Below are 57,882 nucleotides of genomic sequence, written 5' to 3' on the forward strand. Positions count from 1 at the left end.
GCTAACTTTACTTTCATCCGTTAAAAGGAGAAAGAGGATATGGAGAATGCTTTGAAGTGGGCGAACCATCAATGGATGGACAGCCAACAGATAATTGTTAGGACAACAGATCTGATACATAAGCAAAATATTGTTGAAAGCAAAAGGAACAACAAGGGTCAGGAAAACAAGGTCGAACCTAAAAACTTGGACAAGCGCCCATACAAAGACGTGGTGGCAGGAAACAATAGGCAATTAAAGGAGGGTCTGTTTAGAATAAGGGAGCTGTGTGTTGGTAGCAATCAAGGGGAGTGGTAGAACAAGATTAATAGACCGAGAGTTCCAAGCTCAAAAGATGCACCTCCGATGGTGAAGAAAGCGGAGGGGGAAACCAAATGATAGACGGTGGAAATGAGAGAAGATAGATTGATTACCATTAAGACATAATAGCTAATGAAGATCAGACATGGGTTAACTATAGTGTAGTAGGTAGGTTGAACTCAAGAATTCCATGCAGTGTTATTCAGAAAATATTAACCCAGGAAGGGATTTATGTGCAAGTCAAAACCCTTGAAGGCTTTTCTGTGGTGGTCACTTTTAGCGATCGGGAGGAGATGATTACTCTGTCAGAGAACTATTGAGAAATGTTTGAGGATTGTTTTGACATGCTAATCCCCTATGACATTGCTGGAAATTCAAGAGATATTAAGCTTTGGGTTAAAATCTTAGAAATCCCTTTTCATTTGTGGCACCTTAACACCTTCAAGGCTGTTAGCAATTGCTAGGGCAATTTTTTAGGGGTGGATAGAAGTACCACATTAATGGAAAGATTTGATTAGGCTCATATTTTTGTCAAAGTTAGGAGCAAGTTGGACATCCTAACTTGTGTGGAAATTGAAGCTAGTGGGAAAACCTTCAAGGTTTGCATTAGTATTGCTAGGAACAAAGATCATGGATTACTGGAGTTGTATTCGAAAGACAAAGAAATTTGCTTGAAAAACAGTCCCACAACTCAAGCAAGAGGGAAAAACGGTGATTCCCATGAGCTACAAGACAGTCTCCGTAAGCCTTATCGTGGAGGAGTGTCAACGGAGACACAATCGACAATGATGGAGATTAACATTGACAAGCAGAGGGTCCAAAGCATGAGATAATCTGATGGGTCAAAAAATTTCAAAATAAAAAAGGTTACATAAACAGAATGGGAGTGGCTCGGCTCCAAAGGTAAAAGGTATAAACATGGGACTTTTTGATAAAGGGGTTTAAGATTTAAAGACAAAAGGTAAGCAAGATCTCATTGACAAAGGGGTTGAAGGCTATGTGGTAGAAAAAGAGGAATAGCATTTCAAGGTATAGTAAAATTGATGGGAATGTTAGAAGTGGGGGGTCAACAGATCCGAAACAGAGAAAGAAGTCTTGGGCAGGTGAAAAGGTAATGATGGAGGATCACACATCAATGAGTCAACTCAAGTATGATTATGGGTTGGCATTGGGACAAGGAGAGAAGAAATGCCTTGCGGAGTTTAAGCTTATGGAGGCCTAAAGTGTAGGCAAAGGCCCGACTGATGAAATAAATAAGAGACCAACTGAGGTAGGCACATCCATTAACTCCTCTAGCGGGCCACTATTGAATATTGGGGCAAAGGATAAGTTATGTGCTACTCCTGATAACAATAACATGAACTGGTTTAAAGGGGATACAGCCTAAAAGATGATGGGCTGGAGGTGGAAAAAATATTTGGGTCATTAGAGAGACCTTTAAATGGAAAAAAAAATCTTCAAGAGTAACGTTGATGGTAAACTATAGGGTCAGAGAGGCTTGATGGTAAAGAATGTTGGGAAGTGTGATAAACCACCATCACATGATGAGATGAAAGAACAAGAGAGGCAATAAACTAAAATGGATGAGCAAACATTCATGAAAGGTGATAAAATCAATACCAATGCTTTTGATGCTAGTCACGAGAAAGGTGAAAGCCTTGAAAAGATTCATTAAAAGAGGAAGATGACACACTAGCTTTAATTCGGAGAAGTAAAAAGGGCAAAAATAGCCTCAAGAAATATTCACCAAAACAAAGGTCCAGGCAAGAGAGCTTCAAAAGGAGGAAAGGTGGTTTGGAAAGTAGGCAAATGACTAGTGAAAATGAAGGTGGGAACCCTAGAGGGAGAAAATCTAGCAAGAAAAAGAGAAGTTTGAAGGATCAGATGGAGGAAGAAAGAGATTTGTTGGACTTCGATTTTGAACTGCAAGATGTGGATGTGCTTTCGGATTTTGATATGAGATTATGTGACTCGACACTCAAAAACAAGGCAAAATAAATTTTTGAATTGACCAAAAGCTTAAGGTTAGCGTTTAATGAAGAAGACAAAGTTGTTATTCAAAAATTGATGGAATTGGAAAAAGCGGATAGAGAGGTATGGATGAATAGGGCAACCGAGCAGCAACATTGACCACTTGCTTTGGACAGTTTTTACAACTGGTTTTGCGAGATTCTCTTGAGAATGCACTTTCAACTCTTTCTCTGGTTGTTGTCTTGTAGGGGTGCTTTAGTAGTGGAAGAAGGGTTTGAAGGATTGTGATAAGAAGAATTAATTCGATTTCTTATTGCTGAGGATGAGCAAGTAAGTGAAGCATGACCAGCTTTAAGGGCAATTTTCTTTCTGATTGTGGCACCGGGCTTTTACATTTAAGATACAGGAATGTCTTTTAGTGTTTTGCTGCTGGTTCTTTCTTGCAGGACTCCTGTTTCTAACTGTTTTGTTCATGAAGTAGCAAATTTTGTTTGAATTTTGAGTCTGGTGCTTTAATTGTTCATTGATTCGATGGTCTTTCTAAAGGTTCATATGGATGTTGCTTTTGTGGTCAATGAGGTCGCAAGATAACAAGTGGTTTTTTTGTGCTTTTGGTCTATTGTTGATGTCTTTTGAAGTCTTTTTTTGTAGGTTTTTGCGAGTCTGAGCTCTATGTCGATAGCCAAAGGAACTAATAGCTGTTGAGGTAGTTTTGTTTTTGTGTTTGCATTGCCAAATGCTACAAGGAATCAAACTACCAAAGCTAGAGTTTATATGCCATTGAAAGTCTTTGACTAACTTTGTTTAAGACTTTTTGGATGACATACTAGCTAGTGGATGATAATAAAACAACTACCTTAAAAAAAATGAGAGTTTTAGCTATGTGGTATTTCATTCAAAAATATTATACATATGTATCAAGTACATTTGATTTTGCATCAAATCAATTGTGAAAATTTTAAAAATATTTTATCTTTGATTATGTATCATCAAATCTTATTCTTATGCATGATAACATGAAAAAAAGGAAGAAGAGAATTATACCAAAAAATTACCCTCTTATATAACCTTTGATTTCTATGAATAATATAATTGAATTTGGTCATAAAAAAAGTTCAATATTCCACAATTATCCCAATTTAGTAAACTTACCAAGGGGTGATCATAGAAGATTAAACGTTAATCCACTTGACCGTTGCCAATAACGGACTAATTAAACTTCCAATTTCAAAGATTTAAAAAATATATATTTGGCGGGTAATGCCACTAAAAGGAAAATTTCCCGCCATCTTTGCTACAATAATTTTGTGTCCCCATTTTTGTTTTCCCATACTCGCTGCCTGTGAATAAAGAACAAAAGCGTGCGCAATCCACAATTTTCTAACCTTCCTCGTCATTAAGAATATCCACGAATCGGCACAACTCTGAGTCGCCTCGTTTTGCCCTCGAGTCAATTCGTTCATTGCCAACTCGTGTTTAATTTAATTTTTTTATTGAACAATTTTAGTTAGTAAAGAATGCCGCAGTCATGTGCTAAGGGTGGAATGGATCGTATATGGACGTTAGTATCTGGCTTTTTCGTGCAATTGGATTGACTTTTGTTGCTGTACCTTGAAAACAATTGGGTTGACTCTTATTCCATTGCCTGTATGGCACCATAGTCAATTGTTGTTGTTAAAATCACGATGATCATGCAATATGATTGTTTCTTTACATCCTCAAAATTTTAAAGCCATCAAAAGTTTTATTTTATTTCGTTTTAAAAAAATAAATAACAAAATTAACATTTTTTCATATTTAAAATTTTTATTTTAGTAAGTAAAAAGTAAAATTTTGCATCATCAAAGAATTCAAAATTTTTTATTTTCAATAATTAGATTTGAAATTAATCTTGGACAAATTATGAGATAAGTCACTGATTTTTTTTATGAGTAATAATAGATACTTTAAATATAAAAATGATGAAATGTTTACAATATCATTTTAAGTTTTGACAACAACATATAATTTAAAAAAATGAATACGGTCAAATTTATTTTTATATCATGTTTTAAAATTTAATTATGTCATTTTATTTCAATTTTATTACTATAATTTAAATTTCGTTGATTTTTTTTAAAACATATAGAATGGTAGTAACATTCTATTAATGTAAATGGAAATTTTTTATTAATTTTATTATTTACGTAAAAATATCATTGAATAAAAAACATAGTGACAATTTAATATTAATCTATTATATAATAATAGTCAATTTGACTTTAATCCATTTAAAAGATGCTTTATTTTATACTTTTACTTCATCAAATTTATACCAAAGTGTAAATAGAAGAAAAAATTCCTAATATGTTTGATTAGACTAAGAAATATTTAATATGATTTGGTATAAAAGCATAGTACATTTTAATTTTTTTTTGAAAAGGTTAAATATTTTAATTTCTACCTTAAAAAATAACAATTGAAACTGTATGTAAAAAATTCCATTAAGGCATTAGACATTCTTCGTAAATCATTACTGTGAGGGTGTCCGCAGAATATCGCACCTATTTTGTACAAAAAGAAAAATCCCGTACAGGAAAATTCCAAGTTTCACACTCCAACTCGGACGAGTTCAAATCGCTGTCTGACAAACCGACTACTGAGTCAGTACCACTTTCTCACGCGAGATAAAAGAGGCCGTTGTTCACTCCTATTAGGGCTCTCTATCTCTCTCTCAAACCTCAAAAATCTCAGAAGAAATTTTCAATGGCGGTTATGAAACCCTAACCAGGTATCTCTCTCTAAGGTTCTTCCTCATAATTAATTTTTATTCTCAAAAAATTAAACTCTTAACTCCTTATTCCAAAATTAAATTTTCATTCAATAATTTTTTTAAAAATCGTCGATTTATTTAATCTTTATTTATAACTTCTTTGAAAGGATCTGCACGAGCCCTAGATTATTCAAAACTCAAAAAACGAAGCCGAATTGGTTTCTTGTTACGGGAAAAAATAGGTTTTCTGGAAACCCTAGGGAGCTGTTCGGAAACAAGGTTAATCAAATCCAGGTCTCGATTCGATCTGTAATTGGGTCGATCGATCAATGGAGCCTAAGGTACCGAGGCCTAGAGGTAGGCCGAGGAAACGTAGGAGACCGGAAGAAGAAAATGAAAGTGTCGCTGGTGATTCGAAATCTAATAATTCCAAAACTAAAAAGCGGGCGTTGGTGACAAGATCCATGGCCCTCGTAGGTCGATACGTGTTCAAAGAATTTGGGGAAAATGTTTTTTTAGGGAAGATTGTTTCCTATGATACAGGTTTGTATAGAGTAGATTATGAGGATGGTGACTTTGAGGATCTGGAAAGTGGGGAGCTTCGCGAATTGATTCTAGAAGAGTCATATTTTGATGATGATTTGAGTAGAAGAAAAGTTAGATTAGATGAATTAGTGTTAAGCAGGATTCTAAAGAAGCAGAGTGAGTTGGAGGAGGAAAAGAAGAAAGTGGAAGTTTTAAAAAAAGAGGTTGATGGTGTGGAAACTTCAGCTTTAAGTGAGTTGAGTGGTGGAATGACAGTCGAGAATGATGATGGGGAACAGCTTGAAGATGATGCGGATTCTTCAAGTGATTCCTGTGAGCATGCATGCGATAGAGATTTGTCCTTGGAGGCTGAGGTGCCGGTTATTCCACCCCCAATGCTGCCTCCTTCTTCAGGAACAATTGGTGTGCCAGAGGAATGTGTTTCACATCTGTTTTCTGTTTATGGTTTTTTAAGGTCGTTTAGCATCATTTTGTTCTTGAGCCCGTTTGGGTTGGATGATTTTGTGGGGTCATTGAATTTCTCTGGTCCTAACCCGTTATTGGATGCCATTCATGTTTCTTTGATGCGGGCATTGAGTTGTCATCTTGAAACAGTCTCTTTAGAAGGCTCAGAGCTCGCATCAAAATGCTTGAGGTATGTGTATACGTTTTCACACATCATTAGGTAATTAGGTTTTAGTATAATTGGGATTTTTTATGGCAAAATGTTTTTCTCCATGATCTACAATACTGCTATTTTTCTTGTTAATCTGAGGTGGACCTTTAGCCCTTAAAAATTGAAAGAAAATCAGCATTTGTTTCCAATCCTCATGCTTTTGGGTGATGAAAACTGCCAGATTCTTATAATAATATAATTGTTACACTTTTTCCTCCCATTTTTAAAGCAACCAAGTGTGGTTTTGATCTCTCCTTAAAACAGAACAGATGTTTGGACTTCAAGGCATCATAATACCCAGCCCCAATCCCAACGCCCTCCCTCCCCCAACCCCCCTTCCAAAAAAAAAAAAAAAAACCAAAAGAAGTAACATGCTTGCTTAATTCATCAATAGAAATTTAAAAAATAATTGTTACATTCTTTATCTGCAGGTGCCTTGATTGGAGCTTGCTCGATACACTGACTTGGCCTGTTTATTTGGTCCAGTATTTTATGGTAATGGGATTTGCTAGAGGACCTGAGTGGAAAGGATTTTATGAAGATGTCTCTGAGAGAGAGTACTATTCCTTGCCTGTGACCAGAAAGTTGATGATTCTACAACTCTTATGTGATGACATATTGGCATATGCAGAGCTGAGAGCTGAAATTGACATGCGTGAGGCAACAGAAGTGGGAACAGATCCTGATGCAGTTGTGATTGATCCTCCTGAAAATGGGCCTAGAAGGGTTCATCCTAGATATTCTAAAACTTCAGCATGCAAGGAGAGAGAGGCAATGGAGATCATTGCAGAAAGCCATGAGGTCAAGTCATCTTCTAGAACATATTCTTTGGGTTTCAGAAGTGCGGTAGGGAATGCTGGTGTTGATGCTGATGTGGATGGAAATAGTGATGATTGCCGTCTTTGTGGCATGGATGGGACATTGCTTTGTTGTGATGGGTGTCCATCGGCATATCATTCGAGATGTATAGGGGTCATGAAAATGTACATACCTGAAGGGGCCTGGTATTGTCCAGAATGTGCAATTGATAAAATGGGACCAGCAATTACAGTAAACACATCACTTAGAGGAGCAGAACTTTTTGGTGTTGATTTATATGGGCAAGTCTTCTTGGGTACTTGTAATCACTTGCTGGTGTAAGCTTTTAAACCTACTATTTCTTATTCCACTTTTCTACACTAGTAATATTTCCTGTTTGTCAAGCTCAGGTCAACACATTCTTGTCTGTGACTTGAAATTGTTCTCTGATGATTTTATGTTCTATTATTTAATTGTCAGCATATTTGAAGAGTGTTTCATCATGTTAAGTTGCTTGTTCATGTTCTTTCATCCTTTGACTTAAGTTGCTCTCTGATGCCTCCTTTTCTGATTTGGATTAGTTATTCACTGTTTCTAAATTTTTATTCACAATTTCAAATTGATAATTGCAGGCTCAAGGCTTCCCCTGACACTGAGTCATATCTCAGATACTACAATCTGAATGACATTCCAAAAGTCCTCCAGGTGCTTTTTTCATCCATTCAACATAAAACATTATACTTTGATATATGCAAAGCCATTATACACTATTGGAATATCCCAGAAAATCTATTCTCTCCACTTGAAATGGGTGGCAATGTAGCAAATAGAAAGGAACATGCAAAGATTTCTACTAGATCACCTCTGCCTTCTGGAAAGGAAAGTCACAAATTTTTGGATTCAGTTGATGCTGAGAATACAATTAGTTTCAGTGGAAGCAATGTGGGAGTTTCCTGTCCAGATTCTTCTGTGGATGCAATGAAACAAGCTGACCTTCCTGGCTTTTTGAGCAATAGTGGGACAATGGGAGGGAAGGATTATCCTCCAATGAATAAGAAGCTATCTGAGCAAATTTATATTGAGTCTGCCATGTCTGCTGCTTCGGCTAGCCAGCAAGCTGCATCTGATGTTACCCACCAAAGCTTAGTTGACAGATCAGGTGTGATAGATCATAATTCATGTGCCTCGGGGGGAAACAGTAGTGACAGTTATGGTGGACCAGTAAATAGTATCTATTTTCAAGCAAATATGTTCTGCCGGAGCATAGCAGGAAATCATGTTGGTATTGCAAGCGATGCAAGAAATTCAACAGTTGATTATACATACATGGGGATTTCTTTTAAACCACATGTTTATGTAAATCACTATATTCATGGGCATTTTGCTGCTATTGCATCTGCTAAGCTGGCTGTTCTTTCATCAGAGGAAAGTCAGGTTTCTGAGCTAAACAAATCAGGCAGTGCCAGAAAAGTCACATCTACAAGTAACATTTTCTTGCAAATAAAAGCTTTCTCATTGGCAGCGTCACGATTTTTCTGGCCAAGTGCTGAAAAGAAGTTGTTGGATGTTCCAAGGGAAAGGTGTGGCTGGTGTTATTCTTGCAAGGCCCCTGCATCAAGCAGGAGAGGATGCATGTTAAACTCTGCTGTCTCCACTGCCACTAGAAGTGCCAATAAGATCCTTATTGGCCTTCCTATTTTAAAGAATGGAGAGGGTAGTCTTCCTAGTATTGCGACATATATTGTATACATGGAGGAGGGTTTACGTGGTTTTGTAACTGGCCCATTCTTAAGCCCAAGTTATCGGAAACAATGGCGTTCAAAAATGGAAGAAGCTTCAACATGTAGTGCAATAAAAGCCCTCTTGCTTGAAGTGAGTTGTACAAATATTTTTAACTAATTTCCTTCTTATTTATCTGCTGTAGCACTTTATCTTGATTTCCCCCGATTTTTTGTGGTCAAGATTTTCTGGCATACTGTCAGCCTGATCTTTTGTCACCTTTACATAAAAGTTTTTTTTCCCAATTGTTTCTTTAGGTTTTACTTTAAATTTGGATTATTTTAGGACTTTAACCGATGTGGTAGGTGTGAGCTTATTTACCTGTAGATTATTAGTTTTATCATGTTCTTTAACCAATTTATAGTTGGTTTCTTACTAATTTAAACTTTGGATTAATAGGTTATGAGAACCATAATAGTTTCTACAATTGTTATCATTCATTTCTTCTTTGCAGAACATGCTTGGTTTGCAGTTAGCCTGTCTGTCCTCACTTTTATCCACTTCTCAATGACTTATAGTTTAGGAAGGCCATAGACATATTAATTGTTTTGCTCCCTCTTCCTTTCCTGCTATATCACTTTGTCTCTATTTGTCTTTGGTTGTTAAAATATTTATATAGCATCCTTTGGTTTCCATCTCTCAATTACTAATTTAGACTTTTTTGCAACCCTTGTGTCCTTGTAACTTATTTGAAGTAGTAAGCTAATGCGTGTAATTTGATGAGATGCCATTTGCTGTATTCGGTACTCGTTCCAGATGTACTAGATATATTGGTTACCATTATGGATTTATCATTGAGAATACATTCTCTATATTTTGGTTGATGTGGTTTATGGTTTCCATTTTCAGCTTGAGGAAAACATCTCCGTTATTGCTCTTTTGGTGGACTGGATCAAGCTAATGGATGATTGGTTAGTAGACTCTTCTGTGATTCAAAGCACTTCATTCACTGTGGGATTGCCACAGAAACGTGGACCAGGTGGAAGGCGGCGTAGGAAACAGTCTGTTGCATCTGAAGTTACAGCTGACGACTGTGATGATAAAAGTTTTGATTGGTGGCGTGGCGGGAAGTTATCAACCCATATATTCCAGAAAGCCATTTTGCCTGGCTCAATGGTTAGAAAAGCAGCACAACAAGGTATCTTTGGTGTCTATGAGAGACACAAAGTTCAGTTTTCAACTTTATAATAGTAAAATTGGTGAAAGTGAAGAAAATAACAGAGTTATTATTTCATGACTTATTAGGTGGCGTGAGAAAGATTTCTGGTATTAATTATGTTGATGATTCCGAGATTCCTAAACGAAGTAGACAATTAATTTGGAGAGCTGCAGTTGAAAGGAGTAAGAATGCTGCACAGCTTGCACTTCAGGTTTGTCATTAAATTACTATGTTTGAATGAACCATTCCTTGCAATATTCTGTGTGTACATCATACTTGATTATCAGGAAGTCTAACAAAATTGAACTGGGCTTTGGATCAGGTTAGATACCTAGACCTTCATGTGCGATGGAATGATCTTGTACGTCCTGAGCATAACATTCCGGATGGAAAAGGTACAGAGACAGAAGCATCTGTTTTTAGAAATGCAATTATCTGTGATAAGAAATCCGTGGAAAACAAGATCCAATATGGAGTTGCTTTTGGAAATCAAAAGCATCTTCCTTCACGTGTCATGAAGAACATAATTGACATCGATCAAACTGAAGACAGAAAGGAGAAATATTGGTTTCTTATAACACACATCCCTTTATATTTGATCAAAGAATATGAAGAAAAAATGAGTAATGTGGGTTTGCCATCAGTTAAGAAGGCATCCAGTGAGTTATCTGAGTTACAAAGAAGGCAGTTGAAAGCTTCCCGTAGGAATATATTTGCTTATCTGACATCCAAGAGAGATAAGTTGGAGAAGTGTTATTGTGCTTCATGTCAAATGGATGTTTTACTGAGGTAATTATCTTATACTTTGTTCATGTTATTTTTGTTAATATTCAAATTTCTGTTTTCTCCACCTGCTTGCTTTAGGCTTATTTATCATTTTTCTTATTCGATCAAGCAGGAATGCAGTCAAGTGTGGGACTTGCCAAGGTATGCTAATCATTCATTAGAATATCTTCGAAATTATCTTTTCTATTGAAAGTCAATATTCCTCAGTTTTATCTTGGGGTTCCTAAAATTATCTTTTCTAATATTTTTCAGCATCTATCTATGAGAATTAAGTTCATAAATTCATGTAGCTTGCTAGGCTCTCTGCCTAATTTTTTTTCTGCATAATCCAGTTGTACTTATTATTTTTGCAATTAACTTATAAACTGAAAAATACAAGCAATCCTTTTATAAGTAATCTAGGAGAAAGGTAGCCCGGGTAGGGTCCCCATTATTTATAGGTCTTTATTTGTTTGTATGTGTGTAATTGACTTTTGATATTTTCATTGTATGTTCATTTTCTATGCAACATTACAGGAAGTTTGCACTTTGCATGTTTGAGGGATGTGCTGCCTGCAATTTTGGGTTTAGGTTTACATTTTTCGGTGAAGGAAGTGATTTTATTGTGAAATAGTCTCGTCAGATAAATAGTACCATTGTGAGAATTTCATGCTAACGTTGCATTATATAAGTGATCATCCTATCCTGTTTAATAGTATTGGTGGGCTTTAGATATAAAAATTTATCAAGAGCTGCATGATAAATGAATCTAAACAGCAATTAGTTAGTAGCTTCATGAGTGGAAATAGAAAAACCTGAAATCTGAAACTGTCTTATAACTTTCTTGTGACTCTTCTAGCAGTTGACTAATTTATGAGCAGTCTTGGGCCATGGGAAACTTGTCCCTATGGTTTATTCTGACAGTGAATTTGTTTTTTTCTTGGAAAATTTGGAGTCAGGGGAAAAGGATATTAATTGATGATCACCTACAAGCAGTTGCTTCTGAAAATTCATAGTTTACTTGGGCTGAAAGTGATAAGCATATATCTGGTCCTTATTGGGTCAACCAGATAGCCATCCAAACCCATTTATTTCCAGTGTGTGAAAAATGAAAATGTGAGAGATAAAGGCAACTGAGTAAAATATCTACATTTTTGCAACAAAATTAGCAACCTTCCAATAGTGAATGCAGTTTGTTTTTTCTATGTGGGGGCCTTTATGTTTATTGTTGCAGAGTATGATTTGTGTTTGAATGTTCTGTCTGGATAATTTTGTTTTGTCATTTTGTGATCAGGTTATTGTCATCAGGACTGTACTTTAAGCTCAATGCATATGAATGGGAAAGTTGAGTGTTTGATCATTTGCAAGCAGTGTTACCATGCCAAAGTTCTTGGTCAAAATGAAATCAGTACCAAGTCTCCTATTATTCCCTTGCCCTTGCAAGGGCGAGACTGTCTCAGTGCACCAGCAGTCACCAAGGGCATGCAGGTTAAAAGTTCTGCTCAACCCATCAAACCACTGGCCTCTATCAGAAGTAAGGAGAATTCAGTCAGAATTCAGGAAAGAAGTTCTGATACTAAGCAATCTGCTTCTCTTTCTGGCTTAGCAACCAAGCGGAGTAAGTTGTGTAATTGGGGGGTCATATGGAGGAAAAAGAACAGTGATGAAACTGGAATTGACTTCAGACGTGCAAACATTGTCGCAAGGGGTGGTTCAGATAACCACTTTTTGAAGCCTGTTTGTGAGCTGTGTGAACAACCCTATAATTCTGATCTAATGTATATTCACTGTGAAACTTGCAGGAGTAAGTATATTGTAGATCATTAGTGTCAATTTTTTTTTAAGTTTTTGCTCTTAGAAATGTTCTTTTGGTTTTTTGTTTATGATGAATCTCTGTGATCATTGCAGAGTGGTACCATGCTGAAGCTGTTGAACTTGAGGAGTCAAGGATTTCTGATTTGGTTGGATTCAAATGTTGCAAGTGTCGAAGGATAAGAGGACCTGAGTGTCCTTACATGGATCCTGAGCTTAGAGAGCAAAGGCGCAAGAAACGACTTGGAAAGCCTCAGAAACAGGGTCAAGGAAGTGTAGTATTAGACTCTGATTTTGGAACTATTTCCAACTTTAAAGAGTGTAAACCCATCACTCGTAACGTTTCTACAGAGCATGAGCTTGTATCAGCTAATGATCCTCTTCTTTTCTCCCTTTCAAAAGTTGAGCAAATAACAGAGAACAATTCAGAAGTGGATGTTGAGTGGAATACTGCTTCTGGCCCCGGGCTGCAGAAATTACCTGTCAGAAGGCATGTGAAGCGGGAAGAAGTGGATGGTCATGCTGGGGGTGATCTTGGACATGTTGAATTATCGTCATGGCCTGAACCTAGTAATTATACGGAGCCCAAGGAGGATACGTCTCTTACTTTTGCAGAATGGGATGTTTCTGGCAATGGCCTTGAAAGTGAGTTGCTATTTGATTATGAAAGTCTTAACTATGAGGATATGGAGTTTGAACCACAGACCTATTTCTCTTTCACTGAGCTGCTAGCATCTGATGATGGTGGTCAAGTCGATGGACATGATGCAACAGGGGATGGGTCAAGAAATTTGGAGAATGCATCTGGTTCAATTTCACAGGATGGAGTCCCTGAACATCGTGGAACCGATACCTTCAGTAGTCAAGTGGAACCCATGATATCTGAGAACTCTGATGTCAATGCACCGCATTGTCATGTGTGCCTTCAGAACAACCCAGCCCCTGAGCTTTATTGTGACATTTGTGGGTTTTTGATGCACAGTCATTGTTCTCCTTGGGATGAGTTGTCATCTTCAGAAGGCGGCAGCTGGAGGTGTGGCCGATGCCGAGAATGGCGCTAGTTTTCAGATTGTCTGCTGTATCTGTTGGTTTAAATCTTTGGAGGCGAAGTGAGCCCCTGGCTACATTTTGTTATTATCAGACCGGTCATTGAGATTGTACATTGATGGAGGAAACAAAGTCCCAATGTCCCATAGCTGTGGTTTCTCGAGGCCAAGAAGCTTCTGCCGATTTTGCAGTGGCTTTCCTCTGATTGGATCAGTGTGGCTCTTTTAGACATCAAAAAGTAGACCATTCCAATCCTTTGGCCCGGATGGTTGGTTTGGTGAGAGATGCATTGAAGAGCAAGTTTTGGATGGATTGTTTTCTACATCAATTCTAGGGAAAAAGAGGGGTTTTTTTTTTATAAGGTCTCTGATATCTACGTAGATCTTGACAGATAAGCAAAAGCTTTTTTTCTTTGTTGTGCTTATCTGATGGGCATTATTGTATAAAATCAAAGTCAAAGTATTGTCTCAAAAATTTAAAGATAAACAAGGATTTAAGATGTTAGACTTCAATGGAGCCTTCTTGTCCCTTTCTTTCTTTACAAGAGCCTTGCAAAAGAAGCCCTCGCCTAACTTGATGTTAGTGTTAACATACACCTGTATGTACGCTATGGGCAATGGTACCGTCCATTACGTTCTCTCCATGGCTTAGACTACGCTCCTGAGCTTGGAGCAAAGACCACGTAACGGAGTTACAGCATCGAGGCCTCTTTGCACCCCATCTCTTTGCTTCAGCATCTTTCTCTTTCTCTCTATCTGCCCTCCACGTGGTTAACTCTGACCTCTTTGCACCCCTCTTTCTCTCCCTTTGCTGCAAATCTTTTTTCTTTCACTCTCTCTGCCCTCCACGTGATTAACTCTGAAAGCCCCACTGAGACTACCTTTTTTACTTATGCTATAGATATCAAGTGTTGGAGATCCGTTCTTCTAACTCAAAAACATATCATAACAAGAAATTTATATTTTATATATTTAAAATCTACTTCATCTCTTGTATAAAATTCGTGATATTAAAAGTGAACCAAAATCCTTTTAATCGAATGAGCAATTTTTTTGGGACCAAGCCCTTAGATTTCGTTGCTTGGTGATTTTTTTTCGAATGTATCCTTCGAACTTCCCGTGGCGGAAGAATCAAAACTGAAAATGATACTTGGTTCACATTAAAAACAAAGTTACATCTGATCAAAATCCAAATGTTCTTTTCTCCTCACTATACTTTTTATCTTATTAAAAAAATATATTGGATTGACAAAACGAATACACCGTTACAACCGATCCTAACTTCATGCCATATCTTACATGCTACGACATCGTACTAGAGAAACCAATCCGGTAAATCTGGGAAGAAAAAAATATGAAGAAAAAGAAAACCCTCACCCCCCCATAAAGACACTGAAAAAGGGAAAAAGAAAAGGCTTTAAAATTCTTTTTTTTTTAAAAAAAAGAAACTCACCAAGGCACAATATCATTGCGCAGAAAGAATTACAAAATCCCGACCAACCCTTCTTCACTAAGCCGACAACATATTTAGCTCATCTGTGATCCCGCCAGCCCTTGCATCATGATTGATTTCCATATACACCTCCTAATGTGAGGGCAAATGGGTGGGCCCGCTGTATAAATCAAGGTTCATTGTACATTGAACAAATCTTCACATTCAGTCATCTTCAGTTTCATCCCAGCAAACCGGCTAGTAGAGCAGCAGGATCGTTCGCCGGTATTTGTGGGGTTGGTTGAGCTGCAGGAGGTGCTGGTGGTGCTGCTGCTATTGGTGCCTGAGGAGCTGCTGGAATGCTAACCAATTGTTCCTTGATGAACTCCTTCAACCTGCAGATCAAATATAAGAAAAATCTGCCAATCCAAAGAATTTAAAGTAAACTTGCTTGGTGTGATGTTTAGCTACATACTCAAATGTTAACGTAGGATCGCCAGAAGCAAGTGTCATTCGCAACTGGGTTCTGTCTGCTGGATCTGTTTCAATTCTGACCTGAATATTACAGAAGGATAGGCTGTAAGCGACTGTTACCAGACTTTAATGCAGTTCAAGCTCATGGATAATCTCCAAGAGTGCAACTTATAATACTAGATTTCTCTACATATGGAATTTAATTAGGGTGGCCAACTAAGATAAAGGCATGGAAAGGGGCCAAAGCAAAAAAAGAACAAAAAAAAGAGGAAAAAAAATTCAGAACAAATTGAGCATCTATTCAAATCAGAATATATGTGTAATGCGAAACCAAACAGATCAAATGACTACCAGACGAGGAACAATAGCATAAGATTAGTTCCTTAGGTGTCATCATGTCATTCAAATTTATCACCAAGCTACATCATTACAATAAGATAGTCATATAGCTTTAACAGTATATTTCTTACCAAACAAAGCATGGCACGTGTACTCTCCGAGTAGAAGGTGGTGCTTGCAACTAGATTATTAGGATTTGGATCCTGAAACAGAAAATTGAACGGTGAAAAATGCCTACATAAATGGCAGAAGGGTTTATTCAAATGAAAACACTTACAAGCCCTGGAGAAATCATTAGCCGGAAACTGTTGAGTAGATTTGCCATTTCTGGAAGAGGCATTGGTCTTACACCTCTAACCTGCACAATTTATAGCAAATGGTCACATGGAGTCAGGGAGTGGTAAAAACAAGCCAGAATGCACAGAACAAGACTCATTATAAAATGCGTGTTCAAACTCCAACACACATCTGCGGGTGATGGTGTGTCTACACTGTATATGAAACATGGTATTGCACTCTCCAATAATAAAAAAAGGATAAACATGGGGACTACTAACCCACCAATAGCAAAGTATAATTAAGCTAAAGAATGCAACTGTTCATATTAATGTAAACCCCCCCCCCCAAGAACAAAAAAAGAAAAAAAAAAACAGGAGGCAGCAATATACATACAACTTCCTGAAGCTTCAATGGTGGTCCTGAAAGTGATCTCCATTGAGGGAAAAACTCCTCAGCAGACACTGATATTGGCTGAAGAAATTTATTCAACACAGCAGGAAGGCGAAGCTTGACATCAACCTGTAAAAGGTAATAATAAGATCTCTGACATAGTAAATTAACCAGCCCATAGTGTTTTAACAGTATATGATATGTCATATATCTGCAAGTACCATATTGGTTGCAAACTTGTAGGAGAAGTCGAGAACAGCTACATCCCGGCTTGGCCGGAGATTTACAACCTCAAGTGGGCATTGCACCTAAACAATCCATGGGAAAAACAATAAAAATGATAATAAAAAAGAAAATGAAAGGGTAAGATGACCAAAAAAATTCATCAATAACCATTAATCAGTAATAATTACAAGCACAATGAATCCTTTGCACCTGTGCTCGAGGAGGTATAGTGTCAGGCACTAACGAAAGCTCCATCTTTAAATGGGCAGGAGGCAATATTAGAGCCTGAACTGAAACGAGAGGAGCTGTATTTTTGTTTCCCAAGAAAAGAACAAGGCGTCCATGATGAGCTCGCCACTCTGCTTTAATGCCAATCTGAAGTCATGTTCCGTGAGAAAATCAGAACTTTTGGAAGCTTCTAAAAGAGTCTTAATACCAATTTGAAAAACCAAAATAGTATCCTAGAGAATAACCTGAGGAAATAATAGAGTGGCAGATAACAAAGACTAGAGAACATGAAACGTAAAGTGTTCATACCTGAATGTAAGGATCCTCATATAGAACGCCACTATCTTTCAGGCATAAAGCATGAAATCTTTCAGCAATATTTCCTATTGGCTGCAGATGCAAGTAGTAAAATCAACCAGTAAAACTTATAATAACACTGCAACATTTATTAGAAACATCATGCAAATTTAATAATGACTAAACTTTTTAATGTCTGTTAGGAAAAATCTGTTGCACTGCACTCAACAGTTTATTGTGGGGTATAGCAACAATTCAGTACACTGAAAAGAATTGGAAAAAAGCTCTCTACTAAAACTAAAGGATTTGTTAAGAGAAAAAGGGGGAATTATAATCAAACAATAAAGAAACTAAGAACAGATAGGCAAGACATAACATTGGCAATAACAGCTGAAAAGCATGGGGAACAACTTTTCCTAAGGTGGCAGACAATAATACAATCCCCCAAAATTCATCTTCTTTACAAAACACCAGGAGAAAAACATTGCTTTCTTTTTGATAATAGATAAAAGAAGAGAGAACTAAAGAAACAAAGCTGTGCCCCAGCACAAAAGCAGCCAGCAACCCATCAACTAGAAAAAGTGAGGGATGGAGTCATCAAAAACTGCTGCATAATTTTTTAAGCAGTGGGTTAGAGTTGGTCTAACAAGGTGGCATCGCAAATAAAATTTCCCAGTTTTTTTCCTCACCATGAGTAGAACAGTAAATCACAAACAACTTGCTTTGTTATTGAAAATAAACCACATCAAGGTTCTACTCTCATTTTTGAATTTGGAAGAAGAGATTTGGCCATGGGTAAACATTACAATATGAGAAGCCATTACCTGAACCGTATTTGTCTGCTCTTCTATAGCAACTATGGCTGAACCATCCACTGCATCTGGACCACCTTCCAATCCGGAGACAGAATTGTGCTCAGATTGAACAGTATCACCAGGAGGGCCTTCAATAGCCAGTGGGGCCAAAAGATCACCAAGGAGATCTGCTGAAGGAGGTTGAGGATCTACTTTGCTTAAAATCCCATTTTCGTGAGACAAAGCTAGGTCTGTTGAACTATGATCCTGCCAAGATAACCAAATACATATTAGTCCAAATAAGACTTGAAAAAATGCAATATATGTATGTATGTTTGTGTGTGTCAAAAACCTAGAACGAAAGTAGCCACTAGAATTCAAAAAGAACTAACCTCATCACTGGTCATGCTGGGCACCTTTACAAGTGTAAGCGCGCCAACAGGAACTGGTGGTGGTGCCCCATTAGCAGGGAGTTGATCAGTTACGACTAGAGCATTTGATGTTTGCTGTTGAGCACGCAACTTGATAGCACTTTGCTCTGCAGCGTCAACCTCAGCATCTTCTGCCTTTTTGATCAACGCAGACTGTAAATTGAGGACAAGAACACAGTTAACCATTGCTTGAATCAAGACATACATAGGCTACCTGCAACTAAATGCTGGAGCAGGTAGGTTCTAAATGAATATTTGCAAAGTACACACACCTGACGTTCAGGAAATTTAGGCATTTCAGCCAATATATCCATTAGAGCAGCACCTTTCTGACTTAATGCAAAATATTCAACAGCTCGTTGTTGTATCTCGGCATCAATGCAACTCTCATATCTGAGTTACCAATTCCAAAATTGTGTTAAAGCAAATCACATTACTTTAATGGTAAAAAACCGAATATTTTCAAATTTCAAACAGATTATAAATGAGATTTGACCAATCAGAGAGAAAAATATGCAAAAGTAAATCTTACTTATTGAATATTGCGCAAATCTGATTTTGCAGTTCTTGATCTGGTGGTTGACCGTGCATTAAGATCTTAGCATAAGCCGATAAAAGAATAGGAATGGTAGTAGTCCTGAAACATGATATCCATTATAAGATACGGAAAATAATAGAAAAGCAAATATTAACCAACCAGAAGGGATCAATGTTTAAAGGCTCTTACGATACTGTAGGAAGCTTCTCATGTATGATGCTGAAGATTTCTTTAGGACTACACCCAGGCCGTCTACCCAGAAGGTGGCTGTATTCTCCAAGAATATAAGCACTGACCTGTTCGATACATACAAATTCCAAAACACTTTTATATCTCTAACCCTGATATATATGTGTATGCATGTATGTATGTATGTATGTATGTATGCATGTATATATATGTATCTAAGTAATTTAGTGCCAAACAAAATCAAAATTTTAGAAGTGATTAAAATGAATAAATGAAATCTGATTAAATTTGCTTAATGAACAAACAAGAGAAAAGCTCAGCCATACTTAATGCAGCATGGTGCACATCTATGTTGCTCGGACTCGGCATTTTTTGCTACCTACCCGTGTCAACATGATGCACTACCAACAAGGACACGGGATATGGGTCAGATTTGGCAGACATGCTGAGCAAGTAATGGCACGAATTGGGCTAAATCGGTTCGATCATCACCAGAAATCTAACATAGTGTCAAAGACTTAAGCACCTGGACAGATATGGTGCAGCAAAAGATCCTGATGGGTACAGAGAAAATTCTAAAAACAAGAAAAAAAAAGAGGGATTGGAGATAAAGATGAGTCCAAACATGTGCAGCCAAAAGTAGTTTTTCCTAAAAGGCCAGTCGTCATCCTCAATGAGAATCATGGCCATTTGAGAACCCATTCCTCAGATGAGAGCAGGGGAACTGAATGGCCAATCCAAGTGGCAGAGAAAACAATGAAAAAATATAATATATTTTACCAATTATTATTTAATAAAAATTAAAAGGGGAACTTGAGTCTTCTGTTGGGCCTCCCGGTATTTATAAGTGAGAACTAATATGGGCTGGTCCAGGCATACTAAACATCACAATATTAGTAGTAGAACTTGGGCCTTTTTATTTGTTTTGTGGGCCTCGATTGCTTGGCTTTTATTTTTCTTTGGGACCCAAACATAACACTTTTTGTTAACCAATTTCATAATATAATTGTAGGCCTAGTAATATCAGTTAAGGAAAGGATTAAATTACTGACATTAAAGTATACAAGCAATAAGGGCGGAATATAGTATAATATAATATAATAATATAACACACACACACACACACACACACACACACACACATTTATATAGACGAGTCCTTGTACCTGTATCCTAGTTATTGACCCCTAGTCCACATATCCCAAATTTAGAACAATTCACAGATAAGACACTACACATACCCGTACTGACACTCTCACTTGAGTCAAAGCAACATAGAAGCACATACGTAAAATCAGTCAAAAAATGCCAATGCCCGCAAAATTTGAGAATAAAATAACCCTATAATTGGCATTGAGTGATGATAACGAATCAACTATGCTAATTCTGTTGACAATCACTTGTAGAGAGGTAAGCCGTAATATAACCATCATTCTTGACAGGTAAAAATCTCCAAAGGACTCCAAATATGTTGAGCCTAATGCCTGAACGAAAAAGTGAAGCTAAAAGTTTACTGCCATTCAAAAAATTAGTATGAAATGGTCAAACCATCCACATGCACCAAACACTACTCTCCACACCCACACAACTCATCTGGCAAAAAGACTACATATTATACAAACCTTGACCATTGTCTCGTGTACAGCAGGCTTGTCAAGATACTCTTTCACCTTTGCAGCTGCATAAGGCTGGTCATAAACATAAAGTTTCAGCCCAAAAATCAACAAATGAAGAAGAATATTTTAATGTTATAAAAAGCGGCACTATTTGTGTTAAAGACTTTATTGATCACCTGTAGGTCCTCGTTGTTAGTAACAAATTGCACAACACGGAACCATATGTCATCACTAATAAAATCTCCTGCCTTGTCAATCAACTGAAGGATCACATCCACATACCTGCGAATGGGAATAATAACTAATCATTTGATCAAGTTAGCATACACAATAGAAAAGAAAACTCCGAGTTATGAAATTTCCATTCTCAAACATATCCGCTAGTATCCTGATTTCACCAACATTCTTACCAAGACAAATCAGGAGCAAACTTCTCTGCAAGAATGGCAGCCTTAAGAGACAATTCCTCACGCATTGCAAAATCAGCTGTGCTCAGATACTGATAAACAGATGACAGTCAGGGATGTTCTCATCTTGTGCCTCAGCATTTCAATAGTTATACAGAAAATAAATTATTCAAGGAATCATACAAGGTAATAACTTTTTCATGTTCAAGACTTTAATACCTGCAATAGTTCTTCAACAATGTCCTTTGCATTTGTTACATCACACATACCATAAAGCAAATCAAGAGCACGCCTACGGATACTGCAAATTCCAAATTGGAATTAGTCAACAAAAATGGATCTTAGGAAAATACAATTTGATGCACATATAATTGAGTTTACATGATAGAAGTTACGTGCAATACTGCTTACGGCTGTAAAAGCCATTAATATAAATATGTCGAGAGTAAAGGCTTTAGACATAATGTAGTTTTCTGATTTGAATAAAGTGACACTCTTGTAATGTGAATAGTCAGATGAGGAAGTCAAAAACAGACAGCAATCTAAGGTGATTTCAAAACTTTTCAACTGCATAAGCAAGAATTTTTACAAACACTCTTATCTTAAACACTTTGGCAGTTAAAGAACCAGCATACACCACTTTGGCACATCTAATATGTGGCCAAATAATGGATGTTACCCAGATTTGAGTCTGAATATTAATGATTCACAAAAAAGAATCATCGCAAAAACAATTTAAACGGCATCAATTACTCAAAAAGACTGCAAAACCAAGAAACTCAACCTGATATCAGGATCCTTCAATGATGTGATGATCTGCGCCTGATGTCTTTTGATAATATCTTGTACATCAGTAACCATTAGCATCCTAGTCATATTTTCCTGCAACAAAGCATTTAAAAATCTAAAGTAAATCATTAAGTTATAGGTAACCATCTTGATTTGGCACACATGAACATATTTGCTACTGCTTGAAGATATGATCAACTGAAAAGAAACTAAGTAAATATGTTAACTTACCAAACCAAGATATCTAATATTTGGTTCGCGAACAGCTATGAATTTCCCAAGAAGGGCAACACACTGAGACATCATCTCCTTTTCAGCATCAAGATGCATGACCTGTAATAAGGACAACAAATGCACAACACAATGTAAGAAAGAAGAGTTCAAACATGCTTGATAAATTAGAACAGTTGCATATGCATATGGTTGTAAACTTTATATGACGTGTACAAGTGCTCGGACAGGGACTGGGAGAGGGGTGATGTAGCTTACAAATATATCATAATAAAGAGGCAAGGAATAATTTGTCCAAGAAATGTAACATCATCCAGTAAGTGGACAGTAGGTTGCTACTTCGAAACCATTCTGTTTTTCTTTCTGCATGTGCATGTGCAGAGTGAGATGCATCATCATCTGTATACCATATGATAATACCTCATATACATACTTACAAATGGACAGAAAATGTATGTGTGGATGCTAAAAAAACACAGAATGTTTCTGGTCCTATAATAAAAAACATGAAACCCATCTAAAAAAACCAATTTTGGTGAATTTAAGCAAAATTTTCATACATGAATCAATTTGATTTTTTGGCAGACTAAATTTTTCTATAAAGTCACGTGTCAAAAAATTCCTTCGATAATAAATTTCACATGCTAAAACCAGAGCTCAGTAGTAAACTCACGAGAGCAAGGGCTTCAAAGAGGACTGCATGTGATGCATTGTTCTTATTAACATTTTTCACGACATCAGTTCCCATTAATATCCGTTGTAAGACCTGAAGTCAGTATTCAAGTTCCATCAATATCAAAATATAATCTTAAAAAAAACAAAAGATGAAATATATGGGAAAGTTTAAACCTCAAACAAAGTTCTTCTGGTGTTTGGATCTTCAATGGTAGGAAAATACTGGAGGGCCCTCATTGTCTTAACCTGTTATAAAAAAAAAATAATAAACATCAAGATGAGCTTTACCAAAAATGAGTCGATGATAATTACAAATAACCAAAGTCATCCACTCCAAAAATGAGATAGGAAAAAAGTTGGTCACAATTACTAGCAGCCTAGTAGAAAACAAATCCAAGAGAGAAATAAAGGAATTATTCACTTAGAACATATACAAACTAATCAGACCAGGCCCATAACTTTTTTCTGAGCTTGGCATCAAATTCGTAGAAATTGTAAGAGTGAAACAGAAGGACAAACCTGAAGCCAGGGAGATGGGATACCATAGTAAGTATATTCCTGTGGAATATCTTGGTTCCTCGCAAGGCGCTCTAATGTTTTAACGCACTTTGGAAGGCAAGTCCAATATGCTTCATGATTATTTGATACCAAAGCAACAAGAAGGCTCATAGAAGAGGTCAAAACACCAAGATCACGCTCATCTAAAAGCTGCGACATCCGATCCGCCCTAAAACATAGGGCAAGAAAAGCAATTCAAAATAAGCACAACTAACATCATAAAACAGCCAGTTGGGATTAAACTTTTAACATTATAGCATACCAGCCATCAACATTGACAACATCAGGATTTTTCCTATATAAGCGCAGCAAACATAATGCAGCTTTTTTTCGTACAAGTGGTCTGCAGCTGCTAGAAAGCTGGAATAACAGATTTTATCAGTGTTAATTATTTTCTAAAAAAAGCAGTTGAACTTAACAAGTTTCTGGTTGATCTCACAAGTAACTTTTGAACATCAGGTGCCAAAGACTCAGCAAATTCTCTCCCACCAATATTCCCAACCTACAGAGTCAATTCAAGAAAAGGTTAAATGTAAGGTTAAAGGAGGTGATGCTCTGAATGTGAGGACGATGACATGCAACCCTAAGCAAAGGATAAGAATAACAACATGGAGCTGAGCAAAAAACCAAAAAAGAATAACAACACAGAAAACCTTAGGTGTCCATAAATCACCCCCAAAAAAGGTAACAGAAGAGTGACCAGAAGATCAATAACAAAAAACGTTACAGACTAATCTATCAAAAAAAGAAAAAAGGCTAAAGACTATAAAGCAACATCCAAGGCACAAAGCAACAAAACACTGAGTTCCATTTGGCATGAAATTAACAAATAAAAATAATAGAATCACCTATTAGAGATCCAGGAACAAAGAGCTACAATATAAATTACAAAGTAATGAACAGTACATAGAAAAGTGAATAAAACTTCTCTAGAGAAAAGAGAGAAAAGAAAAAAGCAAACTCTCAATCATATGTCACAGACTAAATCCTACTTTCCACATGCATCTCCATTAAGTTTGTAGGGTACCTGTTTGACGTTGTAAATCAGAAACAATTCTATCCCATTCTAATTATGTGGATGACGTACAGAAGCTCAAGCAGTTTCTTTTTCCCTTACCATAGTTAATGCTAGGCACTGGAAAGTCTCATTTCGACCAATTATATCATTGCGTACGGTGTTGATTGCTAGTCTCAGAAAATCATGATTCTCATTGAGCAAACATGATGTCACAATGTATCCAACCTGCAGCCAATTATAGGAGAATATAAGTTAAATAAACCACAGAGAAAAATACTTGTGAAAATAGAGAAAATGGAAATGCACAGATTTCAGTATCAACCATTCACAGCATGAGAACTATTATCTTTTATTGACTAGATAACCCAATAAGCTCAATTCTGTGAAAAAGTTGCAAGAGTACCCGATCCATATTTTATCCAAGCTTCCATAATAAATCCTTTATTTGATATCATACAGCCCCATTCAAATACTGTCAGAGATTGGGATGCTATACTATGATGGTTAACTATACTGCTTAGACAGTATCAACACTTGCCAGCTTTATTGTTGCAGGAGACTTGTTACATGTAGCAATAATTGATACGAGTATAAAGGATAAAGCTTTCATGGTACTACAGATTCTAAGTAGTGAAACAAAGCTGAGACATCTCAACATGTTATTTTGTTAGCTCTTTATACATTTAAGTTTTCATGGCCCTTTTCTTGTCTTTCTTTCTTAGGGGAAAGGAGGAAATGATTATAACACTTTAGGCCATTGTTATACAACTTTTCAGGTTTTGTCTTCTTTCAGGCTCTTGAGCAGGATGTCATTTGTAAAGAATTAGTCCAATAGGTTGTGCCCTCCATTGAGCGTCTCTTAAATGCGCTACTACTCATAATAAAAGAAAAACAAAATGAATCGTACCTGCTTTTCTGGATACTTTGGTGCAGATATCAAAGAAACAGCTTCCATGTGACCAAAATCAACATCATAACCCAGCATGTAAATATAAAGCATTTTCCAAACATATTTCTTCTTCTCATATGGACTCAATCCCTGTCAGAAGAACATGAACTTTGAATAAGAAACTGCACATTCCTCTCGGTAAGACACTAAAAGGACCTACTCACTTGTCACCTAAAAAGGCACTAAAAGGTTCCAATTAAGAGTTTCTAGAGTGAATGACAGTGTTTGGAAAAATTTGGCTCTAGGATTTACTTTTCACACGAAAGAATGAGCTAAACTCCTCCCTAATAGGTGACTACAAAAGCAACTAATAAAAAAAGGAAAATTCATATAATAACAAGGCTGCTTACTTGGAGCTGGAGACTCAGTTGAAATTCACCCAACAGCCCTAATGTAGACAAATATAAAGATTCCTGAATAACAGAGTGCATCCCTATATTCTAGCATGTTCAAAGCTGGAGCAAACACTCAATGTGAAAAAAGCAAATGAAATTTGGGTTCCTTACTGTGACTAGAATTGATTTGTATGAATCTCCATGAGAATCAAAGACAACAAAACTATTAAGATGATGATAATTTGAAAATTATGGAATAAAATTTCCCGATAAGGCAAAAGCTTTAAGAAACTTGGTGGTATACAACTTGTGAGCACAAAAACAAAATACTATAAAATTTAACTACTGTCAGAGGAAGGGGAACAGAGAAAGTTCATCAGGTTGAGAAGTTTTGTGTTTTTACCTTCAAAATTGAACATGATAGGGGAATGTAAATGGAAAAAGCCCATATAAGGACCACATAAGAATGTGCCCACAGGGGGAAGGTTAGGAGAGATGGAGGAGAAACAGAGACACTATAAATCAAAGGCTCCAGGGACCTCGTCTAACTATCAATAAAAAGCCAGATTTATAAAATCCAAATAAAAAGGAATATAAATATTTGCAATCAAACATGCCAGGGAATTGATAAGTTCAACAACTTTATCGAAACACATCTTAGTAGATTATATCCTCACTAACCTATACAATTTTAAAATTTTAACAACATAGTTCAAATGTTTGGCTTGTTAAACATGATTCCGCATGAACATACAATCAACATAATCTTCCTCGCCTCACAGCTGAACTGGTGAGCACTGACTCTTCAAAAGGATTCCAGGAACTCATTCAGCAGTCAGATTGCGGAAACTTCTCACAAGAAACTTATTTAATTCCAACTGGTCAATATATAGTCTATTCTCTTAATAATTGTGATAGGCTTCTTCAATTAGAATATTGAAATGCTACAGACTGACGGTGCCTACTACGGTACTATGGTATATACACATTTCGAAGGTTCAATACTACGCTAATGGCCTTCAACTGGAAACTCAAGTTGTATGAGTTTCTCAGGACTAGCAAGCACCATACTATCTAATAACACTGAGTGGAGTTTTGCTTAACATAGGATTCGCAAAAATTGTTAGAATTCTTCAGGAATGAGATCCAATACTACCACTAACATTTCAAATGGGGCTACCGCATAGGTTTAGTCAGAAGAAATGTGACTGTAAAAGCTTATAAAGATAGTCATTTTTCTCATTCATACAGCAGCCATTACTGTTCTGAAACGATGTGGAACTCTGTTCCTATTAAAATTATGAGAAATTTATTTTTTTGTAAGCTGGGCATATATAGCCTACCCCCATCGAAAAATTGACACACTTTATAGCGTTTACAAATGCATAAATTTTTAATCAAAAAGTTATTATAGACGTAATTAGCTAGTTTTTTAATTTAAAAAATTAAAAAGAAATTAGCTAACACAATGATAAACCCTAGCTTAACTTAGCTCACAATTTGCGCTCACAAAAATTCAAAATACCAACAACATCTAATTAACAAAAATAATATAAAATAAAGTTCACCGTTTTCTATATTAAAAACAAATTCTACTGGAAGCACTTAAAACTTAAAAGTAAGTCCGATCGTTTTCTAAACATGGCATTTAGATTAAAAAAAAACCTTGAAAAATTTTTCTCTGAACTCCTAACCTTTTCATTTTTGAAGCGAGTACGGACGTTGCCGAGCTCTTTATCGACACGTAATCGTTCTTGCTCTTTGTTCTGGCAATTTCGAATGTCGCTAATGAAAACCGAGAGCCCTCTCATCCCGTGCATTGCCATCCCGCTTGACCGATCAGATCCACCTCTTCTTCCTTTTGGATCTGCCTCTCAATTGTCCAGATCTTTCTCTCCTTTCTTTCAACGGCAACGGCGAAATCGATCCCGCATATAGAAAAAAGAAAACAAAAATTTGAAGGCAAAAATGAGGTGTGGAAAACCAAAATAGGAAATTTCGAAATGGAATTGTAAAAGAAAGGAGGGGAAAATATTTGGTTTGATCTAAGGAGAGAAAGAGAGAGAAAGGGACAAGGTGGACTGAGGAACAAAATTTGGAAAAAGCCGTCGTAAGGAGCTGGAGACGACTTTTATTTTACTCATTTATTTTAATTTCTTAATTACCTTCTCTCTTTTCTTTTAATTGAATTTATCCGGGTCGGGTTCCAAATTTGCGGTTTTGGTAGAATGGACTTGGGCCCACAATTACTCCTTTCATTTTGAAAATTTGAATCCATTTACCTTGGGTTTTCACTTTGAAGGCCTAGTGGACTGCCGATATTGTTAACTTGGATTTATTTGCTTAGCATTTTGTGATTACTATTATATTTGCTAGAATGAAAAGACAAGACATTTATATTTAGATGCTTGTTCCATTAGCATAAGAACAAATTAGTATTGCAAATAATAAGAATTCAAGTGTGAATCGTATTCATAAAAACCCGGTATAAGATCGATTAACAGCTTGATTAAAACGTTTTTCTTTGATAGTAAAATTTAAAATCATAATGAAACCTTCTTAATTTCATTGCATCATTCCACTCCATAACGTCATCGGTTATTGATGCTTAACAGGTGAACTTGACCAACTTTACTGCCCATAATTGCATATAATCATTCTTATTTTTTAAACAAAAAAAATTTAAGTGATTGCATGGCTCAAGTTCAAATCTAATATATGCTACGTATATAAATAGTTGATTATCTCATTAAATCAAGAGTTTATCAGCGAAATTCAGTCATTAAAAGTTAAATCTTTTGCAATGCAACAACGATTCCTTTTTTTGGAAAAAGAAAAGATGGTCTTTTTTGGTGAAATCAACCAATGGCGTCGAGTGCAACCAAGAACATGTACAAATAGTCCTCATAAAGTTATAATGCATTTCCGAATGGATATCCTTTTGACTCGTGATGCAACGCAGGCGCCCATTTAAGAAATGCTTGCCTCAGAATTGGAATAGTAATATTACTATGCCCATCCAACGGTTTTCTTCCTGGTAGTATTACACTGTTCTTAACTTTTTCTCTTGCTTTTATGTTGTTCAAAAACTGAAAAGCAGCAAAAGTATACCTGGGGTTCGTTGGAAAAAATGCTTAATTACTGTACAGAGACCACCTATCTCTGACTTTCAAGGTGCAACCGTGGAACGGGATATTTTCGCTTGACAAGACAAACCAAATAACAAGGTTCAATCCTTCGTTTTCCCTTCTTTTATTCTTTCTTCTTTTTTTTTTTCAAATATAAGTCTTGGATTAAGATGGGAAGGGAAGTTTTAATTCTAGTTGGTAGGTCCGACCATTAAGTAAGAGACAACCAACCTTCAACATGAACAGCAATGCTGACCCCAAAACATGGAATCCTAGTTCATACTTTTGCCAGCCATGCAATTGGCTTGTCATGATGGAAACCAAATGGGAAAGAGGCTTCCTTTTGTCCCATCTTTGGGGTCATTTAGCCGGTTGAGGGTGCCACAGCGGGGCTTCTCATTCAAGAAGCACTCTGGCAGAAATCAGGTTGCTCCTATTGCACTCCACTCCATTTTGCCCAATCAACAAATTGCATACCACCATAAATATTGTTGGCAAACCGCACACCTACTGTGAAAGCCATTGCAACAGGTGGAACCCGCTTGGCAACAGGTGATGCTTCCACTAGGCGCTCTAGTCCATTAATAATTTGATAACGGGTGTTGGAAGATACCGCAAGGAAAACACCTGATTCAGATGGCAAAACCATTCAGGAGGATGAAGAAAATAAATAGTAGCAAAGTTCTTGAATCCATTAAGTAATGATAAAGTAAACTCTTAGCTAGTTTTTGTTAATGAATGTTCTTGAATCTATTAAGTAATGATAAAGTAAACTCTTAGCTAGTTTTTGTTAATGAATTTTAAAATTTTCATTTTCCAAAGGCAGTTTTAAGACTAAAAATTACAGAAACGTGAATAAATGAATATTATCAGTTCATAATTTAAATGGCATTCAAGGCATTGCCACGGCTTTTATACTGATTCCTCCAACTACCTGGACTACTCTTTTCTTTTATGACTTACAAGTGACTACATGAATCTGATATAATTCAGGAGTATAAAGTATCATGAGAACGAAGCTAAAAGTTGGAATGTAAATAGGTTTAGACCTACCCCAAAGAACAGCACTTTGCACAAGAGGTGGCACAGGAATGTCCTCATCTGATTTCCTTATGCTCCTGATCAATTAAAAGATTATACACCTCAGCAAAATACATCCAAAAGCAATGAAAAAACAGCCAATACTATCAAAGATTTTGAGGCAAAGCACCTTAACAAATTCATTGTGTTAAAAAATTCGTTTGATTAAGAGAGAAAAAAAAAAGAACAGAGAAAGAAAGCAATTGGAAGCAACAAACTCCATCTATCCAAACAATGAATGCGAAATGTTTCATTGGATATATTTCCCAGCAGAATATTTCATCATCGACCAGCATGAAATTTTGTATTACAATTTTGTTGATCTCCTTCCGCAAGACAGATGAAGCAATAATTTGATTCATAGAAGGCAGATGACATAGTATCCCTAAAATGATTTTCATATTTTAGTAACTAGGATGCCAGAATACAGTTTTGCCAGTGGACATCCTGAATCATACTAAGATAGATGGATAGATCAATAGATCAATAGATCAACAGATATGCCATCCATAAAAAGTTATGACTCAAAATTTACTAGGAACTAGGAAGTGGAAAGCCAATTAGATCCCCTACATGCTAAATTCTTGTCCTAAATTATTGGAGGCTATAAACTTAGGTCGCATTTGAAACAGGAAAAACTACCAAGAAAGTTTTTAGGTATAACAGCAAAACAGAAACAAGAAATATCCAGACAAAATAGTACCTTTTGGCAGTCATTATCAGATTAGCGATTCCTTGGCCAATAAGACCACAGCCAAACCCTACTGAGCCATATAATACACCCTGGATCCAGAATAAGCCAACAAGTTACTAACAGCATAAAATATGCTCCTTGCTCTTTTTTGCTTGATTAAGAAAAACATGGGATCCAATGATAACATCAGAACACAATTCTAGTAGAACCAGATGAAAAATTACAAAGAGCTTTGATGGTGCAAGAGATGGTATACTCTACAACCAATTCTCTGAGGTTTATATTAAATGCAAAACCACAATTTAATAAAAACATGGAGCAACACCTCCTCCCTGCCTTGATATTCCATCTAAGAGTCATTGATTACTTAGCAATGCATACCTTATAAAAGTATGTTGCAATCCGTTGTTTCACTGAGAATTTACATCCTGGTCTTTCAGCTTCAAAAACGCTGCAAGAGCAGAAGAGTTACTGTGAGTTGAACTTTCATGACTGCCTAAACTATTGCACAAACAATATAGATAAAGTTGGAAGCAGATAGGAGCCAAAAAAAAAAAAGCACATAAAACTAGAGGAGAGGAAAATGAAGTTATATGTTTTATCCAAACACAAGATATTTCAGCATGAAATCTACTGTAGTACTAAGCAGCAAGAACATCTAGCAGGGAACAAATGCAAAGAAATACTTAAAAGTTTAACATCAAAACATAAGTTTAGAATTTCATAAGATATAAACTGTTGATGTGTGATGATGACCTGCTAGGAAGAGCAGCGCAAGAATGTTGTAAGCGCCCAAATACACCTCTGGATGCAGATGGTTGACCAAAACGAGCATAAGGTGCTAACATGCCAACCAAAGCAATGTCCACCACTACACCAACCAAAACATCAGCAAGGTACAACTCAAACTCTGACCAGAAATCCTTTCCTCTTTTATTCATTTCTGCAAATGTTGCACAGCAAGAATCGATTACTATCTGCATCATGCCAAATCAAAGAAAGAACAGATAAAAATCAGAAGAGGAACATCTCAGCAGCCTGAAACACCCAGAATAAACTGCAATCGAGAGACCACCACAACTACATGTCACTACACTACAGTAAGGCTTGTCAGGTCATAACAGCACAGGGAGGAGACAGCCACCAAGGCAAATAGTTGCTGTTATGGTCAGTCCATCTGCAGCGCTATACCATGGTCATATGGAAAATTTTTGAGAAAGAATTAACATTTATCTAATCCTGTGAATAAATGTAAAAGTTACCCTCAACAAACCTCTGTTCCAACTTTGAAAAGAAATGAAGGATCTGCTAGCATTCTATTCCGGAGCATAGAGCAGCATTTCATTAAAAAGCCAAGTGGCCAAACCGATCCCTGCCAATCAAAGGTCAAAATGAGCATAAAACATCCTAGTCATTTAGAATGACAAAACAATAAAAAAAAAATTTCAAAAAAAGATAAAAACCGTTAACTGCATTGCAGAGTAGAGAGGGGAAATTGAGGAAAAGCAGGAAACTAACTAGAATCAACACATTGTGGCCAATTTTCATCCTTGAATTGTATTACTTAATCTAACAAACCCAAACCAAAAATTTATAGTAGTAGTTTGTTGCCCCAAGAAACATTGTCATTCCCTGAATAAACACTACTATAACAAGTAATTATACTACTTAATATTAAATGAAGCGAATTTCTCTATTTTATTGCTTGTGCATAAGCAACTACATCTATATTAGCATATCCAATAAAACCTATTGGTCAACTATTTTTGACCCAGTTAATTTATTTATATCTCTAAAAGAAAAAGATTCCCACTTTTCATTAAGCTTATTTTCCCTCCATTTTCCCATCAATCAAACAGAACCAACATCAAAAATCAAAAGTTCAAGTTTTTAAATCCAACCTGCAAGTCCAAGTAACGAAGCAGGAACAGTTTCCGGATTCCATTACTTTTCGCAGCCTCCATCATATCCGAGGGCAGATTCACTCCTCTAGCTTCTGCTTCCTTCATCACCTCCTCGAACTTCAATATCGGTCCAAACTCTCTCTCTTCCTCATCGTCACCCTCACCACCACCGCCGCCACCACCAAATGAATCACCATCTCCACTATCTCCGCCGGCGCCGCCGCCGTCAATATTCAGTTGATCGTCGATTCCAACCTCTAAAACCCTAGATTCACCGTCAAAATCTCCATTTTCCCCTTCCAACGACCTACTAACCGTGTTCCCTGTAGAATCCGGCCTAACGCAGTGAAGCGTGAACCTGCGGTTTGTGAACATTATATGGTGCGAGGAAACTGACGCTGACGAAGCTAATTTCAACCGAGATTCGATACTGATAATCTCTTTGAAACAGGCAAAATTTCGGATCCCGATCACCTTGCTCGTCGTTGAATCGTTGCCGCCGGAAAAAGTTGAGAGTTTGAACCTTAAAGGTGCTGATATTGACATCTTTGCGACGGTGAACAGAGAAAGACGGTTCAAAAGACGGCGGCAAAGCTAAAATTGGAGGCGAAAGAAATCAAAGAAAAATAAAAAATTTGGAGTTTTTGTTTGTTTGATCGTTTGGTCATATGTAGCGAGAGCCAGACAGGACTTCCTGAGAGGAAGGGAGTGAGTGAGTTATGATCAGGTGAGACGCGGGTGGAAGAAGTAATTGACGTGGTAAAATATGACTATGTTGAAAGTACATACATCGGACGATGACCGGTGGAAAAAATTATTTAACGTCGCCTGAGAGATTCGAACTCTCGCGGGTGAAACCCATGTACTTAGCAGGCACACGCCTTAACCACTCGGCCAAAGCGACGATTTATAGTTGGAACGCAATGTAAAATATATATATTAAAAAAAACGATTTATTTGATTTTTCCAATCAAGCTCAAGCTTGAGTCTATATCAGAGACTGAAATTCTTTATGTGAGTCGATGATAATCGCGCTAAATCGAGTCAAGCTCAATTGAGCTCGAGTCTGGCAGCAAATTGACTTGACTGCCCTTGACTGCAGCTATAACTGCATTGCAACGTCTTCTTTTCTTCAACAACTGACTGGAATTTTTCAACAAATTTGGAACGAAAAATGAACTGATGCAAAATTTAGGACAAATAGTAACTTGAATGTCTTGATATTTACTGAATGTTTAAACAAACTTACAACTTGATTCACAGAGCTATACATGTGTAAACCAATGGAATGGTAAAGGAAAGATGAAGACTAAAAACAATAATTACAAGATTCCTCTAACAGGGAAGGGAAAAAGAGACCTATTTGCTGCTATGATGGCTCCAACCCAAACCATGTAGGGCACACTCCTTAAGCCCCACAACAAGGAGGGATCAGGCTCACATATTCAGTATCCTTAATGGATACAACCCATCCAATCAATGAACTCAAAAGAAGAGTGTGTTAAAGGTTCATATCACCTACAATCCTATTTCCTACAATTCTACATCACATGAAATCTTGACCATTCATGAAAATATGCCACCACATTAAACCTTAATGAACCCCAAAATCATGAATGGTCAAGATTTCACAATTAGAAAAGTGTAACACCAAAATTGTAGGTGATATGAATCTTTTTCTTTTTTCTTCACACATTTCAAACCTATTTCCTGTACAACACAAGACAATCTTTTTCTTTTGGAATGACTTTTGAGATAGCACCCACCCACTGTTTTTATGTCGAAACATGGATGTTAGTTTCCACGTGTTAACTATCAAAACAAGGAGAAACTTTTTCGATGCTTGGAATGATGGGAAGGACAAGCTTGCTCGACTGATGATCTTGGAGTTGGTCCTGTGCTTCCAACAACATCTGTTTGAGCATCTGAGGATCGTGGAAGAAGCTTGCATCCGAATTTTCTACCACCTATGCGAGGGGAACTCAGAGAGCTATGTGATTTTGTCACCCTTTTCATTTCTTGCTTTATTTTACTAAATTCCTCTTCAAGTTCCCCAACTCTAGACCTCATCTTTTCCATATCCACCTTTAAAACTCGGTTTTCACGTACAACTGTCACCCATCCATCTCTTTGCACTATCTGGCCGGCTGTCTCACTTGCGGCAGTCACATGACCAGCCATCTCTGCTGTGGCAGTCCCATGACCTGTAGGAGCACTTTCAGCTTCCAAAACATTCAGACAGCCAGCTAGCGCAGTTCTTAAGTGCATCTGCTCAAAGAACAAGACTTGCAGAATGACTCTAAGTGGAAGTCTTTCATTTTGGGAAGCGTGGGCACAGGCATCAACAGAGAGTTTCTGGTAGTCAATGATGTTGCAAAGTTCTTCCTTCTCTCTATCAGAAAGCCAAGGGTGTGCCTGCACAATGGTAGTAATAATTACAAACCTTTAAAAGAATAAACTCCATTTACATCAAAAGTTGGTTCAGTAAATTCGAACCTTGAAATAAATATCCAGTGCTCTGTATAGCCCATCATGCAAAGGTCTTGAAGATTCTGGAAGGACCTCTGCAAGAGATCGTATCTTTCCTGGTTTCAAATTTACATCAGAAGCAACTTCTGCAAGATAACTATCTATTAATCTAGCAACTTTTCTTAAGGGCTCTGATGATGGTGATGTTTCTAGGTCCAATGATGGTGGTGAAAATAATGTTAACCCTGATTCTGAGGACACAAAATGATGGATGATCCGTTCAACACAATCAGTATTATATAGAGTATCAGAATCGGAGTAAGAAGGAATTAAAAGACCATCTAGGCTAGCCAGTTCCAGTTGCATCCCTATTCTCCTCTCCAATGAATCCTGGCATGTTTGATTTACACCTAGTATCAATGCAACACGAAGAAGTCCAAGTAAAAAACGGCAGAAGGCCTTGCCCTTCTTTTTTGGGAGAAGCCTTTCAATGCTTTCCAGTAAAACCTTCTGATCAACAGTGGCAGGGGTCAAGCTAAAACTCGCCACTGTCCTCGCTTTGCCACTCTGTGTGCTGTGCCATCGGCCCAAACCTGGTAGGTGCTTTCTTGCATAGTACATTATAGCACCTGCTAGATGTTCAGGTCTTATGCCTCTTGCTTCCATTGTTCTGATAAGTCTTTCAAATAAACCTACACTGAAATATGAGATGTCTTCAAACCACCAGTCAGATTCTGCACTTCGTATTCTTGCCCCAGTGTTTATTCCATTCCATAGAATGCTTCCACCTGGGCTCTGTAGGCTACCATACATCATCATGGGCCAACCAAACAAACTAGGATCTGTACAAGCCATCATAGATACAGCATTCAAACATTTCTGTACTATGTGGAGCTTCTCTGCCCTTGGCATGCATGATTCAGAACTTTGTAAAGCCAATATACAATCCTTCCAGTTGCGGAGTACATTTTTGCGGAAGAAACTTTCTGCCTTGGAAAGTAAATTATCTTCCCCATACTCATCTGTCATCTCAAGGTAGTCTGCTGCACAGTACACTGACATCATATTTCTTGCTGTAAATTCAACCCGAATGCCATAGCAGAATTTTGCTGCAAACAAGAAAATGTCTGGGCCACCAGGGAATTCTTCAAGCTGTGTGGTAAAAGAATTATCATCGGCACTCTGGTGTTCTTCAAAGATGGAAGCTATCTTCCCACATTTTGACACAAGAGGAAACTGCAGTCATATACGACCATAGAGCTTAACATTTTAGTGCACAAAATCACAATGTTGGTCTAAGACATAGGGTAAAATAGAAACTGGAAAAAACAAGTTTATAACAATTACATCAACCAAAACATTAGAAAAAGACCAAGCTGTTACAGAAAATATACCAATAGAATAAAATGGTTAATCATTAACAAGATGAAGGCACACTATGCAATCTACAACACACAGAGGTTGCCTTAAACTGCAAAGTTAAATCATCAGAAAGGATCAGAAACAAGGTAGAAAATTAAGAAGTTAGAAAAAGTTAAAAAAAAAAAAAAGAATTGAGCAGAAGCATGCTTACACAAAGATAAATTGAGGGCTCTATCTTATAAAATTATGGACTAGTTTTAATTGGAAATAATCTGTTAGACTCTTGTTTTTTATATATCCACACGTTACAAGGCAATACACTAAAGAGTTAATATAAATTCAAATTCTGTTAACAGTCTCTCTCTTTCTTCTTTTTCATTCATTACAAATCTCTGGTCCTTTGTCCGAATACAGTTTGTAACTATCATTGAGCTCAATTATATAAGGGAGAAAACACTGATAAAATGCCTCTAAATGATCACAGCAAATAAAGAAAAAGGATACATCTTTACCTAAAAGTCCAGCAACCAACAATCACATCGAATTCCAGAATGAATACATAACAATAAAATAAAACATAAAATAGAATACATTGGTCATAGCCATGCAATATTGAGGTCAAACTATTTACAAGGAAAGAGTCACAGCCTCAAGACCAAATATCCCAAGGTTAATCTAAGGGCTCAAACACCAAAAACCTCATATAAGTGTTGAAAACTGAAAATTTGGCTTACCTTATGAAGATGAAAGTTAATACCATCCACAATAATGGTTATATCACTTGGCAACCCTGCATTGCAAAACCTGCAAAACCCATAAAAAACCACATTATAAACATAATTCTTTAACGCCCTTAGAAATAAATAATTTTGCTTATCGCCCCCAAAAAAATCCCTTCTTCTCTCTTCTAGAAACCCAAAAACCTATCAAAACAAGCATAACTTGATCAAACCACACAGAACTGATTACTTTTTATTCATTCATGAAATAAGAGGGTTAAGAAAATTAGACTAAAACAGAAAGGAAACAAGAGCAAAGAACTGTAAAGGAAGGTACAAACTTCAAATTACTAGCGGGTTAAGAAAGAAAGAAGAGTAAGTACAAGAGCTTACCAGTCATTTCCTTGTCTATGAAACCCAGAAACCTTGGCAGGTGCCATGACTGAGAGAGAAAGGGAAAGACCCCAACTTTGAATTGGGGTCTTATAATAAATGCCTTCCCCGCAGAAGGAAAAATCACCGAAGAATCAAATTTTTAAAACGAAAAGCATATTACTATAATTCTTCATAAAGATTAAATTTTAAAATTTTCTTTTTTTATTTAAAAAAAGAGAGAAAGAAAGAGGACAAAGAAAAAAGAGAAACACACAGAGACAGAGGTCAAATGGGGGCGTGTGGTCAACAGTGGAACTTTACAGCTAATATTAAAAAACCCCCAAATGCCTTGTCTTCCTTCAACAAAGCCGGAACTCCATTTCCATGCCCAGTTCTTCATGGACTATATATTACTACTACTAAACTATAATTAACTATACACTTAAAAGCAAAACAAACTATAAAATAAATAAGAAATACCCGAGCTTCCTTTTGTTGAAAAAAGGAGAAGAAATATGTTTAATGGTACAGAAAAGCATGCACAGATCACGACAGAGAAACAAGACTAAGCGGAGGTGGGTTAAATGTAACAGAATCTCTGTCGCTATTTTTTTTTTTTGGAGATTATAAATAATATTAGTAGTTTAAATAATTTAAGAAAAGAAAAGAAAAGTGGGTCAAAGTGAAAAAACAAAGAGAGGGAAACAAAAGTGAAGTGACGGGCAGATGGGAAGGGTCTGGCTTTAGCCGGCCAAGAAGGAGAGAACGAGGGAGGCAGCCGGACATTGCAAATGATAAGAGAGAGAAGTAAAAGTAAAAATAAATAAATAAATAAAATTTAAAAAGAAAAGAAAAGAAATGTGACTATAATTTCGTGTCTGTCAGGCTTTTTTGTCCAGAACTTTGCCTACAACTCGAAATCATCATAATGCAAAACGCGTGGTGAGTGGTGACTCTTTTTCTTTTCTCTTCTTTTTTTCTTTTTTGTTTTTTGTATTTTAAATTTCGTATTTTCAAGCTCGAAGTGTTTAAGATTCAAAAGTAGTTGGAGTTTAACTGTTAACAACGGCCAGCACGGCCGCGGGACGAAAGCTGTTTTACGTAGGAAGTTGGAAAATTTTACTACTACGTACGGACATACACTCCATCACTTTTATGTTTCCGTTTTTAAGTTTGAGGTTGGTGAGAATTACAAAATTTTGGTATTAACTTCTATAATTAGTAATTTACACTAATCACACTTGGATTTACAAGACTTTTTTTTAATTATTTATTTAGCTTCTCTCATTTACACTAATATTCACACTTAGATTAATATCAATTTTTAATTATTTATTTAGTACTTTTTTTTTAATTTGGTAGTACAATGGAAAAACAAAAGGTAAAATGCCATACTAATAAAAAAAAATCAAAAGCTTCTTTAAAGAAAATAATTATAATTAAATTCATGAACACAGAAAATCTAAGTCACCAATATGATCCGATCAATACAAAATGGAAAACCCATGTTTTTAGCAATTGATTATAAGGATCAAAGGTGTGTTCTCTACAGGTAATTAAGTTTTTCCAACAAATACTACTTGTGAAGTAATAGTTGACTTTATTTCTTTTGGTGGCCATTTAACAGATTTGGCACTTCTTTGTTGTCAGCCATTGCAGTGGAAACTAACAACCTCCACCAACCTAAAGAATGAATCAATAAATTTTGCCTGCAACGTGCAAGAAATAAATTTAATCTGATCAGTGAAATTATGCTTGGAACTTGATTTGTGCAGATGCAAATGCTCTCTCAGGAACCATGTACAACTAAATGTGAAGATGTTTAGACTTTCCACTGCTTAAACAATCATGAGGAGTTGTTCAGTTCAAAGGCTGTGATCATCTCATTAAAATTTAAAAACAAATTGGAGTATTATAATGACCTACCTTAAAGCAGTTATATTGCTTTTTACCCCTTGACTATATATCTTTCTTTCTTTCTTTCTTCTTTTTGACAATGCAAATTTATTGGAACTAATTGAATCTGTATTGTTTGTATAGGAATAGTTGAGTTCAGCAATTATGAAAGGTTCTTGGTATCAGTTATTTGAAGTAATTAGTTCAGATGGTCAAAATGTTAGATGTTTGAGAGGAAAAAAAATTAAATCAAGTTAAAATGATCTTCTTTTGGATGAATCTTTGATGAAAATGTAAAAAATTAGGTATACAAGCTTAATAGAGAATGGTAATATTTTATTATTTGGTACCCAAATTCAATTGACTTGTCTAAAGTTTTCCCTCTAAGGAATTATGAAATATGATTACATTCTGATATATAGTTGCCCTAGCCAAACAAGTACTGTTGGAAGGTTACAATTTATTAATTTGGTCTAACTCAAACTTTCTTTTTCTTCTTTATTTCTTTTTAGAAAAAAGAGAAAGGAAGAAGAAGACTTATGATTTTCTAGCAAGTTAGATGAGGTGAGTAACATATTTTTTGTTCAAAACCATTGTAGTGGTTGTGTTGTGATTGCTAGCCTGGTTGTCAAAAATGATGAGAAGGGGTTAGCTAAAGGAAGCCTGTGCTATAAATATTAATCATAACTCACATGCTCTTTGAAACAGGAAAAATATTTAAAAGTCTCAGCCTCCCCCACCTTAAGCCACAAGCACAGGATTTAAAGTCTTTATCCAATGCCTTTGCATAAAAGCCTTAATTTTCTTGCCATTGTAGGTTCAATAATCATTTATCAGTGGGGCATGACTGCAGCACAAGAGGCCATGAGATAGAAGCAAGGAAAAGATAGCTGAACTGAAATAATATAGCAATTTGGCAAGAGAAAAGTACAATAAATTAAAATAGCATGAACTGTGATCTTTTCCTTTCTAGCTAGTGAAAATTTGAGATCCTGAACTCAAGTTTTGACATGGGGTTGAAGGAGGTGAACATAAAAGATAGCAATTACTCCTTGCAACAAGGCTTGGAACATGAAAAAAGTACCTTTTTCATCAAATAATCCACAAAGAATAACCTTTTCAATACTATATGCTGGTCATATAGCACTACTTTTATTTTGCTTTTGCTCAGAATAATTAACATTCAAAGAGACAAGTAATTAGCCCAAACAAAGGCTTCTAGCTAAGTGCATGTGATAAACTAGGCAAATCTCACCAGATGAATGCACTGTTTAGGTTAGGCTTATTACCTCAATGATGATGCATTATGGAGTATTTCACTTCCTTTTTTCATTTTTCAGGCCAGGTCAAAACAGACCATGTAATTTACAGCATAGAGTGATGCAACTTGTACATTCAAATGATAACTTAGCTTTAGTTTGATCCTTTTGATACATAATAGTATGTTTTTTTAGAAAAAAGGAAAAATGATGCATATCCTTGAATTGCAGTATCACCAAAGATAACTATTTTTTAACTTTCTTTCTTAGACTAGCTTGGACTCCAGTGAAAGAGTTTGGTTTTTAATCTACATAATAAAGAAAGAAGGTGCTAGTTGGCTACAAAATTATTACTTCACAGAAGAAAAGTTGATTTATATATTCTATGGGTTTTTCCCAAATATTTCTACAGAATTAATTTTACTGTGAAGTTCTTTATGAACAGCTTTTCTAGATCATTGAGCTGAAACTAGAATTGGCTCCAAGTGGATTCCTTGCAATCAGAAGGGTCCAACATTGCAATCAAAGTCCTTTTCTTTCCAGCTCAATAAAATTTCAGTTGATAAAAAAAGCTGAAACTATTGCATAAGTTTTAACTTTCAATGCCCACTAAGGACATAAAATATGCACACCTTATGTTTTTGGACCTTTTCTAACAGGGAAAGATTGGTAAATATGTTGATTTGTCTTCAACTGAGCATGTACTGGAGCAGTGGTCCTCTTTGAAACTATGTGATATTGGCAAAACATGGCAAAACCGTAAGGTGAGCTGTCGTTGTTTCCCTGATCAAATCTCTCCTCCTGCAAATTCTATCTCAGTTCTGCAGAAGATTTCAGACACTGAACTGGTTTTGGAATTTGCTTCAAAATCATTCCAGGGCAGGTGGACACATGTTCATAAAGGATATATATCCGCAACTTTTTGCCTGATTGGAGCTATTCACCATAAAAAGCATCACATTTTGCTGCTCTAGTCAAAGCAATTGAACATAGACAGCCCCGGGCCATCCCTTCTTTGATTTTCAACAACCAAACTTGATGATGATGCAATGAAGATCCGAAGTGGTTAATGGTCAATTGGTTGGAAGACAGGAAAAATATGAAGAAGTTTCTTATTTTAATATTCTATTTGGGAGAGCTCTTCTCTTTTTCTATGGGGAAAAAAGCATAGAAGTAGAATCTTTTGAGAAGTAGTGCCAACCAAGGAAAAACTGCTTTATTCAACCTTTTCTGCTTCCTTTTTCGATTGGTGGCAACGAAAAATTAAACAAAACCCACCAAGGCACCAACCTCTGAATTTTTATTAAAATTTTCGTCATCTGATGAAATGGCTCTGGATGCTAACTGCATGCAGCCAAACAAATCCATTTCAAAGGATGTAGAATTGGGCTGTTGACTAGAAATATATTTCATGAATAATGAATGGTGAAATTTTTATTGCAACATTCAACTTCATATATATATAAAGCAAATTAAAGGGTTAATATTTCCCTTTGAAGTAGAAAATCATGCAGGCATTAGACAGTGAAGAGTGACTGAAATGTTCCATGGAGAGGAAATTGCTTTCTAACTAACAAAAGGGCATGGGCCAGTTATGTCCTCAGTACAACATCACCTTTAGGTTGATTGTGTTTCATTGCTTGTTCTTTTCTCTTTTGTCTTTAACCAAGAAGTTTCGTTCCAAAATGTTGTTTTCCTTTTCCTCCTTTTAAATTTCTACGATAGACTAAGTCTCACAATCAAAGGCAAAGCTTCTCATCTATCTAATAGAAAGGTTAAAGGTAAAGAAGAAAAGTTTGGAACTGTTTTAGGCTTAAACCTCATTACCCTAAAGAAAAATGCTAATTGTTAGATTAAGACGTTTTGGGATTCAAGTCTTACCAGGTGACTTGATGGTTTGTGCAATGGCTACCTAGCTAGCTTGATCATGCCTATTAGCACACCATCAACATACAATCTGTTATATATTTCCTTTCCTATTTTCTTTCCCTTCAATTCTTTTCACATGATCACTACTCCGAGCTCCCTTTTGACTGTAAACTGATCAGACCCATTGCACAAACGTGAAAAGGATGGGTGAATGACCACATGCCAGGAGAAGGAGAGGGCATTTTTCATGATTTGAGTAGGCCCCTGAAAGAAAACGTGAATATGTGATGTAGTAAGTAGCAACGGACACCATTCTTGTCAGTCAGTCAATTCCAAAGCAATTTCTTCAAATTAACGTAATCCAAAAATCACACTTTTGCTTCAACAGCTTACTTTCTTCTTCTTTTTCTTTTTTTATGAACAATAAATGAAGATCTGCTGAAGGACTGGGGTAATGATTAAAGTTTCTTTCTAACAAATGATATGTAATGCTACTGAGGAGTACCAGACACTAGTAGTACTTTTCTTTCCTTTTTCATGACTGTCGAACGTGCAATTTGAAGAAGAAATGTTGTTCCTCATTAAAGTTAAGAGGTTTTTGCGTTAAACTGACTTTTACCTTCTGTTTGTAACTTGGCGCTGGCAGGATGAAATGCCTTTGTTGAATCGGAAGAGAAGTCTCTTCGGGACGTGGGAGAATCTGGGCCAATGGAACAGTTGGGATATCCCAAAAGGCCGAAACAAATTATACATTGGGCCTGTGAAGGGACCGTGAATTTGCTGGACCGCTCCAAAGTTTTGGAGTCCTTGAGCAAGCTGCTAAAGTGAAAAATTCGAGTCAATTTACTCATCAATGAATTCATATTTTTACTAAGAAATTACTATTTGTTGGCACGTAAATAGTTGTATTTTTGTTCATTTTAAAATTTCGAGCCATGTAATTCAATTTTTAATAAAATTAAGATTTTTATCTCTATAAGATGAATCTTATTAATAGATATAATAAATATTTTAAATGACAATTTACAAATATGATGAACAAATATATTTGTTTACGTTAATAAGAGATTTGACCAATATTCACGTTTCATATTATTATAGATAAATCTTAGATAGATATAGATTATAATAGAATAATTATAGATAATTTTGTCAAAAGAAAAGGCTAAGGCTAAGGAATAATTATAAATTCCTAATTATAAACATATAGGAATTTGTTGAATGGCTAAAAGGAAAGAAGCCTCTGTCATTGTCAACCAAGATTCAATCTTTGCTAAAAAAAAATTTCAGAGTAAAACTTTGAATCAACTCACTTTAATGTGAAACAACAATTCCGAATCTAGATTCTTTATAGCACGTTTGGTTCGCGGAATAGATAAGAATGGAATAGAATAGCCATTACGTGGGAATAGAATGAGATGGAAATAAAATAAAATAGATATTACGTAATTTGGTATGATAAATTGAATAGAACAGAAATGATTATTATGGCGTATTACAGTGTTTGGTTGGTAAAAATAACTTTGGAATAAGAAAAGAATAAAAATAAAAAGACAAAAATACCCTTGATTATATAATGATTATTTAATTTTTATTTTATTTTTTAAATATTAATATTTTATTTATAATCTAATAATTAATATTACAAAATACTAATATTTTATTTATAATTTAAATGTTATAATGATTATTTATTTTTTAATTATTTTATTTTTAAACATTAATAATGTATAATTTATTTAAAATATTAAAAATTGATAGTTTAAATATTAATATTTTATTTATACTTTAATCATTAATATTAAATGTTATTGTGATTATTTATTTTTATTTTATTTTATCTTTTAAATATTAATAATTTATATTTTTAAATATTAATAGTTGATTATTTAAGTATTAATATTTTATTTGTAATTTAATCATTAATATTATAAAATACTACTATTTTATTTATAATTTAAATGTTATTATGATTATTTGTTTTTATTTTATTTTTTAAATATTAATAATTTATAATTGATTGAAAATATTAATAATTGGTAATTTAATTTATAATTTAAATATTATTATGATTAAAATATTAATACTTTTAATTAATTTTTAAATTCAAAATATTTTATAATATATAATTAATAACTTAACCTTTTTATTATAATAAGATTTATTTTTCTCTATTTGCATTTTTCATTTTTTAATTTAAATTTCACTTAATAATTTAAAAATTAATATTTTAAAATACTAATTTTTTATTTATAATTTAAATATATTATAATTAACATATAAAAATATTAATATTTTATATTTTAATTTAAAATATTAATTTTATAAATTTAAATTTGTAATTTTTAAAAATAAATAATGACATTTTAATCTAAAATGTATAAATTTAATTCCCATAGGTGTGGAATAGCTAATACCACAGGAGATGGTGGTGTTAGCTATTCCAAGCTTTTGCCTAATTTTAAAGAATAGCCATTCCTTTTGAAATGGCTATTTCTTTCTCAAGAACAAACCAAACAAACAAGGGGATAAAATTTTGTAAAAAATAGAAAGGGAATGGCTTAGCCATTCTACCTACCAAACATGACCGTAAATCTTTACTATGAATCTCTGATTCTTATAGCCTCCAAATCGCGGAAAAGCAGGATTCTTTTGACTCTGCTAAGCCAATATCCAGAAATTAAAGTCTTAACAGTTTGTTTCTTCATTTTCCAACCAAAAAGCACCAAGACACAGACTTTTAGCGGTAATTCCAACTTCCAGGGGTTCAAAACCCTAGAATTGAAGGACTTCAATTCAAACTCAGGAGTTCGGAAGAATTTAATGCTAGTCGGGATTTGAAATGGTTCAATCAGTGAGTTAGCCATGTTATAGAATCACTTACTCAAAATAGACGTTTGTCAACGGAACGTATTGGCTTATTAAATGAAAATTCATCTTGAAATTGAAAAAACCAATCAAAGGTGGCATAAAAGTTGGAAATTTGAAAGAATTTCACTAACAACGATTTAACAAATGTTACCAAAAATAAAGTAATGCATTTAAAAACAATTACTAATCAGTTAAAAATTTTTATGACTTGCTGGATTAATCTCATAATTTAGTCTAAGAAAAAGAAAGAGACAAACAGCTCTTTAGTAGTGCATAACTTTTTAACTTGCATGCATGAAATAATAAAATAATAATTTAGGAAACATGCGCCTGTGACGGTACCCAGGAGAGACAAAACGGAGGAACGGCAAACCAGTAAACCCCCAAGAAAACAATAACTACTTTCCTTTCCTCGTATAATACCCCCAACATGCTGTAGCCCAAAGCTCTATAGGAATATTAATACTAACACAATACCTTTCCTAGTAGAATCTAATGTCTTCACATGGTACCATACCGAGAACATAGCTGCCTGAGCTACAGTGAGCTATTGACTACCGACACAGGGAAGACCAAAAAAAAAATTTAGCATATAAGGAAAATCAACAATAAAGATATACTTAAGACTTCCTTCCCAAAAAAAAAAAAAAAAGAATTGAAACATTTGCTAACAAGCACGTTCTTATGAGTCCTTTCTTAGGCGTGGTCTGAACATCTCATCATTTAGGATGCTGTAGGTTTTGCCATGGACTTCTTAATAGCTTCAGCGTAGGTCCTGTGTTGGTAGGTAAGGGTCGATTCAAGCAAGTCCCAAAGGGATGTCTTGGGGTTCCAACCTGAGGCAATATTAAAAACCATAATCAGATGCTCAAATTTCTCATATGGAGAAAACAAAAGATCCAGCGAACAGCCAAGGGAAGTAAGATAAATACCAAGTTGTCTATTTATTATGGTCATGTCTGGAATTCTCTTGTCACTATCATCATATCCCTCGCCATAAAATTCTTTGGAGCTGATGTCAATTGTTGGCACCTCCAGAGAAGGTTCTCCACTAACCTTGGTATAGACCTGAAGAGTCCAAGTGCAAACACTTATAAATTACATATGATCACATACATCAACATAAACAAAAATAATAGTATGAACAATAGAAATTATATGTCATCAATCATGTCCTTCACCTCAGTCATCATTTCAGCAAGTTGCCTAACTGTGACTTCATTGTTTGGGTTGCCCACATTGAAAATATGACCATTAGCCCTGTCTGGGTTTTCCTGTATAAAGAAACCACTAGTTTAGTTCCTTTGTGTGGTTGGCCATATATGGGATAGGGAAGGGGGGAGAGGGTGAGGTAGGTGAGGAAGAAGGAGCAAGGAGAGTTATTACGCACAATCATCAAGAGGACAGCTTCAATAGCATCCTTTATGTAAACAAAAGTTCTCTGAGATTGGCCACCGTCCACAAGCTTCAGTGGCTCACGCCGTAGGAGATTCTGACCAATAAAATGACAAAATTATCATTAGAACTAAAGACCATCAAAATTTTGAAAAAATAAATTATAGATGGCATTCTAGGCCATTCCCTAGAACTGTGAAAAAGGCTCAACTAACATTACTAAAGCATGCCAGAACTCTTGGAACACCCTCACTCGGACCATCAATGCCAGGGATGAAATCCATCCTAGGTCCAATCCAGTTAAAAGGTCTCACAATGGTGAACTCAAGGCCATTCTCTGCCCCCTCAGCTGCAATGGATAAGAAAGGAAGTTAGTATATTATGTTTAAAGCATCTAATAGGGGCCAGATCATTTCACAAGATGCTAACCATAAATGAGCCTCTCAATCAATTGCTTAGCACATGCATATGACCACCTCTGCTTCTCGATTGAGCCAAAAATGCAGGGTGATTCATCTTCCTTAAGAACATAGTAGGCAGGATCCTATCACATCAATTACAGGACGAGTTAAAGATTTTAAACAATGTGAAATTACAAATAGAATTTTGACATCACCTATAAAAAAGAGGGGTAAAAAGAAACAATAACATAAAAGGAAGCGTATTAAATCAATTTCAGCAATGCCATGAATTTCGGATGCTCAAAACTCTGTGCAAAAAGAGAGTAGTACCTAGTTTTAACATTTCTGCCCCATGAAGCACATGAATAAACAAAAGACCTTTTCGCATGACCTCTAATTTTAGTACAAATAAAACCAAAACAAGACAGCTTCCTATGCTCAATGTTGTATGGTAATCATTACTAACAAAATCAAGCCAGATGAAGCAAATGATGTGCAACAAAATTTATACACCACAAAAGAACATATCAATGATCTGTACAGGAATTCAATCTTCCATACTGGAGGTTGTTTTAACCTCTTCTCATCAATCAACAAGCTCAACAGCAGGACATTCTAGGAATAACATAAACTTCAAATTCTTAAACAAGTAAATCCAATTGATACTTGTGCGCATCCTTTTAAAATGAAAAAACATAAGCCACTCACTGATACGACTATGATATACAAGACAGACTTAACAAAACATTCAATTACCATAGTAAATTGTTATTATATAGAGGCAAACAACCGCTTAAAAACTCTCCACCCCCCACAAAAAAAATGGAAATATCCATGCCCAAGTGAATACTGGATGCACAAGATCAGTTGGACGGGGGGTTGACCACCATCTGCTGATCATACAAAGACAAATCCCAGAAAGTTGTAAAAATTCAATGACATTTAGTTAGAATGATATACAAATCACCTAGCCACTATCCAATTATCTGGATTTATTCATTTAAACCATATTTCTTACCATTTCAACTCAATACCAATTTTAAAATCCTTTTTCTTAAATATTAAATACATATACCATCAAACAATAAACCATAAATCTTGAAAATAAAGATACCACCAACAGATCTTTACTAAACCATACATGCTGCCCTGTTGCAAGCAAAGCATAGATATAAATTCTCTTTCAAAAAATACTCAGTAAATTATTAGAAAGGAGAAAGCGAAAGGTTACCTGACGGAGAGGAGAATCTTTAGGAAGAAAGCTCCCAATGGTTTTTCCATACACTTCACAAGTAGAGAAGTGAATGAGACGCTTGTTGTTCTCTGAACAGTACTTCACCTACCAAACCACAAATCCACATCAATTTCAAATTTGATCTCAAAAACATCAGTAATAACCAAATCTCTCCCCACTCACATCGATATCAGTAAACTAAAATAGAACAAAAAAAAGGACACCAAACATAAAACCGTTATTACAGAAATGCTTACCACAGGAAGTGCATCAATAAAGTTGCTGTAAATTGTGTCGAGCGGACGCGTATTATAATCTGCCGGAGTACAGATCGCCGCAAGATTTATGGTCTACATTGCAACAAAAACAATAAAAACCAAATCAATCGTCATAACCCTAGCAAGAACATTTTGAAAATCAAAAGAAAATCAGCAAAACATCAAACTAATTAGAAAAACTAAACTTTTGAACAACAATGAAAGAATACTAGCTCAAGAAAAAACTTAAAATCACACAGAAAAAAAAAAGAAATAAACCAGATCTAACACATTAAACCCAAAAAACCTAAAGTAAAAAAAAAAAAAAAACCCAACGCATTTTAGTCAGAAATAAAGAGGAAAATCCAACGAATCCGCGATCTCCTTCAAATGTTATCAGCAAAAATAGAAATAGCAATGGTAACAAAAGAGAGAGCAAGAAGAGCAAGAAATTACGAGATCTGCCATCTTGATGAGGCCTTCGAGCCTAGAATCGTGCTTGATGTTAAGTCGGTGGAACTGGATACGGTCAGCCCAAGGGAGAGAGTCAGGCTCGAGGAGGTGCTTGATCTTGTCATTGTAAACGTCCAAGGCGAGCACCTTGTGTGGCGTCTCAGCCATCAGCTTCTCGCAGAGGTGAGAGCCTATAAAGCCTCCGGCTCCAATCATGCATATCGTTATCGGCTTTATTGGTTTCCCGTCCAGATCCATTCTCGTCGCCATTTCAAACGACACCGGTTTCTTTAGTGATCTTTTAGACGGTGGTGTTTGCCAGCGTAGGCCGGACGTGACAGGAAAATAAGAAGCGAAGGGAAGAGAGAGAAATGGAGAGACAGAGAGAGAGCAGAAGATGGATAGAAAGGAGAAGGGAAAGGGGGGTATGTGGTCTATATATGTGGGGAAGGAGGGAAATGAGAGGGAGGGAGAGAGAGAAGATGTAACTCTTTTACAGAGCTACATTAATTGAGGATGCGGGATTAAAGCGTACTCGTGAGTGTAGCCATCGCTTGTACTCGATTGATGATAGGGACACGTGGAAGGTTGGAAGGGGGTGTGGGGTGGTGTTTGCAGCAGCGGATTGTGTCCGGATGAGCCGAATTTATATTGGGTCTGGATACTGGCTGAGTAATCTCAAAAATTGCAAAATTTTTAATTGTTTTTGTAGTTTTAGAAAATATATTTTAATTACCATATTCCTATTTAAAACTAAATTATATATTTCACGGAATTAGTTAATTAGTTACATGATAGTTTAAGAAATGAAAATGAAAATTTGCTTTTGTTGTCTTTTCTTTCATTTTTTTACTCAAAATTTGAATTAATTTTTTTTGAAACAATGAATTTTAAAACTGACCTACAAATAAATGATGTTATATTTTTTTTCTCAATTTAATTAAGAACTAAATTTAACACTTTTAGCTTTTTGCTGTTAATTGAATAGTGACCAATACCAATCATATTCTTCCCCTAGTAAATTTTCATATGAAATACACCCATACACGCGTGGTTTGACCATGTTGTTGTTTATTGATAGCAAAACAGTATCAACGATCACGTGGGTTAGTGATAATGTATATCTAATCTTTTACAGGTTAGGAAACCTTATGAGCTTTAATCTACAAATGATAGTGATAGGATAAAACATGTTTCCAAAGTTCTAATCCCTTTATCTTCAATGAAACTTGATTTGCACCAACAAAAAAAAATTAATTCACATAAAATACAATCTACTAATACTCAAGTTAATCTACAAATTATATATTTTATTTTTTATACTGATAATTACAATTGAAATAATATCTACGTTTATTGATTATGTATTTATCAATTATGAAATGACATAACTATATTAGGGTATAGTTTTAACTTGTAAAGATGGGTATGAAATTCATTACTTGGCTACATAACTTGTCTTCTCTCATAGTGGAATTAGTAAGATGATTTTTCATTACTCAAAATGAATTCTCCTTGCATAACACACGCTTTAATTTTGCGCTATCCCCGTCCATTTCAAAACAATAAATAGTACATCAAAGGGTTTACTAGTTGTGGTAATCTTGGATATAACAAAGTTGATAAGACAACGTGCGGTGCGTATTTAATAGATATGGTCCCAATCCTTCAGTCGCACCAGTGAACAGAGACAAACAATGCCATCAAAGTTAAACACCACCCCGGCGCCCTCTCGTCGCCATCACTTTCTAGGAAATGAAGAAGTTTCCACTGCTAGAGTAGAGATTGTAGCAAGACTGGAATACAAAATTACCCAACGGCCTTTTTGGTTCAATACGGTTCAATATTGACACTACTCTTCGCAACCACCTTGTATTAAAAATTTTAGAATTTAACCAATTAATTTACTCTAATATTTTAATACATATTTAATTTTTTTTACTATTATTAGTAAGTAAAATCCACATGTCAATAAATAAATATATATTTATATATGAATACAAAAAAAGGCCATAATAATTAATAAACAAAAATGGAAAATGGTGGTTTCGTAAGAGGAGCCATGACGTTCTTCGAATGATCATCATGTGAGTGCGCTTCTCACCAATGAGCTGTCTGTCTCGATGCTCATGTGGGTAAAACTTTTATATCATATTTTCTTTCTATTTTTTTTTTCTCTAAACAGAAAAATGAAAAATCATATTCTGTAGTTAGTTTTCTTTATCTGGCAAATTATCCACGCGCCTTTTGGGCTACGCTGCAATCCCGAAGGAATCTCTATTGTGGCTTCCGTGTCAGTGGGGGACGGTCACCTTGTCTTCATCTTTTGAGATTTTGTAGTAACTTTAATTAATTGTATCTATTAACACCAGTAGTATTTTTATAACTTTGTAAGAGATTAAGAATTTCTCACTGTTATTTTTTGTTAGTGTTAATAGATAAAGATTACTACATAATTAAATGATAATTAGTGCGTAAATATTTTTATTTTATTTATTTTTAAATGATAATTACATAATTATAAATGTTTAATATGATTACAATTTAAAAATGTATAATGAATAAAAAGTTCCAAAACCAAGTAAATCATAAATTTGATAAAGGAGATTCAATAAAATTAATTTCTTTTCTATGTATCAGATAAAATCTTATTACTATAATGAAAATTTATATAATTAATAAAAATTTAGAAATAAAAATGAATAAAGATATCTTCTTCTTTTTTTTTGGTCAATTAAAAGTTTGACCACTTTCATACTTATATAAATAAATATTATAAATGTTGTGGAAAATAGTTATTTTCAGTTATTACTTAGTAAGATTAAGAGGTGAAAAGAAATAAAATGAAAATTAGGTGATTTAATAATAGCATATTGTAAGTGAAAAAGGATAAATATTTAAAAAATGTGCATATAGTGCTTAAAACTCGTATGTATCTTATTATCTCTTTTCTGATTTTGCATATCATAAGAAATTACAAGTATGATAAAGAAATGAATAAAATGGACAACCTCCCTTATTTTATTTTGTCTCACTTCATTCATATTGTACAAAATTGATGATATTAAATGTACCGTGTGTAAATATTTTATTTTATTTATTTTTAAATAATAATTACATAATTATAAATGTTTAATATGATTACAATTTTAAAATGTATAATGGATAAAAAGTTCCAAACCAAGTAAATCATAAATTTGATAAAAGAGATTCAATAAAATTAATTTATTATCTATGTATCAGATAAAATCTTATTACTATAATGAAAAAATATATAATTAATAAAAAATTAGAAATAAAAATTAATAAAGATATCTTCTTCTTTTTTGTCAATTAAAAGTTTGACCACTTTCATACTTATACAAAAATTATAAATGTTGTGGAAAAATAGTTATTTTCAGTTATTACTTTGTAAGATTAGGAGGTGAAAAAAAATAAAATGAAAAGCAGGTGATTTAACAATAGCATATTGTAAGTGATAAAAGGATAAATATTAAAAAAATGTGCATATATTGCTTAAGACTCGTATATATCTTATTATCTCTTTTCTGATTTTGCATATCATAAGAAATTACAAGTATGATCAAGAAATGAATAAAATGGACATCCTCCCTTATTTTATTTTGTCTCACTTCATTCGTATTGTACAAAATTATAAATATAAACCATTTCATTGTATCTTTTTAATACCCTATGATCAAACAAATTATAAATATAAACTTTAGATTAGGTCGTCCAACATAAAGTTTGAAACACTGGAATGTTTCCCACTGTTTATTAGTTAAAGTGGATACAGTACTTCATTATCAAAACAATGAAAGAGCATTAATTTCAATAATTGCCAACAAAAAAAAAATCGTTGTCAACGAAAAAGAAATATGTGACTACTGGTTAAAACATAAAATTGTATTCTAATTTTGTTTAGGCTGTGACATATAATTTAAAAACATGTCCATCGATTTAACTTGTGAATATTTTCATGAGATAAATTTTATCATTTTATCAAATGAGATAACAAGGAATGAGATGAATTTATTTTTATTTAGTGGGAGAGTGGAGTGAAAATTGAGCACGATAGCTACACTTGCAAATTGCAATATGTGTTCAAACATTGCTTCGTCTCCACTAATTCCTTGCACATGCTTGGATGGCAACTTCGAATCAGTCAAGATTTTGGGCATGCCTCATGAGTGATCATGATTTTTTTTCTTATTTTTGATATTTTCGACTGAATTTAACCACCCCTCGTATAAAAATTTGGATATCATATAAGATAACAAAAATGAGATCGAATTTATTTTTATTTGGTTGGAGAATGAAAACAAAATTAAATGTGATAGTTACACTTGCAAATTGCAATATGTGTTCGAACATTGCTTTGTCTCCGCTAATTCCTTGCACATGTCCAGATGGCAGCTTCGAGTCAGCCAAGATTTTGGGCATACCTCGACTGATTATGACCTTTTTCCTATTTTTGGTTTTTTTTACTGAACTAAGTACAATTATAAGAAGAGTACATAACAGAAAAAGTGGGTATTCTCTGTCGTTTTCAATAAAAGAAAAAAAAATCAATACCGTTGGTTATTGTATGAAAATTATTGACACTGACACTGATACGGACAATTGAATACTAATAGTCTAATTTTGCAATTAAATGCATTATGTTACGCTAATTTTGACACATTAACAAAAACAACAAAGTCGCAGTTACAAATCATATATTTGATTCCTGCTATTATCCTTACACGATCATGTCATTGTCTATACTGCGTGATTGAATGATATTGTTCTAAGGTGAAGAAGTCGCCATCATCAGAAAAACTCTGTTTTAATTTATTTTTGCTCAAAGCCATAAGCATTTAAACAGTTTGTCATTATGCTTGTTTCACAAGCACGATAGGGCCTTACACTTAATCATTAGTTAATCCTTACTTGTTTCTAACCCTTCAAATTCTATCCAAAACTTTGAAAGTGGCAACTGAAATAAGTTATTGGTAGCACACGGTCTCAGCCGAAAAAACAAAACAAAACAAAGTCCAAATTTCATATTTGAAAGATGAAAACAATGTGTATAAAATAATTATATTAAAATTTTAATATTTATAAAGATAAGATTATAAACTTCTTTAAAAAATAAAAATAAAGAAAAAATTACAAAATTTTAAAAGTTTAAGATAGGGGGCCTCCCTCCGCCTCTACCTATATGCTATTAGCAGGCGATAAAAAGATGGGAAAAACTTTAAAAGCAGTAACAGAAACTCGCATACCATACAAATGAGATTAATTTATTATACTCTATACTTTTTAAATTAATAGTACAATTTAGTACTAATTTTTTATTAATAATTAAATAAATAATGATAATCATATAAAATATTTAATTATTTAATCAATATATAAAAGATAATAATCCAACAAGCGGAAAAAAATATATGAAAAGCAGTTGTTGTGGTTGTCTAGTAGTAGTGGTATTTTGTTTCGTGTAAATAATTTTGCACGAGAATCACAAGTGCAGCAGCTAGCTTGCAATAAGGCTAATTATCACCGACAGAGCGACACACAGCCTCACGAGTTTTTCTAGCGCGTGGCAGAAGAAATGTCGCGAATAGTATGCCGAATGTAGCTGTCCACCATCTTGTTAGATACGTACATCATTTTTTTTATTTTTAATCTTTGTTTAATTGAACCGACAAGACGGAAAGATTGCAGCCTGGAGTTAATTGGCTGGAACTTTTTCCCTTTTTTGCTTGTTTGTTATACTTACTTGGAAGGCCTAATCTTACTTAAATGATTGATCAGAAAGAATTGACTGAAGTTCTAGAATTAGCATTAAGCAGCGATTGGGCGCTGGCGCCAGCATTTTCCCATTAACTCTCTTCGGTTGCTTTGCTTACGCGTTCTTCTGGGTGGGGCAGTTAATCGGAGATGGGGCAAAATTAGAGAAGTTATTCAACCATTTTATTTTTATTAAAATAAATTGGATAATTACTAATTCAATCTTTTAACTTCTTAGCCAGAGATAATAATTTTATCACTAATCTAAGCGTCGATTCTTCCCATGTTTATCATTGGGCCAAAGACCGACTGATCTATGAGGAAATTAAAAGGAATCTAATACTACTAGAAAACTAAAAATTTAAAAATAGTAAAAAAGAAAAATATTTGTATAAATAGGTCAAATTATACAATTAGTCCTTACATTCTATTAAAATGGTGGATTTAGTATTTGTAAAAATTAAATTTTTATATTTTTTAAAATTGACAATGTTAATCTAATGTATTAAAAATTTTCTATTATCATTACTGATATAGCATTTGGTTGTGTTAACATGATATTTTCTTGTTAATAGGATATTAAATTTGATAATATGACAATAATGATGTGACATTTCATGAATAATGTTATACTAATGTTGATATGACGTGATCAAGTATTAATATAAATTTTATAAATGTGAAAATGGAATTATTTAGTGTGAGTTAATGATTTTAAACAAGATTAAAAAAATAAGTTAAAATTATAAATAATTTTATAAGATTTGGGGAAAAGAGTGTTGGGAGACAAAAAAAATTGAGTTTTGGTGCTTTATAACTTAAAGTAGAGTGTTGTGAAATAGATAAAAAATATCATATTATTATTAATAGAAAAATATCATGTCAACATAAATAAATAATAGAAAAATTTTAATATTATTAACAATTGAACTGGCATTATCAATTTTAAAAAGTACATAAATTAATAATATAATTTAGTAGTCTAAATATCATTACTGTTTTACCATAAATATTTTTGAAGTAGTTTAGTACTATATCACAGCCTCCTCAACTACATGCTCATTTTCATATATCGTATAAATAGATAGGTACATTAAGTTTATGGGTTCCTTGGCCCATCTTCCAGGGATTCCTACCATATCACAAAGCCGAAAAAGGTAATTCTACCAGTACTTTCCACCTGAAGTTTAACAGTTGAACAGCAAAATAAAATTGCAAAGGCTGGTAGTGAAATACAGCTAAATGTGATGTGATATTTGGGAGGCACAGTTTTGAATTGTACTTTGTGCTACAGCTTAGAAAACAAAAGGTTTCTCAAATAGCTATACCTCGGGGAACCCTGTCCAGGGGGGACAATTGGCTGCGGAAATTAGAAAAAGAACAAATAAATAATGGCAACGAAACCCACCCCATGTTCCATATGCTTCTCAAGAGGTGACATGCCTTTATTATTATTTTTTTTCTAATCAAATCCAATGAAAGTTGGCTCCCTTTCAAGGTCATGTGGGTTGATTTCAAAGCCAGCCTATCCTTTTCTATTAGAATGATGAACCCGATTATACAGAGACAATAGCAATCTAGTACGAAACTAACCTAAAAGGAGGAAAAGAACATGCATGTTCGAAGAACTGAGAACTCCAATTGTGCTAGGTAGTCCTCTTGGAAATTCTACAGCTACAATTGCCCTATGGCCTATTAAGAAGGAATAGGAACTTTTGAAGGAAATACTGTATGAAAGAAGAAAAATGCAAAGAACAGATCACGAGTGTCTAGAGTCTACGGTCCTATCCAATATTCAATTTTTAGCCTATTGTTTTTGGCAGTTATGGCATTTGCCTGATTGCTGGTTTCCATGACCGTCTTTTTTTTTTATTTTAGAAAAAATTAGATAAAACTCTTCATGTTCTTTTTATATGATTAAATAAAAATAAATCTAATGTATTTAAACTTATTGACTCAATGATGGACATTTAAACCAATCTTATAACTCTTGAGTTGGTAATTTTTTTTATATGGTCACATGTACAAGTACTGATTATAAATTATAATCATAAACAAATATTGCATCTTATTAAAAAATAATTGTATAGGCAAACCAATTAACCAACCACTAGTATATAATTATACAAATTTAATATACAATTGAATCAAATCTACATATGATGCGACTTAAAATTGAAATTTGAAGATTTCAGAATCTCCTACTTGCTGCTGAGACAAGGCCTTACTGGTTTAAGTTGATAATTTCAAATAACTGACTGAGTCATATTAAGTATAAAAGGTGACTAGGTGAGAATGGCAATTTAAATAACTAGTAAAAAAAATAATTTCAAATGAATAAGCAAATAAGCAATAATCATAGAACTAGAAAAAAATTAATTTAAGTAAAAAAAAAAGAAAAGAAAAATAGATAGAAGAGTGCACAAGTAACTTAATGATAGTGGCAGTAGCAATCGATCCATCCGGTGAAGAAGAAGATATAGGCTTTTGGTTACTGACAAGTAGTGGGGAATTTGGGGTGAAGATAACATATGCTATTTAAATTGTAAGCACATTTCCTAAGGGCAATCATTGGAAACAAATTTGGAAGATTACAAGTTCTAGAAGAGTCCAAGTCTTCATACGGAGAGTCATGCATGTCTCACTGCCTACATCAACTTGGCTATCGAATAGGAACCTGGGAACTATAGTTTCCTGCTTATGGTGTGACGACACAAAAACTATATTGCTTGCATTGAGGGATTGTGGGCCTTCAAGAAATTTGTGGCTATAATTTAGACCTGATCTGATTAATGGTGATTTTTTCAGTATGAGCTTGAAGCATTGGGTGCTAGATAAAATGTCAAGTAATTGTATTTTTCATAGCATTCCCTGGGGTATCATTTTTGTACATGTTTTATGGCTCTTATGGTATTTGAGAAATATGAGTATCTTTGATGAGTCTTTCATTTGGCCCTACAATGC

At 34.9% G+C, this 57,882-nt stretch overlaps 5 protein-coding genes and 1 non-coding gene across 8 annotated transcripts; 1 reads left to right on the forward strand and 5 right to left on the reverse strand.

The window, feature by feature from the left end:
* The first annotated feature begins 4,867 nt into the window (after positions 1-4,867).
* LOC18590413 (PHD finger family protein) lies at positions 4,868-14,096 on the forward strand. Of its 3 annotated transcripts, XM_018127730.2 has the most exons (10): positions 4,868-5,041; positions 5,191-6,203; positions 6,656-7,360; positions 7,655-8,894; positions 9,651-9,939; positions 10,047-10,171; positions 10,283-10,749; positions 10,859-10,887; positions 12,020-12,529; positions 12,634-14,096. In XM_018127730.2, the coding sequence occupies exons 2-10, from the start codon at positions 5,353-5,355 to the stop codon at positions 13,596-13,598; spliced, it is 5,181 nt and encodes a 1,726-aa protein (XP_017983219.2). In that variant the 5' UTR covers positions 4,868-5,041; positions 5,191-5,352; the 3' UTR covers positions 13,599-14,096. The 3 variants fall into 3 exon arrangements, with proteins under 3 accessions (XP_017983219.2, XP_007015971.3, XP_088665903.1); XM_007015909.3 differs by lacking the exon at positions 4,868-5,041 and having other exon boundaries at positions 5,078-6,203; XM_088809777.1 differs by lacking the exon at positions 4,868-5,041 and having other exon boundaries at positions 6,064-6,203; positions 6,711-7,360.
* Positions 14,097-14,762: 666 nt separating this feature from the next.
* Positions 14,763-27,909, reverse strand: LOC18590414 (AP-2 complex subunit alpha-1-like). Its single transcript, XM_007015913.3, has 27 exons — positions 27,472-27,909; positions 25,401-25,532; positions 24,593-24,718; positions 23,915-23,977; positions 23,738-23,835; positions 23,437-23,644; positions 23,092-23,163; positions 22,916-23,008; positions 22,243-22,344; positions 22,007-22,104; positions 21,442-21,523; positions 21,226-21,314; positions 20,992-21,097; positions 20,822-20,887; positions 19,200-19,306; positions 19,005-19,109; positions 18,745-18,865; positions 18,434-18,625; positions 18,072-18,308; positions 17,260-17,340; positions 16,933-17,097; positions 16,719-16,805; positions 16,501-16,626; positions 16,106-16,186; positions 15,960-16,031; positions 15,491-15,570; positions 14,763-15,410 (listed from the first exon to the last, which is right to left on the reverse strand). Exons 1-27 carry the CDS (start codon positions 27,601-27,603, stop codon positions 15,257-15,259), a joined length of 3,075 nt encoding a protein of 1,024 aa, XP_007015975.3. The 5' UTR covers positions 27,604-27,909; the 3' UTR covers positions 14,763-15,256.
* Positions 27,910-28,766: 857 nt separating this feature from the next.
* On the reverse strand, positions 28,767-33,467 carry RER1 (reticulata-related 1). Its single transcript, XM_007015918.3, has 7 exons — positions 32,581-33,467; positions 31,953-32,051; positions 31,436-31,656; positions 31,061-31,130; positions 30,689-30,768; positions 29,959-30,023; positions 28,767-29,532 (listed from the first exon to the last, which is right to left on the reverse strand). The coding sequence occupies exons 1-7, from the start codon at positions 33,127-33,129 to the stop codon at positions 29,339-29,341; spliced, it is 1,278 nt and encodes a 425-aa protein (XP_007015980.3). The 5' UTR covers positions 33,130-33,467; the 3' UTR covers positions 28,767-29,338.
* TRNAS-GCU (transfer RNA serine (anticodon GCU)) lies at positions 33,406-33,487 on the reverse strand. The gene has a single exon. It is a non-coding gene; the product is annotated as a tRNA-Ser (tRNA).
* A 752-nt stretch (positions 33,488-34,239) lies between these two features.
* On the reverse strand, positions 34,240-38,377 carry LOC18590416 (Phototropic-responsive NPH3 family protein). The gene is made up of 4 exons (XM_007015919.3): positions 37,527-38,377; positions 37,149-37,218; positions 35,080-36,288; positions 34,240-34,998 (listed from the first exon to the last, which is right to left on the reverse strand). Exons 1-4 carry the CDS (start codon positions 37,571-37,573, stop codon positions 34,399-34,401), a joined length of 1,926 nt encoding a protein of 641 aa, XP_007015981.3. The 5' UTR covers positions 37,574-38,377; the 3' UTR covers positions 34,240-34,398.
* Positions 38,378-45,665: 7,288 nt separating this feature from the next.
* LOC18590419 (UDP-D-apiose/UDP-D-xylose synthase 2) lies at positions 45,666-49,562 on the reverse strand. The gene is made up of 9 exons (XM_018128197.2): positions 49,147-49,562; positions 48,691-48,783; positions 48,431-48,538; positions 47,228-47,342; positions 47,014-47,147; positions 46,794-46,895; positions 46,585-46,677; positions 46,336-46,471; positions 45,666-46,239 (listed from the first exon to the last, which is right to left on the reverse strand). The coding sequence occupies exons 1-9, from the start codon at positions 49,411-49,413 to the stop codon at positions 46,127-46,129; spliced, it is 1,161 nt and encodes a 386-aa protein (XP_017983686.1). The 5' UTR covers positions 49,414-49,562; the 3' UTR covers positions 45,666-46,126.
* Between the last annotated feature and the right edge of the window lie 8,320 nt (positions 49,563-57,882).

The sequence above is a fragment of the Theobroma cacao genome, chromosome 9, assembly GCF_053813885.1.
Source record: "Theobroma cacao isolate CCN51 chromosome 9, ASM5381388v1, whole genome shotgun sequence".
NCBI classification, from domain to species: domain Eukaryota; kingdom Viridiplantae; phylum Streptophyta; class Magnoliopsida; order Malvales; family Malvaceae; genus Theobroma; species Theobroma cacao.

Bases quoted from the DNA above. Each gene is read 5' to 3' on its own strand.
- LOC18590413 (XM_018127730.2), top strand. From the start codon at position 5,353: ATGGAGCCTAAGGTACCGAGGCCTAGAGGTAGGCCGAGGAAACGTAGG. The intron at 8,895-9,650 runs GTGAGTTGTACA...TTCCATTTTCAG, and splicing joins TAAAAGCCCTCTTGCTTGAA to CTTGAGGAAAACATCTCCGT. The intron at 10,888-12,019 runs GTATGCTAATCA...TTTTGTGATCAG, and splicing joins CAAGTGTGGGACTTGCCAAG to GTTATTGTCATCAGGACTGT.
- LOC18590414 (XM_007015913.3), bottom strand. From the start codon at position 27,603: ATGGCAATGCACGGGATGAGAGGGCTCTCGGTTTTCATTAGCGACATT. The intron at 23,164-23,436 runs GTTTGTCCTTCT...TTTTTATAACAG, and splicing joins TCCCATCTCCCTGGCTTCAG to GTTAAGACAATGAGGGCCCT. The intron at 18,626-18,744 runs GTGTGTGTACTT...CTCAATTTACAG, and splicing joins CTAAATTTCCTGAACGTCAG to TCTGCGTTGATCAAAAAGGC.
- RER1 (XM_007015918.3), bottom strand. From the start codon at position 33,129: ATGTCAATATCAGCACCTTTAAGGTTCAAACTCTCAACTTTTTCCGGC. The intron at 32,052-32,580 runs GTTGGATTTAAA...TTTGATTGGCAG, and splicing joins TTCGTTACTTGGACTTGCAG to GGATCGGTTTGGCCACTTGG. The intron at 31,657-31,952 runs GTTTGTTGAGGG...GGCATGATGCAG, and splicing joins TTTTCAAAGTTGGAACAGAG to ATAGTAATCGATTCTTGCTG.
- LOC18590416 (XM_007015919.3), bottom strand. From the start codon at position 37,573: ATGGCACCTGCCAAGGTTTCTGGGTTTCATAGACAAGGAAATGACTG. The intron at 37,219-37,526 runs GTAAGCTCTTGT...TGGGTTTTGCAG, and splicing joins CATAGACAAGGAAATGACTG to GTTTTGCAATGCAGGGTTGC. The intron at 34,999-35,079 runs GTTCGAATTTAC...ACCATTGTGCAG, and splicing joins CACTGGATATTTATTTCAAG to GCACACCCTTGGCTTTCTGA.
- LOC18590419 (XM_018128197.2), bottom strand. From the start codon at position 49,413: ATGGCGACGAGAATGGATCTGGACGGGAAACCAATAAAGCCGATAACG. The intron at 47,343-48,430 runs GTAACCTTTCGC...TTGATGTGATAG, and splicing joins AAGATTCTCCTCTCCGTCAG to GATCCTGCCTACTATGTTCT. The intron at 46,240-46,335 runs GTATTTATCTTA...ATATTGCCTCAG, and splicing joins CATAATAAATAGACAACTTG to GTTGGAACCCCAAGACATCC.